The 67,183-nt window shown below is 48.0% G+C and overlaps 2 protein-coding genes across 2 annotated transcripts in view; one reads left to right on the top strand and one right to left on the bottom strand.

Annotated features, from left to right (window-relative positions):
- Positions 1-13,858: 13,858 nt before the first annotated feature.
- On the top strand, positions 13,859-37,256 carry DERL1 (derlin 1). Its single transcript, XM_037048470.1, has 8 exons — positions 13,859-14,218; positions 24,331-24,442; positions 27,862-27,926; positions 28,944-28,970; positions 29,558-29,653; positions 31,036-31,088; positions 32,611-32,721; positions 35,499-37,256. Exons 1-8 carry the CDS (start codon positions 14,066-14,068, stop codon positions 35,635-35,637), a joined length of 756 nt encoding a protein of 251 aa, XP_036904365.1. The 5' UTR covers positions 13,859-14,065; the 3' UTR covers positions 35,638-37,256.
- A 24,569-nt stretch (positions 37,257-61,825) lies between these two features.
- Positions 61,826-67,183, bottom strand: part of ZHX2 (zinc fingers and homeoboxes 2) — a 137,673-nt gene continuing 132,315 nt past the window's right edge. Inside the window, exon 4 of the mRNA XM_037048466.1 lies at positions 61,826-63,079. The gene's annotated coding sequence lies outside the window, so the exon portion shown is untranslated. The remainder of the gene's footprint in view (positions 63,080-67,183) is intronic.

Genomic DNA, 67,183 nt, shown 5'->3' with positions numbered 1-67,183 from the left:
TTGTGCTGGGCTTAGAGATTCCCAGGAGAAGCCAAGATGTGAATCTAGACTGGTTGCTGCTAGTGCTGGGCCTGTGGCCCCTTAGCAAGAGGTATAAGGTATGGGGATTGAAGGCTCACTGAGGCTGGTTGTTGCTTATCTGAGAGAATTTAGGAAGTTGTGAAGTATGAGCCAGACCAGCCATTCACATGGAAAAGTAGCTTGGGTAGGCCTGTAAATTGGGTGGGATGGAGTCTCAGGGGGATCTCCAGGGTGGGGCAAATAATGTTAGCCAGGTTGATGGAATCTCAGATATGGCACCCATCTGCCTGCTCTGTGGTTCTGTAGGGGAGGTTCAGAAAAGGGACAATGGCCCACCTTTCTGTCTGGGAGAGGGCTGTCCCCTAGCTCTTGCCTCTTTTCTCTCAAACTTCCTTTTACTGTTCTGGCTTTGTAGTTAGGGACCATGCTCTTTTCAAGATCCCTAACTTAGTTCCACCAGCAAATACCTTTTTTTCCAAATAAAGTAACATTCATAGGTTCTGGGGATTAGGTCATGAGAATGTATTTGGGGGGCCCACCATTCAGTTCACTACAGGGAGGTACTTCAATTATCCCCGTTTTGCAGACAAGGAGAATGAGTTCGTAGGAGAGCCAGGATTACGTCTTTAGTCTTTTCATTCCTGGTTTACGTGTGTTTCTACAACAGAAAATGACTTTTTACAAAACGATACGGCCATGATATTTGAAAAGCTTAAACTGTATCAGAAAAGCAAAACTCACGCAAAAACTTACCAATGCAGATTTTATAACTTTTTACGTTACCAAGGGGTAGCTCTGAGAGACCAGACAACTTTCACTAATCTATTGCACAGGAGACCACATTCCGCATTTTACTAACTGGGTTTCAGATGGTAACAAACAGTGTGGATGAATATTAGCATTATCATTCAGGAAACTTAGGGTGTTAAGCCTATGGGGCACCTAACTTGAAAGAAACCTAGGTTACTTCCCACATTTCTACCTTACACATGTAACCAAACAATGTCGTTTCTTAAAAACCAGTAATAGAGGCAAATCTGCCAAGTGATTTCCTTAACCACTCTGGTTTAACCTGCCTGCAGCTCAGTTTGAATGGCTATCACAGCCCATGTGACTGTCTTATTCAATTTCATGTATTTGATAAGGAGGTTTCCATATTACGGCTTGTCTCGACTCCCACTTCACACTGATCTTTGGATTTAATTGGGCCAAGTCTCAAGGTCAGGCTGGCAACGGAAGAGACGTGTACACACACTGCCAACCTTCTTCTCATTATAATCTTCCAAAATATATAACTCCAATTGGTGGACTGTTTACTCGTTTCTTCTGAATTCTTATTCAGGCAATAACTGATGTATCCTGTATGTGTTATTTTTTTCAATTTTATTTAGGTGTAATTGACACTGAATAAAGCTGCACATACTTCAATAGTAAAATGATTTTTGACATAAATTTGCGCCCATGAAACCATCATGATAATAAAAAAATCTCCATCACCCCCAAAAGTTTCCTCCTGTCTTTGCAATCTCCTCTATATCCCTACCCCACCCTGCCCAGAGGTGACCGACCACTGATCTGCTTTCTGTCTCTTAGTTAATATTTTCTAGAAATTTGTATAAATGGGTCCTGCACTATGCACTCTTTAATTTGGTCTGGCTTCTTTCACTTGGCATAATTATTTTGAGAGTCATGTTATCGGACATATCAGGTCATGTGCTTTCTGTTGCTGAGCCGTCTTCCATGGTGTTGCTATAGCACAATGAATGTATCCATTCATCTGCTGATGAACATTGGGACTGTTTCCAGTTCTGGGCTATTACAAAGCAAGTGGTCAGGAACACTCCTGTACAAGTCATTGTATGAACATATGTTTTCATTCCTCTCGGGTCCATTCTTAGAAGTGGAACAGATAGGGCACATGGTAGGTGTAGATTTAACTTTTAAAGAAACGGGTGAATGTTTTCAAAGGGGCTGCACCACTGCACATGCCACCAGCAGTGTGGGAGAGTTCCAGGTGCTCCACAACCACGAGGTGTCTCTGCACAACAATTACAGCCATTCTAGAAGAGGTGTCGTACCTCATGGCAACTCAAACGTGCATTTCTAGTGACAGATGGCGCTCAGCATATTCTTAGGTGATTATCTGCCTTTTGTATTTATGCTTAGTAAATTGTCCATTCAAATGTTTTTGCCCGAGTGAGTTATTTCTTTTTATTGAATTTTGAGTTCTTTATATATTCTGAATTCAAGCCCTTTATCATATATTATATATGCTTTGCAAAAGCAGTCTGTGACTTGTTTTTTTCATTCTCTTACCAGTGTCTCTGAAATGAACAGAAGATACTGAGTTGATGAAGACCAAGTTGCCATTGTTTTCTTTTATGGACAGTGTTTTTGGTGTCCTATCTAAGTGACCTTTAACCTAATCCAGTGGTCACAAAGATTCCCTCCTTATCTCTTTGTATGTATTTTGAATACATTCACAGAGGAATGGAAAGCTGTGTGTGTCCCACAGGGATCTGGGGGGCTCTGCTTTCCCAAGTCCTTGCTCCTTGCCCCCTCACCATTGCAGGACGCCTTCCTTCTTACGGTCACAATATGCAGTCTGGAGAGAGAAGCAGCACTTGCGTTTTGTTTCCTTTGTTAGCGGGAACCTAGTGGACATTTGGGTTGCTCAATATCCGTCAACATCCTTTCTGTTGGGGGCGATCTCAAGATATTTGGAAGACAAAGGGTGGTTATTCTCCTCCCCAATTCCTTGGCAACCAGCTGGATAATGCACCCCAAAACTAGGCCAGTCCAGGGATTAGCAGGCAAATTAAACTAGTACAGTGACCAAAAACAACTAAAAAAAACTTAAAATATTTACTCCAATCTCTCAAAGAGCATTAAGTGGCTCCCAGCTCACCACTTACTGGTAATATTATTAACTCAGGGGTGGGGCCTGACTCAGCCAAGCCAATCAGAGCTCTCTCCTGGGATTTTTATGTGTGAGACCAAGGAGGGCAAATTGCAGTCCCTCTCTGGTAGCAAAGGTTGGGAGCTGCTGGAAACAGTAGCTGCAACTCTGTCGTGAGGGCTGGTCTGAGAAAGAGTAGCCGAAACTGAGAAAAGCAGGAAAAGAAAGGAGGTGATAAGAGAACATTCTAGCAGCATTTATGTCCCTTGTTCTGACTGTCCCAGAAGCTCATCTGGCCTCCTGTCCTTCCTGTCCTCTGGTTATGTGAGCTAAAGCATCGCTGTTTATTTCTAAACAGAGGGAAATGGAAGAAAAAAGGACTCAGGGAAAGCTTTAAGCGGTGGTGATACCTGAGCTGAGTCTGGAAGGATGAACAGGGGTTACACATCAGAGGAAAGTTAGGGAATGGGGGGGTTGTGAAACAGCATGGAAACTTCGAGAAACTAGTGGTGTGCAGTGGGCAGGATGCACAAGGAGTCATTATCATGTGAAGTGCTGAGTATCAGGAAAACCTCAATAGTAACAACATTATCATTACTATGCAGGTGAATGGCAGGAGAACCAGAGTCACACGCATTAAAAGTCAGAGCGCAAAAGATTGGGTCTGCCCTTCCAAGGAGTCTGTTTCTGATCCTGAAAGGTTCTAGGGAAATTTGAGGTTTCTAGACACATCCTTCTGACTACAGTAGATAGAGCTTGAGGTTTGAAGTGGAAAGAGGGTGGGAGCTGTTCTACTTGAGACAAAAAGAGATGAAGGGTTTGGACAACTCTCCGTCCACACAGGCAACTGTTAGCAGACTGGGGCCTGTTGACATCGTGTAGGAAAGCTGACACCGCACAGGAAAAGAGTTCTGTTTCATCAGTAAAATCAGAATGGGTGTCATGCTGCTGACTGATGAAACTCAGGCACCGTTTCCCACTTCCAAGGCCGGAGAGACGACTCAGCTATTTGGTCTGGTAAGCAGGGTTAGCAGGCAGAAGCCACCACAGGTGAGCTATGACAGTGCCCCTCCCCCACCCTTCTAATAGGGGTCAGGGCAGAAGAGGAAAATGTAAGGGATGTGATCCCAGTGGCTTAAATAAATATTCACACCTAGTTGTTCTCCTAACACACGCACGAAGCCAACTACAGGTAGTGTTCCATGTGTAGTAATAATGATTTGGCACCTACAACTGAAATGGTACAGTATTGAAGGAGGGGGGAAATGCGATGTTAACTTGACAGGCAGTAGGATCATTCCCACCTACAATTAGAAAGTGCTGACATAGATTGACCCTAATCTATGACTCAAGGAAGGAGGAGATCGAAGGGTGAAGCTCTGCATTTCATGGCAGAATGGGAAGTAGCTGCAAGTTTCCAGTCTTTACAGCCTTTCTATGTGGCCAGGAGAGGAGGCAAGTGTGGAATTCTTGGCTTTATCCCATCCAAAACTGTCCCGAGAAGCAGGGACTACCTAGCGCCACCTCTGCCTTAGCCACAACTTCATAATATCCCATCTTATGAATACGGCATCATTTTCTAACTCCTCTATAGTAGGCACTTGGATTTTTAAAAATGATTTGAAAACCTGATGCCTGGGAAATTAATATCTAAGTGTGCTATTGTAGGTGCTAGCCAGCTCAAGAAGCTTCCATCGGGAGAGTTAAACCTGCAAAATTAGGCTCTGTAGGTAGTGCCTTTTCCCAAAGGCCTTCCTGGGCAGAGAGCTGTGGAGTCAGAGGATGCAGGGAATATGTCCCACCGGACTGAATAATCAGCCTGATCACAGGCTCCTAATAACATATGTGGGCTGACAAGATATCGACCAAGCAGGAAAGGCTGCTGGTAAACCATGAGTAAATGCCTCTAATCGCTGTAAGGGAGGAAGGCAAACCGAACTAAACACTTATTGTCCACTAAAATATTCCAGGGCAGCGTGGTATCTTTCCTCCAGGGCCCGCTCAGGGCAGTGTGTGGAGAGAGGCCACTGAGCTGGGTGCAGAGGACCAGCAGGAAACCAGCACCTAATAGCCTCCTTCTCCACCGAACTTCATCACATCTCCACAGATTCTCCAGTCCCTTCTGATTTCTATGTGGCCTTCCCCAGCAGTCAAAACCACCTTTCCCAAGCATTTTATTTAAAAAAAAAAAGACTATTTTTTAAGAGCAGTTTTAGGTCCACAAAAAAATTAAGAGAAAGGTATCTGTATATTTCCAATCTACCCCTGTCTCCCGACATGCATAGCCTTTGCCATCACCAACATCTCCCACCAGAGTGGGACCTCGGTAACAACTGATGAACCTGCACTGACATCGTTATAACCCAGAGCTGACAGCTTACATCAGGAGGCACTCTTGGTGGAGGACATTGGGCGGGTTTGGACAGAAGTCTAATGACATGTGTCCATCACTATAGCATCATAGATGGGGTATTTTCACTGCTCTTTAGACTTCTACATCCTCTGCCCTATGCTTATTCATCCCGTCCCTGCTCTCCCTTTCCCGAGTTTTTTTGTTGTTTTTATTTTATAGATGGTACAAGCAACTCTCCACATGAAGATAGTGTATGCACAACAGACTGCTTACAGACCTTAGAAGTGTGTTGTCTCTGTTAGTGAACTAGTGTTCAAACCAGTGCCCCAGAAACCTGTTCCGTCTGCTGAAACCCCCATCAGAGAATTCTGCGTAAGGACGTAGGTGTGAGCGTGGAGGAGTGGGTGGGCAATGGAGCCAGCACTGCCGCCTGCGTAAGGCCTGCGTGCGCTGCTTTTCCCTTTGTCGTCACAGGTTGTTCTTTGGTCTTGCCTGCTCTTGTTTTTAATACTTTTTTATTTTTAGAGAGAGGTGAAAGGAAAGAGAGGGAGAGAACTATCATGTGTGGTTGTCTCTCATGTGGCCTGCACTGGGGACCTGGCCTGCAACCCTGGCATGTGCCCTGACTGGGAATCGACTGGCAACCCTCTGGTTCACAGCCTGTGCTCAATCCACTGAGCTGCACCAGCCAGGGCTGTTTTTAATACCTTAGAATGCCCATTTGACCTCTGCATGAAGTTAAAGCCTCTAACGGGAGGACTGTGAATGCCAAGTTCCAGTTTTCTGCCCTGTTCCCCCCATAACTACATGGCGAGTGTTAGATCTTGTACGCCGATGAATGGTTTGGAAAAGATAGGCAGTACATGTAAAGACATGGGACCCTGAATGCCTCAGGTCACTGGCTTTACTGCTTATTAGTACTGAAACCCTGGGCAAAGTATTTAACTTCTCTGTGCCTTGATTTCCTCATCTGTAAAGTCAGTATAATAATAGTACTGACCTTATAGATTTGTAAAGAGCTTAGAATAGCACCTGGTACACAGCACCTGGTACTAGCTATTTTATGGCTATTGTTTAAGCCCTTCTAAGGAGAGTACCTACCAGTGCTGTGCTGATAAATTTAACAACTGGCTCTCTGGACAAAAAAAAGCCCTGACTTGACAATGAGATATCACCTATGCCTGTTAGAATGGCCATCATCAAAAAGACAAGCACTGACAAATGCTGGTGTGGATGTGCAGACAAACGGACCCTTGGGCACAGGTGGTGGCACTGTAAATTGGTGCAGCCTCTATAGAAAGCAGAATGGAGTTTCCTCAAAAATTAAAAATAGAACTATGATATGATCCAGTAATTCCACTTCTGGGAATATACCCAAAGGAAATTAAGACACTAACTTGAAAAGATATCTGCACCCCATGATCACAGCAGCAATATTTATAATGGCCAAGACATGGAAACAAACCTTGTCCATAGATGGATGACTGGATAAGGAAGTTGTGAGGTATACACAAGAGAACAGCGTTCAGCCGTTAAAAAACAAGGAAATCCTACCATTTGCTACAACATGGATAGACCTTAAAATCATCATGCTGAGTGAAATACATCAGATAGAGGAAGACAAGCACTGTATGAGCTCACTTATTTGTGGAATCTAAATACCCCCTTCAAAAACCCCCACCAAACTCACTGAAAAAGAGAGCAGTTACCAAAGGTGGTGGGCATAGGGGAGAAGTGGAGGAAGGTGGGCAAAAGGTGCAAACTCCCTGTTATTAGATAAATAAGTACTAGGGATGTAATGTACCACATGATGACATAGTTAACACTACTGTATAATACACAGAGAAGCTGAGGACTTCCAGCCAAGATGGAGGCATAGGTAGATACACTGGGCCTCCTCGCATAACCAAAAGGAGGACAACACCAAATTTAAAACCAAAAAACAACCAGAACTGACAGAAAAATTGAACTGTATGGAAGTCTGACAACCAAGAAGTTAAACATTCATTCAGATCAGTAGGAGAGGCAGAGAGGGGCAGCTGGGTGGAGAGGACTCCCAGCAAGGCTGTGGCTGGAGGACTGGGTGAAGCGGCAGTTGGTGGAGTGGCCAGTCCCACATTTGCATGCAGATAAACCGGGAGAAACAACTAGAGAGCAGGACAGACCGAGCAATCCAAGGTTCCAGTGTGGGGAAATAAAGCCTCAAAACCTCTGACTGAAAAATCTGTGGGGGTTGTAGTGGCAGGAGAAACTCCCAGTCTCACAGGAGAGTTCATTGGAGAGACCCACAGGGTCCTAGAATGTACACAAACACACCCATCTAGGAATCAGCACCAGAAGGGCTCAAGTTGCTTGTGGGTAGCGGGGGAAGTGACTGAAATCTGGCAGAGAGATGAGCAAGCAGTACTGCTCCCTCTTGGATTCTTCCCCCACATATAACACCACAAAGCAGCAACTTGAGTTGCCCTGCCTGGTGAATACCTAAGGCTCTGCCCCTTACTACATAACAGGTGCAAGGAAATGAAAAAAATGGCCCAAATGAAAAAGAAGATCAAAGCCCAAGAAAAAAAATATAAATAAGCAATGAAGAGATAGCCAAACTATCAGGTGCACAGTTCAAACCACTGGTAATCAGGATGCTCACAGAAGTGGTTGAGTATGGTTGCAAAATAGAGGAAGAAGTGAAGGCTATGAAAAGTGAAATAAAGGAAAATGTACAGGGAACCAACAGTGACAGGAAGGAAACCAGGACTCAAATCAACGGTTTGGACCAGAAGAGAGAAATAAAGAGTCAATCAGAATAGAATGAAGAAACAAGAATTCAAAAAGTTGAGGCGAGGCTGAGGAACCTCCAGGACAATTTTAAATGTTCCAACATCCAAATCATAGGGGTGCCAGAAGGAGAAGAACAAGAGCAAGAAATTGAAAACTTATTTGAAAACATAATGAAGGAGAACTTCCCCAATCTGGCAAAGGAGCTAGACATGCAAGTCCAGGAAGCTCAGAGTCCCAAAGAAATTGGACCTGAGGAAGCACACACCAAGGTACATCATAATTACATTACTCAAGATTAAAGATAAGGAGAGAATCTTAAAAGCAGCAAGAGAAAATGAGACAGTTACATACAAAGGAGTTCCCATAAGACTATCAGCTGATTTCTCAAAAGAAACCCTGCAGGCAAGACGGGACAGGAAAGAAGTATTCCAGGTCATGAAAGGCAAGGACCTACATTCAAGATTACTCTGTCCAGCAAAGCTTTCATTTAGAATGGAAGGGCAGATAAAGTGCTTCCCAGATAAGGTCAAGTTAAAGGGGTTCATCATTACCAAGGCCTTATTATATGAAATGTTAAAGGGACTTATCTAAGAAAAAGATAAAAAATATGAACAGTAAAATAACAACAAACTCACAACTATCAACAATCGAATCTAAAACAAAAATAAACTAAGCGATCAACTAGAATAGGAACAGAATCACAGAAATGGAGATCACATGGAGGGTTATCAGTGGGGAGTCGGGCAAGGAAAGGGGGAAAGGGTGCAGGGAGTAAGTAGCATAAATAGTAAGTACAAAATAGACGGGGGGAGGTTAAGAATAATATAGGAAATGTAGAAGCCAAAGAACTTATATGTATGACCTATGGACATGAACTAAAGTGGGGGAATGTGTGTGGGAGGGGGTGTGCAGGGTGGAGGGGAATAAAGGGTGGGGGAATGGGACAACTGTAATAGCATAATCAATAAAATATATATATATATATTTTAAAGATTTTATTTATTTATCTGTAGAGAGGAAGGAGAGAAGGAGAGAAATATTGATGTATGGTTGCCTCTAGTGGGTCCCCTGCTGGGAACTGGCCTGCAACCCAGGCATGTGCCCTGACTGGGAATTGAACTGTGATCCTTTGGTTCGCAGACCCACACTCAATCCACTGAGCTACACCAGCCAGGGCTCAATAAGATATATTTTTTAAAAATAAAAAAGAAGCTGCAAAGAGAGTTGATCCTAAGAATTCTCATCACCAGGAAATAATTTCTTTTTATTATATCTAAATCAGATGATGGATGTTAATTCCACCTATAGCGGTAATCATTTCACACACACACAGGATGGGGCAAAAGTAGGTTTACAGTTGTTCTTGTGGAAAATAATGCAATCATTAGTAAATAGTAATGAATAAACTGGGTTTTGTGTACTCACCACTGTAAACCTACTTTTGCCCCATCTGTACATGTAAATCAAACCATCGTTCTGCACAACTGAAACTTACACAGTGATGAATACCAGTTATTTCTCAATGAAACTAGAGAAGTTATTTGGAAAACTGGGCAAAAGAAAAAAGACCTAGTGTGTAGCATTTGGCAATTTCTGTGGTGTAAAAACTCCTGCCACGGCCAATGTCAAGCTCCCGATGTCATGCCATTGAATGCAGTTGTAAAGAAGTGAGCGGCAGCACGCTATATAGTATGCCAACCATACAGATACACTAGACAAACATGACCTCAGGACCACAGATGGTGGGACAATGTAGTCCTATAATTAAGATATGATGTGTCTTGATTTTTTTTGCTACCTTGAAAAATATAATTTATTTGAATATAAGTTTACATAATTTAATTTTTAATATTGGTATGGGTAATAACTGAGTCACAACATTTCTGTGAACCTAACAGTTGGCTCTAGTGAGCTAATATGAGCCAGCTTCAACACTGCACTGCTTCTTAGTCACTGTCATCAACTCAGACATGTGACATTCTGGAGGAGACCACCGCATTCGTCCTCTTGGTTAGACTTATGACGGTAATAAACCTTGCCCTGTGCATCTCTCCCATTTGGCTTTTCCTTTCAAATAAACTGGTAATAAGCTGTTTCCTGATAGTGATGGGCGCAGGCCTCATGCCTTTGCAATGGCTCAGGGCCCTAGTTACTGTGTCTTTCTCCACATGGGAAGGCCTTTTGAAAGTTTTGCCTATGTCTTATTTCTACTGCAATGTCTACACCACGGGTGGTGACGTAGGTTCAAGGCCAACTGATGAGTCTTGCATTTAACTACAACATTCTAACTCTGACATAAGCTTGAACAGGGTTTGTTTTTTTTTTTTTTTGTAATGGAGAAGGAAGGCATTTCAGATCCCTGCAGGCCTTCCTCAAGGATTATCTTGAATGACTATCATTCATTATTGTTCTGATTATGAATATAAACTATGGATTGATGAATATAAATTATGAATAGCAATAACTGCTTGGATTATTGTTATTCTGATTATTGTTCTTAGATTTGTTCATTTAGAAAAGGTTGATATTGTTTTCTTCCAAATGCTTCCTACATAACCTGGTCCAGCCCGTCTGGTTCACTCATATATGAAACATTGAGGGCCTCCCGGGTGCTGGTCCTTTGTGTGGGTCAGGAGAATAAAACCAGCACCTATGAGATGCTTTGGAGTTTTTGAAGTGCCTTACATTTGTCACAGAAGTACTGCAGAGCGGTTCAAAGATGGCCTCAGGTCAGAGAGCCCTGGGTTTGAATCACCACTTACAGATACGTGATCTTGGATAAATTGGTCAATCTCTGTTTCGCAGTTTCCATAAAAGTAGCACCTAGTAATGGGGTTGTTCGTGTGCACGTTAAATGAGATGATGCATGAAAAGCACAAGCACAGAGCTTGGCAAACAGCGGGGTCTCAATTCAAGCGAACAATCAACCAACCAAACAACCTGTCGTAGGCAGCAGGTAATACTATTTTCCCACTGGGATGCATCAGCTAAGAGGTCAATGACTTGCCCATGGGCACAGGATCAGCAAAGGACAGAGGCAGGACTGACATCAAGACTGATTCCTTTACAGCGTGTAGAAGGCTGACTTTATGTAGTATACACACATGCACGTGTGCACATGCATGCACAGGCACCTATGCACAAGAGAATAACGAGTGGGAAATGCTTTGCCTGATGTTCAGTAACTCTTTTGTCCCCCAGCCCAGAATGCGAAAATTTAAAAAACTTCCCAGACTTAGGACTGACTGGTTCTGCTGGGCCTGACAGATAAATTATTGTTCTTGCCATAGTTCATCTGCAAGATGGTGCTAACAAAACTGCCTACTAATTAACACAAGGATTAATTACATCTTTTCAATGTACTTTGGATTCCTTGAAGAAACATGCCATGTGTGGCAGGCATCCCAGGAGGGTGGTGATCCTGTGTGACTGTTACAACAGAACGGCATTGAGTCACCAGCCCCGTCTGTTAGCATCACTCAGCAGCTCAGTGCCAAGCTCAGGGCTAGGCAATACTGTGCCCTTAATTGCTGGTCTTTCTCCAATTTTTTAAAATCATTTTTTAAGGAGGAACAATAGGGAATGTACTTCAATTAGAGCAGGAAAGACATAGTTAAGGTCATCTTTCCTACTTCCCAATCTTTCTAAAGTTTATGACATTGAAACTGTTCCTTTCTGAGCAAATCTTTCTACGTATTTTTAAAGTTAATGTTTTTGCCCTGGCTGGTGCAGCTCAGTGCATCGAGCACTGACCTGCGAACCAAAGGGTTGCTGGCTTGATTCCTGGTCAGGGCGCATGCCTGGGTTGGCAGCTAGGTCCCCAGGAGGGGGGCTTGTGACAGGCAACCACACATTGATGTTTCTTTCCCTCTCTTTCCCCCTCCCTTCCCCTCTCTCCAAAAATAAATAAATAAATAAATCTTTTTTAAAAAAGTTAATTTTTAAACACATAGGACATATACTTGGGACAACATTTAAAAGGTAGAAAAGGACTTGCTCTAAAATGTCTCTTTCCCACTCTGTCTCCCCAGACTGTTTCCCTTTCCAGAGGTGACCGCAGTTTCCAGCAAATACTGAGTGTAGGTGTGTCTTCTGTGCAGCACAACCGTGCAATAGCAGAGTGTGCACATTGCACTATCACTCTTCTACTCTTAATGCTCTAAGTTATTAGAAATTGTTCCATTCTGGAGTACACAAAGAAATTTTTTTCCTAAAAAGTTTGCATAGCATTTAATTATATGGATAAACTGTAGTTTGTAACCGGTGTCTTGACAGATATTCAGCTGTTTCCAATCTTTTATTTCAAAAAATGAAGCAATGACTAGCCTTGCAATATAAAAATAAGCTGGAGTCTATCTAAAGCTTAAATTCCTAGAAATACACTTAAATATTGCCAAACTGCTTGCCAGAAAGGCTGTACCCATTCATATTCTTATCAATAATTCATGAGAATGCCTATTCTCCCACATCTCTACATTTTTTCCTAGAATTTAGCCTGGTATCATTGCTTGATGTTAATTAACCCTTTTTACATACAGTCCTGCTTTGCTTTCAGCCTATCAAAGCAAATTGAAATTTTACTAAAACTTCACTGTGCCTCATAATCCAATAATGGTCTCCTCTTTCATTTGGTGAGATGGTACAGGTCTCTCATGCGCAATCTCCTTGGCTGCAGGCAGAGAATAAATCTAAGTGGACTACTGTGTATTCCTTATGGTCTTTATTGAATGGCTTAATCAATCTTAAGCTGTAGGACCTACATATGAAAAGTTCTATTCCACTTCTTTTTTGATTCTTCTAAAAAGAGATAGATTCTCATCTGCCTGTATTTTAAGCCATATCTGATGCACTAGATCAGCGATTTTCAACCTTGCTCATCTCATCGCACATGTAAACTAATTGCTAAAATTCTGCAGCACACCAAAAAAATCTATTTTTGTTGATATGAAAAAAATAGGTATAATTTTGATTCATTCACACCAGACGGCTACTGTTGTGTTGGCAGTTGTCATTTTTTTTCAGTTGACCGTAGATAAAAGAGGCCAGTTACCCTAAATTGGTATTGCATGTTTTAAAAATTCTTGTGGCCCACTGGTAGAAAAGCGAACTAGATTAATAGTCAAGATAATTTCTTTTTTCACTTCCTTCAACATTCCAGTCTAGATGGAGTGGCTCTTCTCTGTGCGGGTAACTCTCCAGATGTCTGCGTGCGGGGCTGGCTCACTCCTCTGAAAAGTTGCCCTGATCATTCTCAGTTAAGGTAGCTAATCTCTCTCCACACTCCTCCGCTGCCACCCCGTCACTCTGCCCCATCTCCTACTTAATTTTCATTATTTTTCTTACTCTCTAAAATGATCTTAATCGTGTATTATTTTTCTAACCTTATTAAACTGTAAGCTCCAGGAGCGAAGGTAACCACGACAGCTTTGAGAGCTGTAGCACCAAGCTGTAGCACCATTCTGTGTCTAGAATCCCACTCGGAACCTAGTAAACACTCTACAAACATTTGTGGAATGAATGAACAAATAATAAGGAATGATGTGCTTTATTTACCTTCTTCCCCATTAAACACTGCCCAAGTGGACCTACTAACATTTCCGCGAATTAGGTGGAGGGTGCTCAGCCTCACCATTGGGCAGTGAGGGCAGTTTTAGCTGTTGCTCCCGGCAACTACTGTTTTCCACCAGCCGTGTCACCACCCCGTCTGGCCCCGCCCCTCACAGCACAGTTCGCGGACCGTCGAGCTTCCGCCCACTGATAAAAACTGTACTTGCCCTTTAAGCGGCGGGACTTCTGGTCAACGTCCGCCACGGCTGCCGGAAGAGGAAGTTTCGCCTCCAAACGCTCTCTCGCTGGTCCGAATTCGGTGGCGCCACGTCCGCCGGTCTCCGCCTTCTGCACGGCGACCTGGGCTGCTTCCGCCTCGACACCTTCCACTGACGGAGACGGCCGCGTCTTGAGGGGCTGGGACCGGGAGTCGGGCGGCTGTGTGCGTCCTGGCCAGCTAAGAGGTGAAGATGTCGGACATCGGGGAATGGTTCAGGAGCATCCCAACCATCACACGCTATTGGTTTGCCGCCACCGTCGCGGTGCCTTTGGTCGGTAAACTCGGTCTCATCAGCCCGGCCTACTTCGTCCTCTGGCCCGAAGCCTTTCTCTACCGATTCCAGGTACTGACCAGCGACCGGGGAGAAGTGACTACAGGTTCCAGGCGGGCCCGCGGCGGCGGAGCATAGACCGGCAGGTTGCGAGCGCGCTGTGCCTCGTGGGATTTGTAGTGCGACCGCTCCAGCGGTTTAGGGCGGGGACCTGTGGTCCGGGGGCGGGGTGGTGGCAAAGGGGTCTGGAGCGATGGGCTGGATGTCTCAGGGGGTGGAGGCTTCTGTTTGGTCCGGCGAGGGGACTGATTTGGTCCTTATGTTAAGATTGTGCTGCATCTCGCTCTCTGCAGTCAGAGAAGGAGGCAGTGGGGAGGGAGGTCTGTGAGAGTTGGCGGACTGTTGGACGCGGGTCACAGCACCGTGGGTCTACCCGGAGCAGGTGCCCTCTGACCTTTCTCTGCCACGTGGGTGGCCTGTGACTGTCAACTTACCCAACATCCAGCTGAGTTCCTTTTAAGTTAATGAGGTTTTTTTCCCCCTGTAGGAGTGATTCGAGGTCAGAGGTGCGAAGAGTGAGTTTATTTATCTTCTTTTCCGTGCCCTGAAGACTTCGTTAGTATCTGGCATGTAGAGTTTGAATATGCGAAGGAAGGAGGAGTAAAGGGTTAATTACTCCGGAAATGGAAGGCCTTGTTATTCTTTTTAAGCACGAGGGAAACAGTCCAGTATAACATTACTGGCAAGAGAATATTAGTTTCCCGGAGATTGTCTTCATTCACTGGAGTCTGTGACTTAAATCTTTAATCAGTGGCAGGACAGATACTAAGATCTGACATGAATTTCAAGACGTTCCTTGGCCTGTGGATAGTATTCTCTTGTTGCCCCCGCTTTACCGACTATTTATTAATGTCGTCTGCTGTTTCCTCATCTTCATGACCTTTGGATGTTGTCATGAGCCCCGAGGACCAGGTAAAGGATCTCTTCTCTACACTCTCCCCATCTGTAGGTGATCTCATTTGGCTTCATGGCTTTAAGTACTTTTTATAGACTGAAGACTCTCAAATACAAATGTACCTGTGTGATCTGTCCCCTGATTTCCAGAGTTGTCCATACAGCCATCTATTTGAAATGATCACTTGGGTGACCGATAGGTATCTCAAATCTAGTGTGTCCCAAACTGAGAGCCCTTTCTCCCTTTGCCCTAGAAGTAAATCGAAACACCATTACTGCAGGAGCTCAAGCTCACAGCCACAAAGTCGTCCTTGATTTCCCTTCCTCCTAGGCGCCTCAGACTGTCAGCAGATTCTGTGTACTTCAGGTATATAACCAGAATCCGGTCCCTTTTCATTCTCTACTGCAAGCCATTACCCTTCCAGCCTGTTCCTTGCAATCTTTTCTGTAGACAGCGGGGGCGAACCTTCTGAAACATAAATCAGGTCCTGTCAGTCCTTTGCCCAGAACCCTGCAGTGTCTTCTCAACTTGATGAGTGAAATTAAGGCCTTTTTGTGGCCAGCACTGTCCCTACTGCCATGACCTCATCTCCTACTGCTGTCCACCTTGTACATTTGGCTCTACAATGGAGTCCTAGGTGTTCCTAGACAGTTACCTGGATCTGTCCTTGGATCTCTGCACATGTTTCTCTGCTTGAGAGAGAACCATGGCTTACCTCCTTACCGCCTTCAGGTCTTTGCCTAAATACCACCTTGTTTGGAAAGCCCTTATTGACCGCGCAGCATAAAATAGAGCCCCTCCTTTACGTTGTCTCACTTACCCTTAATATTTTTTGCAACATACCACCACTTGGTATTTGTTAGTCCACTTCCCACCAGAAAATAAGGCCTCATTAGAGCCAGATCTTTGACTTGTTTATCAGTGTCTTTGTTACCTAGAATAGTGCCTGACACATAGCAGGCACTTGTATATTGGTTTGAGTACATTATAGTTATTGGGCACTGGAGGTACGGTAGTAAATAAGACAGAAAAAGTTTCAGCTCCCATGAAGAACATGAGAGAGGCATGTGCTAGAGAATGACTTAAGGGGCGGATCATTTGACAGAGTGCTCCAGAAGACTCAAGATTTCTGAACTGAAATCTGAATGATAGGGGTCAGCTTTGGGAGGATATGGCTCTGGGGACAGTCTTCCAGGAAGAAGGAATAATGGTAAGCTTAGAAACAGGCAGTAGAAACAGGAAAAAGATTGGATGAGTAGAAGGTCAGCTGTAGGCATAAGGATTGGAGGTGAGGACCGAGATGGCCAGGGGTGAGTGCAATAAAGTGAGGGTGCAGAGGTGTGATTGGGCTAGATCATAGGGCTTTGTGGTTTTGAGGATGCCAGGAAGGCTGTGGAACCTTTAGAGAAAAGACTGACAAGATTACCTTGACTACTCTGTGGGAGAGACTTGCTGCGTGGTGTGGGGAGAGGGAGGGATCAAGTTAGGAGGGAAGAGAGACCGTGTTTGGGACTCGGAAGCTGTGAAGATAGAAGTGGGTAGGTTTGGGAGTTGGAGTGGGCTGCTGAATGGGTGTGAAGGGTGCGTGGGTGAAGGAAGCAGGACTCAGAAATGACCCTGTTTTCACAGTGGGTGGCGGAGCCCTGCGCTGAGATGGGAGGTGTTTAGGGAGCCTTAGGTTTGGAAATGGGGGAAGCTATGGGTGAGAGTTATGCTTTGAATTACTTGAAAAGACTAAAGTACTCTGCCCTCTGCGACTACAGATCTGTGTAAGGTCAGATTTTCTTCCTGTGTTTCAACCGAAACAACATGTCACAACAGGTGGAATGGAGAAGATGTGAGAATCTGGCTGTCTTCTGTGAAGGCAGACACTAAGGACAGTTATAAAAGTGTCACTAATTTTACTTTTTGGAAAACTAGTTTTCATTAAAAAATCTATTAATGTTTAGTGGATTTATTATTGTCATCTTAAATAAAAACTTAATGCTTTTCCTTAGTGGTAAAAAAAAGTTATGTTTTGTTTATGTAAGACCTAGAGGTGCTTTTTAGGCACCCAGGTAGGGAGAGAAGTTAAGTAGGCAGTTGGCTGTTAGAATATGAATGGTTTGCAGCCAGAATTGCGTACTGTTTCTACTTCGGTTGCTTTGGCAAGTACTTAGTGACCGAGCGAACATGGGGCACCTCACGCCTGGTGGCCTGTGGGTGCCTCGAATGCTGGAGGAGCAGTGGGTGTGAATCATTTTGTGGGAAAACCTGGTCAAAACTGGCGTAGACCCTCCTTGCAAAATATTGCTCGCTTGTCTAGTCAGTTAGTAAAATAAAACTTTTCTAACAGCCCACAGGTAAATAATGTTAAAAGTGGTGAACGGATTAGAAAGAGTTGTCATTTGTGTCACACTTTCCATGATTTCCCCATCTTCCTTGCCTTGCTTCTTGGGAGATTATTATCCCGACCCTGGGCAGGCAGGAGGCAGGACAGTGCACCGCCCCCCAGGTGTGGAAGGACCTATCTTTATACCTTCTTTCTGCGGCTGTGACTCCTACCCGTTGTGGGCAAGTTTAGCTCTTTCAGATCCTGCTAGAGGCACTTGTTTGCAAATGAAGCTGTTGGAGGAAAGATTGCATCTGAGAGGCTGAGGTGTGAGGCCAAACAGCATGTGGTGTGCTTCCTGCCGCTGGCTCATCTTTGCTTCGGAAGCTGGGTCTTCAACAGCTGAAATAAAGCTGGGGCGATTGATTTAGATTTGTGGGTTTATGTTGCAAGTGACAAACGTTTTTCCCCCATCTGTGTCCTCTGAGTACTTGTTGGTTTGGAACTCCAAAGTTTAAAGTGTTACTTCCTTCCTTTGGATAGGTGGAAACACGTGGGCGTGTTGTCCACTGTTCTTAGTGCCTCACACTTGACACTCATTAACAAACAGTTCCCTGTGGGAGGTGTCTTCATGTTGGTCCCTGATTCACTAGAGGAGAGGTGGCGATTTCCCGCTGCTCTCGTGGTTCCTGAGATTAAGTCTCCTGTGGCTTCCTCCTTGGCGGTGGTTTGTTTCTCTGGACAGAATAACGGCAGCCCCTTCCACCTGAGTTGTGCTTCCCCGTATGTTAATGCCCCCACAGACACCCCGGTATCAGTGTTACCCTAGTTCACAGACAGCTGCCTTTTTGGTTTCTGCTTCCCTAAGTGGAAGATCTTACCTCTCATTTGACTCCTTTGCAAAATACCTACCAAAACACATAGGTAAGCATTTAACCTTGTTGAGAGTGATTTCTTCCCAGTCAGTGATCGCAAATTGTTTTTCCTTTTCCGTAAGCGGAAGGACTATGGGATTTCAAGTAGTTGACTCGTGGTTTTGGGGCCTGGCGTAACTCCTCACTGGTCGTGTACCCTTAAAGGGCAAGCCATTTACCCTTGCTGAGCCTCAGTTTCTTAGTTATTGAATACATGTGTATAATAAGCACCCAGATCAAGAAACAACATTATTTTTAAATGGGTATAATTTACTACCATATTAACTCTGGTCTGATGGTTCACTCTGTTGTAACTCCATTGATTATAAGACATTCCATCAATGTAATACAGCTTTGGAGGGGGAGGAACGTAAAATTTACATTTAATGAATATATTGATAGTAAGATACATCCTGATTTTAGAAACACAAAAATGGTATATTCAAATTGAGGAAATATATTACCTACTACATTCCTCTATTATATAAAAAAGATAGAAAAATATTTGTAAAACCCCAGCAAATAGTCTGGTAAATAATTTATTCAGAAATAATGCCATTTTTATTTAATAGCCAGCAATAATTCCTGTTACTACTGCCTTCTCTTTGTGAGCAGTAAGAGTCTAATTTTTATTTGTAATTGAAGTTGAAATGGAACTGCTGGATTATTATCTTTTTTTTTTGCCCCTGTAAAAGTAACCTGACTTGAAATGGGAAGATATGAACTCTCAAGTTGTTTCTTAAATTGTTTCCAAGAATAATAACACACAGCATCAGCCAGACCTGTGATTAGGCTGGTGCATATATTTGCCAAGCTTTTGCTTATGTTACTACACTTAACCTGTGACAGCGAGCCTTGAGAGTGCACTGGGGAAGAGAGACATGTACACACATAACCAAGAGGAGGATAACTTGGCCCGTAGGCTGAGCGGAGAAACAGCCCCAAGGTTTGGGTTAGCACTTGGCTGGCTTGTGTCTTGGTATGCGGTACCGCTCGCAAATCTTCCCTCAGCAGTCCTGTGTACGTGAGTCTGTGGACTGTAGAGGAGGTTGCCCCTTAGAACATAGCTTTGTTTTTGAACTTTCTGTTGTGTTACGGTGTACGAGCAGGAAAGCAGATGTGTTGCATATTTATAGCTTGTTAAATTTTCAAGAACCGAAAATATGTATTTAACCAGCACCCAGATTAACAAACAGAACATTACCAACACCCCAAAATGTGCCTGCTGCTCCCTTCTGGCCACCACCTCCTCCAGGGGTGACTGCTCTCTTGACTTTTAATAATGTAGGTTGTTTTTGCCATTTTTTAATGTGGTATAAGTACAGTTATACGGTATGTATTCTTTTTTTTAAAGATTTTATTTATTTATCTCTAGAGGGGAAGGGAAGGAGAGAAGGAGAGAAATATCAATGTATGATTGCCTCCTGTGAGTCCCCTGCTGGGAACTGGCATGCAACCCAGACATGTGCCCTGACTGGGAATCGAACCGCCATCGTGTGGTTCGCAGGCCCATGCTCAATCCACTGAGCTACACCAGCCAGGGCTACAGTATGTATTCTTTTGTGCCTACTCTGTTTTCTGCTCCAAGCTTACACCTTTATTTTTCTTGCAGTGCAGTGGTTATAACTGCCAGGACGATGTTCAATAGAAGGAAGGTAGCAAACTTCCTTGCTCTATTTCCAGCCTCAGGATTTGAAATCTGTCCCTGATTTTATTTATTTACTCATTGAGGTAAAGTTGGTCTATAACATTATGTAAGTTTCAGGTGTGCAATATTAAGATTTGGCACGTGCATATAGCACAGTAACTATCCTCTTGTCAGTCCCTTTGAGAGTTGCCTATGTGTCTGCTCGTGGCTGGAGATGGCTCATCCCCATGTTGTTCCATGTGGGACTAGACCGCCATTTATTTACCCATTCTACTGGCATTGGGTCTCTTGGGTAGTTTCTGGCTTTGGCTAGAATGAATAGTGTTGCTGGGAACATTCTGGTACATGTCTTGGTGAACGTAGGTGTGCATTTCTTTTGAGTAGAATTGATGTCTTCTAGTAGCTCTTTCAGAGTCTTCAACTGAGATGGAGTGCCTTTCATTTGTTTTTCTTGCATACCTAGCGTGTCTCCCCCAGAAAGTCAGTTTGCTAATACCAGCATTTGGCACACCGGTGCTTTTCTTTCTTGCTTGGTGACCCATGCAGGTTTTAACTCCAAGTCAACCAATCCTTATTGTTTCAGAAAAATCTTTCTTTTTGATAGTTAATAAAAGAAAAGCCTGCTCTAGGTTCTGGATGGCATGTGTGATTATTTCAGTAGCAGATTGTTTGGGAGACTTTAGTTCAAGGATTGTTGAACTAAACATTCTCTCCAGAAGTTGTTGGACTAAACTAAAGAACAGTGTCTTCTGTTTTTTGAAAGTCTTCGTGCCAGTGAACATCTGGGCTTCTTGCCCTTGTTAAGTGAGGAACTGTGGGTGGATTACCTAATGAGGGACCAGCTTTCCTCGTGACGAAGCTGGGCGACTATGGTTCTGGCCTTGGCATCACCCTGGGGTTAAAATGAGATGCCCTCTGAAGCTTCTGGCGTACCAGCCACGCAGACCTCTGTCTGCGAGTCCCGGGCTCTTTGTGCTGCACCTGGCTGCCTCTACAGGAATCCGTGAAGGCTTTCCAGGGTTGAACACATCCCTCCCTGACCCCATCCCTGAAGATAGAGGAAAGGAGGGTTACCCTCCATGAGACTTCAGAAATACTGTATTACATTGTGTCCTTCTGAAGAGACAAACTCTCTCCTTGTCTTTTCAAATTATAGTTTTAAAGTAATACAAAAATAATAACACTCTTAGATCAATGAAAGCTAGTATAACGCAAGGGTAAGCTTAATGAATAGGGAACAGAAGTGAGGTGTTTTGACAGACACTGATTTCCAAAGAACAGGTGCACGCAGTGGCTAAAAATAGTGCGTGTTGTCAGTGTTAGTGAAAAAATGTAGTCAGAAAAAACGGAGGGTTTTTTTTTCCCTAAAATTGGGCCTCTAATAACTTACAGGACTGGGGGGTAGTTTAAAATGTGCATTTGTAAAATCCAGGTCGGTGTGCAACTCTCAAAATATCGTACTAGTCATACAGCTGTACAGAAACGTGTTTTCTACAAAGCACCTTTTAAATGTACTTTCCCACTTCCAACCTTTTACACAATCCGTGAGACAAGGACAATGCGAGTCATAGGGCGGATGGCAGTGGGCATCTTAAGGCCCCATGGCTACTTAAGAGCCAAGGCCAGGGCTGCTTGCTTCTGGTCTTTGTTTGCAAGGTTTGTCGTGGGCAGGAAAAATCCGGATTATGGAAGTGCATCTGAAAGTACAAGTGCAGGACTGAAAATGTCCACTAAGTGTCATTTGCCTCGTGATAGTGATGTCGCTTGTGAGAGGCATTGTAACAGTGGGGTTTGGTGCCATCACCTCTGGAGTCAGGCTGAAACAGAACTCCGGCTCTGCCACTTACCTACTAGACATCCCTTAACCTTTTCTCATCCTGTTTCCTCTTCTGTGACATCCACCTCCTGAATCAGTGCAGGAACAGAGTGGCATACTAGTAAAAAAAAACATTCGTCAGAGTAGGGCAAATATTAGCATATCCTCCCCTTTTGCAGGTGGTGATTGAGACTCGGCAGTGAGCTCTTGTAAGCCGAGACTTTAATCTAGGCTCTACTGTTTTCTGTGATAAAATTATGAATAAACCAAAATGAACGCTAATTTCTTTTTCTGGTTTAATACACAGTTCTTGCCAAGTTGCTGTTTGGGTATGTGAAGTGCATTTCCTTCCACAGGGAGTTAAGCTCTGAGGGGTCTACTACTGGGAAAATTTGTCTTGCCAGCTCTGTGTCTGGCCCGGCCCCGCCCATCACCGCTGTCCTCTGTTCCAGCCACACCCAAATTGTTGGCCACAACCCCCCTGTATTTATTGTGCTCTTGCCATCCTTTGGGGCTTTGTACTCATTTTTCCAGGACCACACTTCCCAGCCCTCACGCCCACTCTTGCTTCTTTGGGCAGCTGCCCCACTGCCGAGGACTCCTTGAGCCATGGCTGTGTCTTGTGTGCCGTGCAGTGAGACACGTAGCACTCAAGCCAAAAGCCAGCATTATGCTGGCATTTCCAAACGTCTGGGAAAGCCAACTACTCCCACCACTATTATTTACCATGCTCTGGAGGTGCTCACCAGTGAGTTAGACAAGTGTGGAATTAGATGCTCAGTTTTATTTACAGATAGGGTTCTATCCTTGGAAAGCCCAAGAAGCCCAGAGGATAAGATAATTCAGCTTTGGTGGTGGGCATGAGAAGAGGTGGAAAGCAGCAGCTCGATGGAAGCTGTAAATGCCGTGAAGGACTCCTTCCTGGCTGGTGCCGCAGCAGTGTCCCATTGATACCGTAAAGATGTTGGTTCTGGTTCATTTAGAAAAATAAAATACTGAGATTAGCCAAGAAAATTGTGACAAATGTAGAAGAAAAACAAGAAGGGGAATTATTTAATTATGTAACTACCAAGTATGAAAACATCATATAACTAGAAATTAAAATAGGTGGGTATTGGTGTAGCAATTCAGTTCTAAACAGAATGATCTAAAAATAGACCTTAACGTGAAAAGGAATAACTATGTGATAAAGGTACTTTTTCAGATACATGGAGAAAAGATGGGTTACTCTGTGAATAGGATTGGGAGAACTGAGTGACCACTGAGAAAATAAGTTGGATCTCTTCCTTACTCCTTAGGTAAACCACGGGTGTGCTAAAAAGAAACTGTGAGCTCTTATCTTCTTGGAGTGGAGAAGTATCTTGTAAGCGTGATACATTTGCCTACGTTAAGTTAGCTGTTACATGGCAAAGTATTATAAAAGCATAAGCTAATGACAGTCCAGAAAATATTTGCTACAGTGGGAAAGGGAAATTTCCATAATATATAAAAATACACAAATCTAGCAGAAAAATGAAGAAAGGAAATGATAAGTTTTAAAAACATGATTGGTGAATATGAAATACACTAACTGGTGAGGGTGTTGAGAGAAGACAAGCATTAATCTACATTTTAGGAAGAAGTATAAATTGGCTAAACGTTTTTGTAGGCATTTGGCAAAATCTACCAAAGTTAAATGCAGGTGTCTGATCTAGCAGAATAACTCCCAGGAATTTATCTTATGTGTATATGTACAAAGGATGTTCAAGAATATTCATTGTGGCATTGTAACGGTTTAAGTGAAGTTTAGATATCCACACAAGAGGAATACTATGATGGCAATAAACGTATTTTTCAAGGGACTGAAACAAGTATAGAACGGTGTGATATTAAGTAGGGAGAAAGGGAGGGGGTGGGTAATAGTAACACATACTATTATTTCTTGAAAGTAGTACAAGAAACTGATCCGTTGTTGCTGGGAAGGGAACTGGGCGACCAAGGACCAGTTCTACACTTTTCAGTGTAGAACTTCCTATTATTAATTTTTTTTTGGGGGAGGGTTGTACTGTAGAGTCAAGTGTCTATGTTGCCTAAAAAGCATAGTGATTTCGGGGGGTCCTTATTTTACTTCACCTTTTGAGTATGACAATTTTTGACAAGATTTGTCACCCAAGTAGTGTTATGATTTTTCTGAGTAGAGATAATGCTGTCCTGTTGGAAATTGTCTGTGTAATTTGTGTTTGGGAGGCTGACCCGTGTGCTTGATTATAGCAAAGACTAACCATATACTTCTTCAGGATTGATTTTTTTCCACTGGCTTAGAAATATTCGTCGCTTACTTTATGCTGTGGTTTTACTCCAGTTAATCTGTATCCTGATGTGACTGTAACTGGTATGAACTTCCTTTCAGTTGTTTTCTTGAATGATATCGGTGGTGTCCCCTTACTAGTTCTCATCATTGGAGGGAATGTTTTGCAAGAGTTAATTTTGTGTAGTTGAAAGAAAAAAAACTTAAGCAGGCTTAGAGAAACTAACGGCCGTGTTTATTTTGATCTGGACAGATTTGGAGACCAGTCACTGCCGCCTTTTTCTTCCCTGTGGGCCCAGGAACGGGATTTCTGTATTTGGTCAATTTGTATTTCTTGTATCAGTATTCTACGCGGCTTGAAACAGGTATGTTACCCAACGTTGTTCGAAGCATTGTTTCTGTTTAATTTGCTGATCCGTGTTTTCTCGGAGGGGTTTTGGGAGCAGTTAGCACGTATAAGGAAATGGCGTTATGACCGCGAGCACTCTTCCAGGCACTTCGGATGTTTGGTTTCCAGCCCTCACGGCATCACCGTGAGGTGTAGGTGGCAGTGCCCCTATTTCGTAGATGGAGAAGCCCCAGCAGACCAGGGGTTGCAGGCCTTGCCCACGTCCTCAGTGGCTGTGCTGCTTGCCTTTCACTGAGTGTGACGTCTCACTCATCTCTGTCACACAGCAGTCCTTGTCCTTTAGTGCGCAGTCAGGTGGAAGTGTACAGATCTCCTAGACTGAGGCTGAAAAACCCTACCTTGTGCCGTTAAAAACCTGGACTTATTCTCTGTAATTGAGTCATTGAACATTAAAATATACTTGTATAGTCAGGGTTCAGTAATATGATAGTTTATCAGATATGATTTCCTCTGCGATGTTACGGATCAGCTTTCTTATAAAAAGCTCTTCTTACAAGGTTTCTTACTGATTGTTATTTATTTCCTACAATATCTCGCCGGCTGTACTGAGTTGCTTATCCTGAAGCAGTAAATTGATACTGCTGCGGCAAAATGCGAACATAATGATTTTGAAAAGGCTGGTTGATTTCAGACATTGTAAACCTGCTGGCCTTAGCTCATGATGGAGAGCTGTGAACCACCCTTACGCCTGTCAATTTGCCCATTGCAGATCAGCCTCCGAACTGCAGGGAACTAGAAGAATGGGCATTTATGTGTCAAATATAATCTCTCCTTAACCTGGCATTCGCTACTAGGTGCTTTTTAAAGACAGAAGCCATTCCATTAATACAGAGTGTCAGGCCATAGACTGTTACTCCTGGGAGGGACCTAGCCCGTTGTCTTAGTTTGACAGGGGAAAGGAAAGTGAGCTCTGCTGGGGTGAGATGCACACAGGACTCTTAGCGCCGTAGCAAGGGTTCCATCCTGAAATCCACCAGAATAGATGGTTTTCGTGCTCCCTTATCCCACTGGGACCGGAGACGATGCCAACTTGCTCAGTATTCTACCCTGTGATGTCATTTAATTGAGGATTAAGTTGTTGGAGTAATGCTTTGTTTGGTTTGGGCTTTAATGTTAGTAATAAACTCTAGATTAAGTGTAGATGACCCATGACGAGTTCTTAAAATTTTTATTATGGAAAAATTTCAAATACTTATAAAAGTAGAGAGAAAGGTTAATTTTCTCTTGAGTAAAAATTATGTAACACGAACCTCACTATTTCAGCCATTTGCGAGTGTGTAATTCTGGGTATTTTTTATGAACAGAATCATGTAATCCATGGTCTTTGAAACTGGGACTGCCTGCTTTTACTCACTGTGGCGTTTTCAAGGTTCTGTGTAGCTTATGTTAGCACTTCTTTATGTTGCCAAGTACGATTCCGTTGTATGGAATCACCACTTTATGTTTCTATTTGACTCTCAGTTTTGGGCACTTATGTATGGGTAATGCTGCTGTGGACTTTTGTATAGAGAGGAACTTCAAGGTCTTTCCATTTAAATGAGATTTTGTAGACAAGGAGACACTGGTCTGGAGAGGTGGGGACATGTCCCACAGGTCACACGGGGGTGAGAGAGAGCACATCTGGGGCTGGAGCCGGGTCTCCAGTCCCTGGTCCCTGTCCCACCACACGGCCTCCGGATAATGCCCGACAGAAGGTTTGCCACGCACACGTGCTCCTGCCTGGCTGAATTCAGTAGACAGCAATGTTGGCTTATTTATATTTTTTATTTTAACCGAGGACTGCAATTCGAGGCCAGTTAATTTGTAAAGTCCCAGTTGCAAGCTTACCAAATAATAAGGTACTGTAGCTTATGTGATTACAGTATTTTAAATATTCAATTTAAAGAATCCTTAGAAATCACAAAGCCAAAACCACATCAAAAAGAAGCAAAACTGTCATTAAAATTCGGAAGCATTTGTTAGAATTTCAGCTCCGATTCCTCAGAGGGATCCCCTACCATTAAGCATCCTTAACCCTGTGGCTGAAGTGTGCCTTCTGGGTAGCAGGGAAGAGAGAAAGGAAAAAGGACAGACATCTGCTGGAAGTCGGTTGTTGTTTTTTTAGATCGATGTTTTTGTCTGCCTTTCTGACACTTGTCAGGGCTGTTTCAGTTGGAAGGGAGCACAGGTAATGCCTGAGCTTGAGGTACCTCACAGCCACAGGTTCCCTTTCTCAGCCTCTTCCCCAGTCATCCAGCCCAAGGCACGAAGACTGTCCCTTGGTAGGGAGAGCTGGGCTCGTGGTGACTTTTGTGCCCAGTGATGAGACAGAGCCTGGCATACAGTGCAGTGTGACGAGAACACTAAACCAGTTATTAGACTGCACTCTGCTGCGAATAAGCCCCGTGACTTTGCTCATGTGACTTTATTTCCTCGTCTGTAACAAGGAGGTCTGGTCTTTGCGGTCTTCTACCCAGATGTAGTATGAAGGTTAAGAGTCAGAGGCTCTGGAGAGTTTTGGCTGGTCCCCCTCCCTGCCCCCGCAGTTTTCCCTTGCTGGGTTGGAGGTTCCTGGATGGTGGGGACGGACGGAGTCTTTTGTCAGCCCAGTGCTGGACTAAGTGTGTGTGGGGGGAGACAGACAGACAGACAGAGAGTGTGTGTGTTTGGGGGGGGAGTAATAACAGGGAAGAGCTCCCGGCATCCTTCTGCTGCAGGAGCCACGGTGGTCGGCCAGACAGACAGNTCCCTGCCCCCGCAGTTTTCCCTTGCTGGGTTGGAGGTTCCTGGATGGTGGGGACGGACGGAGTCTTTTGTCAGCCCAGTGCTGGACTAAGTGTGTGTGGGGGGAGACAGACAGACAGACAGAGAGTGTGTGTGTTTGGGGGGGGAGTAATAACAGGGAGGAGCTCCCGGCATCCTTCTGCTGCAGGAGCCACGGTGGTCGGCAGACAGACAGGGCCCCTCCCCTGGTAGAGCTCACAGACGAACGGAGGGAGGAGGGACAGACGAACGGAGGGAGGAGGGCTGACCGTGCAATGACCGTGCAATCCCAGACGTGTCCTTGGGTCATGACGAGGGCCACTCGGGGAAGGCCGGCGGGCCGTGGTGGCATCTCAGGACTGTGGGCCTTGCTCAGCCGTCGGCATCAGAGCACACTGCTCCCTGGGGTCAGCCCGGAGGGCACAGGTGAGGCTTCCTAGGTGGCTGCAGGCGGGGCTCTATGGGGACACGGACTTAGACATTTTAAAAATGCACCCTTATTTGAGAGGAGTGATTTCACAGTATTCTCATTTGGTTTCCTCTACAGTTCTTTAAGTATTTCTCTACATAGAGGTGATTCTTTTGTTCTGAAATTCTGAACTGTGACGTCTATTTGGCTTATTTCCGTTCCAGGTGCTTTCGACGGGAGGCCAGCGGACTACTTATTCATGCTCCTCTTTAACTGGGTCTGCATCGTGGTATCCTTCAGCCGGTTATTTTGGGCCGCGGAGAAACCAGGGTTTTTTTTTCCCCCTAGGTTGGGAAAACAGCATTCTGTACGGCACTTCAAATGACAGCATTTGCACCTTCGTTTACCACAGTTGATAACGAAGGGTTTTGAAGGCTGTGGTCAGTCATGCAGCCCCTGAGCGGTGCATTCTCCTGCCATCGCCTCTCGGATTTTCCCACATTTGGTCGAGTTTTATTACTCTTCCCTCTTCTTGTTCCCGCTGCTCTGTGTGCTCACGTGTGACAGCTTGTTTACTGCAGCACAAAGAGGTTCCAGGCCTCAGACAGCTTTTGAAATCTGTGGTCCTGAACAGAAAATTGATTTACCACCAGCATCCTTTTCTGACTTCATAGCTGGCCTTATCTTGGGGGTCCTAAGCAGTAAAGCGGTCCCTCTGTAAGGACTCGGCCCCAGGAAAGGACAGAACCCGTGTCTGCGCTGGGTTTCAACCACGGTTGTCAGCGGCCCTTCAGCCGTGGCCCTTCACAGATGGTGAGAGCCGCAGAAGGGACTTGGTGGCTCAGGTCCTTGCTTTGGGGCTTAGCTTCCACTGACACATGGCCAAGAGCCAGAAAATGTGGCACTTTGGATTCCTTTCTCCTCCTTTAAGGGAAGAAAAAAAATGTTTTGGACTTGAGCCATGCTGTGGATCTCTGACCCTTCGAGTCGTCATTTGTTTCAGAGGGCACAGGCATCTCCTTGTTCTGGCTGAAGGGGAGAGGCTGAGATGCAGAGGCAGGGCCAGGCAGGAGGACACAGGTGACCGCACTGAGTATGTGCCGAAGCAGGCACTCTGCCCTCTCCTTGTCGTCGTAGGGCCTGACAAAATATTCATAATGAAGATTAGTAGATGCCTTTGTGCGCTGGGATGTTTTAAGTTGCCTGGACTGTAGAGCAGGGTGTCCCTTCAGAGCACTGGTAGGACACGAACTTGCGCTGGTGCAGAACGCCTTGTTTCTGTCTGATCTTTAACTGACAAACCAAGATTACTGGCTTGGCGATGGACATGCAGGTGAGTTGGGACTGTCTGTTTGCCCTTTTGTGTGTTTCATATATATAATTAAAGGCCTTAGAAGTTTAAATTGCATTAACTGCGGGGTTAATTATGTGGTGTTTTGAAATGATAGAATTATAGGTGTTTTATTTTGAAGACCTTACATGAGTTAGCAAAACCATTACTTTTCTTACTCATTTCTGGTTCCTTCCTCATGTTTGAAGTTGAGAATGGTGGTTATTCACTACTTTCTGTGCATGTATGTGGATATACACTTTTTAAAAATTGAGAATATACAGTAAGTAAAGCTTTATGCCTGCTTTTTTCAAATAACAGAGCTTGACCCTGATATTTATGAACCTATCTAAAATAGCATAATTGTATTATATTTTTATAGGATTTTGTAGCATATACAGTGTATGATTTATTAGAAGCGTCAGCTTAGAACTCTAATGAGTTGAGTTTCCTTTTGCTTTCTGAATGGCTGTGTGAGGATTGGTTTGGAGAGGAGAGGCCAAAAGAAAAAAAAAAAGCGGTGGATTCCTACAGAGCCTCGGTGTGAGGGTCGTGGGAGCCTTGCCTTCACGTGTCGACCTCTTTTGCAGTTGCTGATGATCCCTCTGATCATGTCAGTGCTTTATGTCTGGGCCCAGCTGAACAGAGAGATGATTGTGTCGTTTTGGTTCGGAACACGATTTAAGGTATTTTAATCTAGTTGGGAAAATTTTCATTTGTCTGTGGAAATGCCTCTTCAGCCCACAGGTGTACTTTCTGACTCGTCCAGAAGAGGTCAGTGCAGAGCAGTATACCACCGGCAAGCCCCTGCTCTCCTGTGTTTCCTCAGCCAACCCAGAGGCCTTTGCTGAGGATCACTGCTCACTGCCTCTTTACCTCTCTGCCTCGGGGCCCTCAGCCCGTGTCCCTGAGTGATCTCCTGTGGGTGTGTGTGGTGGAGAGAAGGAGGGAGAGATACTCCTGTGAAACCCTCCCTTTTAAAATCCATTCTTATCACTCCCTGTTATACATACGTGTTACACTTTAGCCAAAACATTGTGCTGGGTTCTTTTGTGTGCGCTTCTTTCCTGCCTTCTCTCACAATTTCCCACCGGTAGCACTTTTTCAATATTCTTCATGCAAATCCTACTCATTCTTAATTTGAGTTGGAACAGAACATAGATTTCCCGAATCACCTGCCTGGAATTAGTCATGCTTTTTGGCATCTGCAATATTTGTGTTCCTTTTGCAGTACTTCTCACATTCTACCTTCAAGTTATTTATGTGTACCCCTTTGCTTACCAGTTTGTAAAGTTCCTTATAACTCCCTGAACTCTTCAAATGATGTCTTGAGCCTGTAAGGTGCTCAGCTATTCAATTCATCTTCAGAGCTGTCTTATCTGGGAGAGAATTAGTTTAAGGTATCAGTGTGTAAAGAGATAAAAATTCAAGTAATTTTGTGGAATGTATAAAAGGGGAACCTAAAAAGGTGGGATATTTTAATTTACTGGTAGCAGTGTGCTGGTTGGAGTCTTAATGTGATTCTATTATGGACCATTTTTTAAATTATTATTTTAAATTTATTTATTTTTAGAGAGGGGGAAGGGAGGGAGAAAGAGAGGGAGAGAAACACCAATGTGTGGTTGCCTCTCACAAGCCCCCTACTGAGACCTGGCTCGCAACCCAGGCATGTGCCCTGGCTGGGAATCGAACCAGCGACCCTTTGGTTTGCAGGTGGACACTCAGTCCACTGAGCCACACCAGCTAGGTCTGGACCCGATTTTTAATAACGTAGGACACTCACCTACTTTCTGGAGCTCTTTGTTACTATTAATTCAGCAGGACGTGTTGCATTTGAAACTGTCAGCACAGACCTCTCTGTGTCTCTAGCTACTGATGTGTGAAGAGGTATAATTTTAGATAGGGAGTTGTAAGTATAGGAGGAATCACACTGTAGTGATCTGAGAAATTTCTGGCATGACTTCCCAAAGGATTTACAAAGCCTCTGTCAGTACATCCTTACCCCTGCCTTCCCCTCTAGAGGTACCCCTTTTGGAGTGGCACTCAGGTGTGTGTCGTTCTTTTCCAGGCCTGTTACTTACCGTGGGTTATCCTCGGATTCAACTATATCATCGGAGGCTCGTAAGTAACTTCAGATTATTTATTTTTTGAGAGGCAGCACACATTTATTTGAATTCAAAAGAAAAAAGCTGTTTGGGAAGCACTGATTCAGGCAGAAACCCAAAGAGTGTGCCCTGTTTGACTTATTTAATTGGAAACTAAGCCTTGGATGGCTTCCAGTCTTACTTATTTTCTTTCTCTAATTTTTATAAAATGCTAAAGAATCTCAACATTGAGGCATCGAAACATTATACTTGCAAAATTTCATTTTCTTGTAACTGATTAAATTGCAGGCTGGTGATACATTTTAGCATTGAATGATTTTTTTTTTTTTTTGGTTGTTAGCTCTTTATTATAATAGAATTCCATGTATGTATTTTTGAGTAAATATTCATTTCTGGATTCCTTCCAGACAAAGCACGCATAGATCTAATTTGTATCTGAACTGACTCCTGTAAGCACTGTGCATACAATAAATGTGTCATTTAGCCTCAAGGCCTTGGAAACTGCTCACCAGTCATAGAAATACAGACTCTCAGATGGGAAGTTGTGTAAGTGGTTGGATAGGACAGAAGTTTTGACCACCAGGGTAAATTTCTAGTCTGGAATTAGCGTGAAGGAAAGCCCTGAATGCATCCAATCAGGATTCTAAGAGGGGGTTACCAACATGCAACTATTTTGAAAACCCTCCATTTCTTACACTACACAGTATTTTTAATGTTGAAAGGATTTTAATGGTACTAACTCTTAGTACGTCTGGTCCTAACTTCTGCTGTATATTGCCGGGGAGAAATGAGTGCATCAGGCAAGCAGACTGTAGAGCAGAGCCCGTTCTGAGCTTGGTGAGCCACCTGCCACCCGGAAGGGCAGCGTCTGCGCATGTTGGTTTGTCCCTGGCAGGAATCGCGTTGCAGTGAAGACGAGGAAGGATGTGTAATAGGAAGAGTGGATGTAAAAAACCTTGGAGTGGCCTCTGTGTAAGCCATGGGAAAACAAAAGAAGGCCACTGCTTATTTTAGGGTTACAAGGGGATGGTCACCTTTCTGAGTGATCTCCCTAAAGTGATGTCTTACTTGAGGACACAGGAGGTGAGCAGGTGAGCTCCCTGGCGCCAGAAGGGGGAGCGAGCCTTCGGGGCCCTCCTTGCTCCCATGCTCCTCCCCTGCTGGCCTGCATCCCTTGCCTGTGTGTCGTAAATACATTATTCGTGTCTGGAAGCATTCAAAAGTTTGCAGCTTCCCCAACTCTTCAGGCAGGCAGTAGCAAAAACAGTATTTTGAGGTTGGGCTGGGGCTCGAAAGAGGTGTCAGAGGGGCAGCTAGCTGGCCTTGAGGGGCCCCGGCGGCCTTGGTCCAGCAGGATGGTTCCCTTCTCCCTCGGGACACATTTGCCGCTCAGGCCACAGAGGGCGCATCGCGGAGCTGCCACCGAGCTGCAGGGGCCAGGAACGGGCCGCCGTGACGGACCTGTCCTCGCTCTTAGTTAACACGCGCTGCCCCTCCACTGCCTGAATGTCTGTGAACTGATTTGGTTCTGTTTGCAGGGTGATCAATGAGCTCATCGGAAATCTGGTCGGACATCTCTATTTCTTCCTCATGTTCAGATACCCAATGGACTTGGGAGGAAGAAATTTTCTGTCCACACCTCAGTTTCTGTAAGTGTCTGTTTTCCTTCTCCCACTGAACAATCACGTCATGGCCCGTGTTCTCATGTATGCTGAAGGAAAACTCCACGAGGGGTAGGGTGTACTTCTCCCTCCTAAGAGACGGGGGCCATCCAACGAGTTGCTCTGGCCACAGAGTCTCAGGAAGCTAGGGATGGAAGCCCCACAGAACCTGTCCAGGGCCTCTGAGGCCCGACTCAGGCATCACAGGGAGGTGAGGGGGTAGGACACCTGCGTGCAGCCCAGTGTGCGTGGCAGTGAGCCAGGACAGCAGGGATGTCAGAGTCACCCCAGAGTTTGGGTGAGGACGGTTAACAGGGATAAGTTAGCTTGTTGGTCAGCCATGGAAGACACTTTTCTGTGAGAGATCAGACTGTTTGTGGGACTTTTCAAAGTTAAAGTGGGACTTGAGGTCCATATAGTCCTCTGCTTTTAGGGTTTACTCAAGGGAGGCGACTGAGGGCAAAGCTTTGGTTCTGAGACAGACTTGGGTTGGAACCCCACTCCCCTCCTTGAGCAGTTTTGATGTTGGGAAGCTTACCTGCTAAAGCCTCCAAGCTTCCATTTATCAGCCAGTGGGTTGGGGGCGGCCCCAGCTCACTGGGTCGCAGGCGGTCAGGCACGTTGTTGGGGGCGCGGTGGTGGGTACTCAGCAAACACAAGCCCTCAGCCCGCTCCTGCGCTTGGGGCTGGGTGTGGGGGAGTGGCCAGCCAGCAGCGATGCTGACCTGCAGCAGCATGTGAAGGGTAGTGTGACCATTCTGTCCCTGAAGCAGAAGGCTGTGGGAGCAGGGACCAGGGACATCACCGTCTGGGTGTCACAGCCTGCCTGGCAGTCGCACTTACTGGGCCCGTATCTCCAGCTGGGGACGTGCAGTAATAGCTTGCATTCAATAGCCTAAAAACACACCGTACCCTTTCACATCTCGCTTGTTTTAATGTTTTGCAGTTTGTCATTCTTTCAAGCGGTCCACGAGGGCAGTGAAACTTGCGTAGGCCTCCCACCCCCGAACCCTCACCCCCCTTTCTAGGTTAGGGATAGGTTTTTGAAATAACTTTATTATGAAATATAATACACATACAGAGAAATACACTGTTGATTTTTTTTTCCTTTAGGAGCATAAAAAGAAACCTGTTTCTCTTCTGAGTCTCGAGTTGCCTCCAGGCTAAAAAAACAAATGACCAATCTGCTTTCTAATTGTCAGAGGGCACACAGTGACAGCAGGCTTGTGTTTTTGATCTAGTCAGATGGCAGGTGCACCAGTTTAAACAAAAAGAAAGCTCGGTGCTTTGGGGAGCAGCCCGCAGTTATTATATTTCACGTGGCCGTATTCTGCCTTAACGGCTTGGAGATATTTCTCAGTCGTGGGCATCACAGTATAGGAGATCCTAGTGGCAAAACCAGCCGCACGCTGGAGCCTGCCTGCCTTTTGAGCTCTCTCTGTTGGTGGAAGCCCTTCTGTTACATTTTGCATAAAGATCAGATGACAAAATGTAGTTCCTTGCAAAAACAGTAACTGCTTTGAAATTACCATAAATTTTTGTTGATTATGTATAATTGGGTGTCTTTTTATACTAATTACTTGCATTTAATTTCACTCTCTGTTTAAGCAGTGGAGATGGCTTCCATATTGTCTTACAGTAAGAGCCAAAGCAAGGCAGCCCCGGCACTGCCTTTTAAGTGTTGTGCGTCCCGGCGTTCTCCAGAGGCCGGGGGCACAGAGCATGCTGGGTATTTTGGGAGACGGTGCTTGGAAATGCATTTTGACTTAGAGCTGGAGCGGTGTGTGTCCGAAGGGGAAGATGTGAGCTAGCGGATTCTCAGATGCGTTGTTATTCCGCATGGTACCTAGAAAAGTAGACAGATCCTCTTCCCTGCTCTGCGAAGCCATTTTCCTGTTTAAAGGGGAGGGGCCTGGAGGCGCAGGGGCCATGTACGCCTGTGCTGATGGCTGTCACTCGAGCCCTGGTCAGTTTAGAAGAGTTTTACTCAGCCTTGCCTCAGTTTCCCTCTTTCTGACGTGGAATAAATTTAAACGTAGTCTCAGTTTACCAGGGAGGGAAATGGTTGGAAAAACCAAGAACCCAGACTTGGATTTCCGTTTTCTTAGCTGTTCAGTGACTCTTAAACTATGAAACTGTAAGGTGGGAGACCAGCAAGTCTTCCCCTCAACTTGCCCACCATCTGTGAGATGGAAGGAATGTAGTTGGAGGGCTGATCATGAATAAACTTCAAAAACACACCCAGAACTCCAGGACATAAAGCCGCCTTCTCCAGTCGCCCAATGGACGCTGCAGAGCCCAGACGCTTGCGTGGGGAGACGCCGTGGGGGCCGGAACACGCCGCTGCCCACTGTCAAAGGACAGTGGCTTTATTTAGTGTCCTTTGGTCCATGGGTAGATGTATGAAAATACTGTACATATAGGTGGGGTTTTTTTTTCTGGTGGACACACTTGTGGGAATATTTTTCACATTCTGCATGAATTACTTTCGTAATCAGAAAAAGGGTTGAGTGTGTGAATTTAGCTGAAAACTTAATAAATTTAAGACACCTGAAAAGTGAGTGCTTTCTGTGGTCAGGGAGTTGAGCTAAGTTCTGAGAAGGCAAGTTACCAGGACATTGTCCCCCATCTTCCGTGGGCCATAGGCTAATATGACTCAGTGTGACAGACTGGGGACACGGGAAAGGGAGATGTGCTGATGGTCTGCACACTACACAGCAGTGACCCTGTTGTCTTCTGTCCCTTTGTCCCCTGCTCTGCTCCAGGTACCGCTGGCTCCCCAGCAGGAGAGGAGGGGTATCGGGATTCGGTGTGCCCCCTGCTAGCATGAGGCGAGCTGCTGATCAGAACGGTGGAGGCGGCAGACACCACTGGGGACAGGGTTTTCGGCTTGGGGACCAGTGAAGGAGTGGCCTCTGGCCTGCCCACCAGCCACTCTGCTCGATGAATTCCCCCCCAGTGCTGGGTGTGCATAACACCTGATTTCCAGCAGACACTGGTGGACCCGACCCACACCGAATGTAGTCTTTCAGTACAAGACAACACTTTCTAAATGCTGAAGGAAAATATAAGTGTTCCCCACGTTTCCTGATTCTCATTCAAGTCCTTACTGCTATGAAGAACAAATGTCAACTGTGCAGATTTCAGAAATGACTGTTTTGGGGCGTCTCCTCTTCCTTTTCTATCCGAATAATGGTTTGGGTAGGTGGTTGTCTGCCTTCACCAGCCTGGGTGTCTGGGGTTGGGCCAGCAGATCTTTGTGGGGGGCACTCTTACCTCTTTCTTGCACACAACCCTCCCTCCTACTTTTTTCTGACCTCCAGACTTGCACTGTGAGGAGGTCGCCCATAAACTGGCTCTGCCTTTGACAAGCTCTCGTATTTATTGACTTTTGCCAAGGCTTGGCCACAAAAAACTTGTTCACGTCTTTCCTCCCTTGGGTGGCAGAACTGTACTGATAGGGGAGAAGGCCTGGAACAGCAGACGAAGGGCTTTTTCTCGGCTTTGACCGTCGCTGTGACCTGGTGTCAGTTGCACCCACTTGCCGCCTCTTCAGAAGCTTTTATTTCAGAAAGCACCACCAGGTCAGCAAGGGCCGCAGATGGGTATCAATAAGGTGGGAAGGTGGTTGCTAGGCATTTTTTGTCCTGAGTTAAGTGATCACAGCTCTAGTGGAGTCGCATCTTACCCAGGTTTAAACTGGTGGGCATAGTCCCTTTGCATCCCACGTGTAAGGCATACTTGGCTGGGTGTGTACGCAGAATGTAGCTGGATTGTACTGTGCTGGGAAGTTCCAAATCGCATCTGCCACGGGGAGGTGCTGTCTTTGAAAGGCCCCTGGGTGTTGATTCCATTTCATTCTCATTCTGGATATGTGTTTATTGAGTAGAGTGGCAGGGAGAACCTTATACCCTGTTTAAATTGTTGTGTTTTGCCCCCCCTTTAATTGCCAAATACTTAACTGTGAGGAGGGCACAGCTCCTCCATATAAAGATCATATTTTAAGAGCTCAGACAAGCATCTCTAGGTGAGTTGTGTAATTTTGGGTCGTGATGGCTTTAGAATCATTGTGTTTGAGAGGATCGCTTTGAGTCATGAATGTACATTAGACCAGCGTAAATACCCCCGACTCCTGTCTTACAGGTGGGCTGTCCCATGAGATCCAGGCTTGTTGCGGAATTACAGTTTCTCGTTGGATGTTTTTATTCCAAAGGCAAACTGCTAGGAGCAGTTGTGTGGCTGCTGCACTTAGTCAGCTGAAAAGGCTTCGAACCTTTTGATCAAGTTCCTTTCCAGGAACGTTGCGCACTTAACAGGGTGGCTGCTCTCTGCCCCACTCCTCGTGAGGTGCGTTATCCCAAGAAGTGGGGGTGTGAACACAGCTCCTCCTTTTTAATAAAGTTTGTGCGTACTTCTCCGTATTTAATTTATATGGCAAAGTAGGAGGTGGGAAGACCCCGAACCCTACCTGTCATACGTTCTGTTGTCGACCTGTGGCCACAATAAAATGTACCTGTACGTTTCCCTGGTCTGTGCCTGTGCGCTCATTGTGCAGGAGGGACCCCCTCGTCGGAAACCGCGTGGTGAGTGAGCTGGGGCCTCTTCCGTGCCCTCCTAGCAACGCAGCTGCCCGAGCACAGGTTTTTCTGCAGGTCGTTACAGAATCCCTCAGTTCAAGGCGAAATGTCCGCTACATTCTTCCTCTTAAACATACTTAGGAAACTGGTTATTTTATTAATCTTGTCTGGATTACCTATCTCTTGGGAATAATTTTAGCTAAGCAAGCTATTTGGGATTTGATTTGCCAAGGCAAGACATGACAGTGGATTATCTTTCTGAATGAAAAAAAAATCCTTATTTTGTATAGAGAAATTTTCTTTTTGTAACTAATCATTTTTATTGGTAAATACTGTAAATTAAAATGTACAACTTGATGATTGTCTGTCAAAAGTTTCTGAATTCCCTGCCCTCTCTGAGATACAGTATCATTTCTGTGACCAGTCGTCTCTCAGGCGTTCAGGAGAGCCCAGCATTCGTTGCCGCCGTGGCGACAGCATTACTTCTGTTCGCCTGCTGGAGTAGGTCTGCAGGATTCAGCCCTGGAAGCAGAGTTGCTGGGTGTTGATTTGATGAAGCAGGTGCTTCGGACCACGGGGAGACGGCTGCAGAGGGGAGGGGCTGCGGAGCAGAGGGCCCGTTTTGAGTGGGCTGCTGAGGTGCAGGTGTGAGGTTGGCTGAGCCAGGGCAGCCAGGGCAGCGGGATCGGGGCTGGGGTGGGCCGGAGAGACCTCCGTGAGAGAACTGCTGGGACTTAATGAGGAGGAGGAGGAGGGGTTATGAGCAGGGGTTTCCATTGGACATCAGGACGCGATAAAACCTTCCCATAGAAACAGGACCAGTTGGTGCTATTTATAGGGATTGTTGGTGCAGCACATTATAAATAATTGGGTGCTGGTGGACCAGCTGGGAAACCTAGTCACTGTGTGTGTATCTGTGGAAAAATACATTATGAACACCAAACTTATGAATTTGAAAATGAACTTCTGGCACACACTCCCTTCCTGAATTGGGGACAGCTTTGCAGAAGGCCCCAGTGAAAGCGAAACAACTCTGATTCCTGTTCACTCTGCCCCCGTCCTTCAGGCTCCTCTCAGCTTAAACAGCATTTCGTCAAGGAGAGGCCTTTGCAGATGTGTAGGTGGGGAGGGTGTCCCCCACATGGTTCAGTGGCACCCTGGTCTCTGGTTTGTGACACCACACCTACAGTCATTTGTTTAATGTCTGTCCTGTGGTCTTTCAGCATCGTGAGGACGGTGGCGATACCTACCGTGGCTGTGTTCCCTGTACGTGGCACGGTGCTGCCCCAGGCAGGTGCTTATCTGTTAGTCCCACTGGGCCGAGATGGGGACTGGGGAATGGGCTGGGGAGGAGCTGGGCCAGTGTAGGGAGAGAGCTAGTAGCCTGGTCCCCCAGGAGCCTTACAGGAGTTATGTTCACCTAGGGGAATCATAGTCTCCTGAAATAAGATACTAGAAGAGATTGGGAGTATTGGAATGGATTAAAGATTGAGATACTTTAAAAAGAAAAAAGCAGCTGAGCAGCTTCTATCTACAGTGTGTAGTTGTCTGCATGGGTGTGAATGCTGGGGGCGTGTTGGGCAAAGGAGACTCGGTAGACTGCAGGCAGGCGTGAACGTTTGGGAAGAGTAATTGAAGGAAGGAATTCAGCTTTTTCTCCTCTGGGCAATTCCCCTATGGCCTGTACAAGTGCATATGCGACGAGAAATGAGAAGCCTTTGTCCCATCACTGTCATCCAAGCCAGAACGCCCCACGGCCGGGGTGCGGAAGTGGGTTTAGGTGCAAGGCTTAAGGATCACTTAGGAACTGTCTACTGAGCTCGGTTTGTCGCTTGAAGCTTCTAAAGCTGACCCAGATGAATTTGATCCTTCTCGCTTCTCTGCCAGTGTGTTGCCCTTTTCCTGAGGGCTTGTGCCGACACAGTGCGTGTCCCTGTTCATTAAGGGCACTCACAGTTAGCTCAAGGGAGACTGGATTTCGATGGAAACTGTCCTGACAGAGAAGCAGTAAACCTGGCTCTCGGGGTGTAAGATGCATCTGTCCCCAGGGTAGGCCCCTGTCCCCTGGAGGTGCCCAGACTCTTACTGAAGGGGAAGGATTTCAACTTTCCTGATGCCTGCCATCTGTGGGGTTCTTTGATTGCTAGTACGGAAAAGGACTGTGGTTAACTTCACCGAGAGGGATTTTGTTAGAAGGATATCGAACCCCCTGTAGATCCCGGGGGTCTGTCTGCTGACATGGGAAGGGTCCCCTGGATTCCAGCAGCGGGGGCTCATCCTACCCCGGCTGCTGGGCTAAAGTGACCCTGCCTTAGTGCTTCCCCCTTAGGACTTGAAGCCTGGGGCTTACTGGCCTCGCTCAGACTTGGTGCTTTTCCTTGGCTAGGGCTTCAAGAAAAAGCATTTGACTGACAGTCCCATTAAAACCACTTGTAATGGGGAGAGGTCATTTTCCAAAAGCCAATCAAAGTGCTCTTCCTCCCTAAGAAGCAGGAAGTAGGTGCTGTGCGTGCCTGTGACATCCCGCTGGCCCAGCAACACAGGTTCACAGGGGGGAGGGGGCTCCTGCAGAGCCTCTGGTTTCGCCTCATCCCAGCTCAGGGGCAAAACTATTTCCTCCTGTCTCCTCCCTCAGGCTCAACTGCAGAGCATGAGAAAGCAGTAGATTTTGCTGAAGATTTTGCAGGGAGAGGGTGGAGAGGTTGGCATTGAACAACATCACAGGGACAGTGGCTCGCCGCCCTTGAGAGTAGGGACCACATCTGTTCACTGCCATGTCCCCAGTACCTCTCACGAAGCTGAGCCTGCACAGCCGTCTCGAGCTCAATACTCACCGAAGGAGTGAATCCATTTCATAACCCGAATTCTCCAGGTACCAACCGGCTCCCTGGCTTTCTCTCCATCTTTTCCCCATGTGGCTTTTCTACTCCCCCGAGTGTCTTGGTCAGTATAGCTCTGTCTGTAAAACCCTGCACTCAGCAAAATAAAAGCCCCACAGTTAACCAGACCTTAGAAAGGCCTCTCAAAGGCATTCACCAAATACAAAGCACCACTGGACCAGGGAAGCAGGGTACTTCCGCCAAAAAATAAGTTGATTTCATCATGGTTATTATTGCAAACATGGGTTCACACTCTGCAGAATTCTGTTCTCCCCATAGTGGGTCGAATGGTGGCCCCCAAAGGGTAAGTTCATGTGCTGGTTCCCAGAACCCGTGAAATGTGGCCTTGTTTGGGAAAAGGGTCTTTGCAGAAGCTATTATTGAGGTGAGGCCATTCTGGATTATCTGGGTGGGCTCCAAGTCCACTGACAAGTGTCCCATAAGGGGCACATGGGATATTTGACAGGCAGGAGACACAGACTCGGGAGAGATGGTGATGTGAATGCAGAATCAGAGATTGGAGCAGTGTGGCCACGGACCAGGAGCCAGAGGACGCCTGATGCCAACAGAAGCCAGAAGGGGCAGGGAGCGGAACCTGCCCTCAGCCCTTTGGAGGAGGCATGGTCTGGCTCACACCTTGATTTTGGACTTCTGGTCTCCAGAACCGAGAGGAAAAATTTCTATTATTTCAGGCCGAGTTTGTGGTGGTTTACTAAGCAGCTGTAGGAAAGGAACACACCCCCTAAAGTACTGTAATAACCCCCCAACTGTTTCCTCTCCATGTCTTAAATGGGACGTGCGCTCGCTGCTGCTCACACCTGGAACACTCTCAGCTCTATCTCTGGCCTAGTGAGGGGTATTGGTAAACCTAGTTCTTCCCTTCAGGTGAGCCAATCACACTCTGCCGAGGACGCAAAGAAAGGTTGGGCGCCACTGTCCCACCAGCTAGGGCTACAGTCGTAGTTACCCATCTACGACTGTAGACCACTATCATTGGCAACAAATTGCAAGAAATGGAATTTTGGATTTCTTACTCATATATAAGCTCAAATATCCTTTAGGCCAGAGGACCCCTAACAGATTATCTAGATTAGAGATTTTCAAGTGATTTTGAGATATGGAACTCTTTGCTCTAATGAAACCTTAAATCGTAATATGTAAAAGACTAGAGTAAAAGTAATCTAAAGTTGGTTAGGAAGAGAGGGGCCACACCTAGTGTTGGCTTCTTTTGGCCCCTTTTTTTAAATCCCTTGAAATTACCCTGACATATTGTTAAAAATGATTTTTCTAAGCTGGCCTCCTTTCTGGGCTATTGCTAACAGGGGGCAGTGCCTTTCCTAGTCTTTGTTGTTTTTTTAGGGGAACGATAAATCACTCTCTTCTCAGTTTGGAACCAACTGAGAGGGAACCAGAGCTATTAGAGATAAAAATGTTAGCTTTATTACTGAGAAGGGCTGGATCGGAAGACAGGCCATAGGGGTGAAGTCCTGTGGCCGTCCTCCACGGAACCCCGGAGTTTGAGACTCCCCTGGTCACTGCACAGGGTGGCACGGGCAGCGTGAAGTCCACGGCTAGAAGTGGACCATGGGGAAGAGAGAGAAGGCGGCTTCCGGAGCCCCGACTGGCTTCTCAGTGGCTGAGCTCCTTCATCTACTCACCAGCCGTATGTCTGCCCCTTGGGAGAAAAATTAAGAGAGCTTGTAGTTTAGTGTTCCTTCCTGGGAAATTCCCTCTCTTCTGGGCAAAGGCAAGGGGTAAGGAAACATTTCTCCCTGAGAAGGCATTTTTCTCTGAGAGTGTTGACTTCCATTCCCATGTTCTGCTTGGTGACCCAGGACCCAGATGGCTTCTTTTAGTAGGACGTATTGTGTATTCGTCAACAGTCAGGTTAGGCATTAGCATAACAAACCCCCAAAGCCCACTGCATATCATAACAGATACAGTTCTTGTTCAAATCACAGTCCAGTAGGATTGTGGGTGGGCAGGTGGGATGGGGAGGTGAGGAGGGTGTGGGGAACGAGGAGGGGCTCTGCCCCATGCACTTATTCAGGGACTTGGTCTCCTTTCATTTAGTGCAGCCATTTTAAACTTTGATGCCATGGAAAGAATGACCAGTTGCTTCTTTCTCTCTCAAGACCTCAGCGTCTCCCACTGAGTTCTTTGCAGGTAGTGAACAGCTTGAGGAAGAGCAAATGGAAGGTTGTGCAGGAGACTCCAGGGGCCAGGCTGAAAGAACCTGTGTCATGTTGGCCAACATCCTATTGGCTGACACTCAGTCACATGGTCCCAACTAACCACAAGGGAAGCTCAGAAACAGATCCGGTCCTGCCACAGCACAGGAGGAACGTTAATCGAAGTCGAGAGAACTCAGCATTGTCTCAGCACAGCATCACATTCACATAGGCACAACCCAGCCAACCAAAGCAGCTTTACGGTCTTCAGAAGTCCAAAGAGCAGGTCCACTGCAATGCTGCCGCTTTAAAAAAAATAAGTGTTACTGTGCCCTGCACATTCGGAAAATTGCACACGTTCTAAGTGTACAGCTTGATGAGTTTTTATGGTGGAACACACCTCTATAACTAGCACACCGATCAGAATACGACATCACCAGATCCCCAGAAGCCCCCTGGAACCCCTGCCAGTCACCAGGCGCCCTACACGAGCCACTGTCCTGACTTGTACCCGGGTAGATCGGTTTTGCCTGGTTTTGAATATCCTATCAATGGAATCGCACCATGTATAAAGCCATGTGTGTCCGGCTTCTCTTATTGAACATTTCACTTGTGAGTCATTCATATTGTTGTGCATAATTGTGGTGCTCTTGTCCTTTTTGCTGTAGCGTGTTCCAGTGTACGAATACAGCATGATTTCTTTGTCCATGCTACTGTGGATGGGTGGTTCGGGATATAGCGGGCAGCGCCGCCGTGATCATCCTAGGGCACGTGCTCGGGTGAACTTACGGACACGTGCCTGTTGGGTAGGTAAGTGGGGATTGCGGAGCCACGGAGGGTGTGCGTTTTCGGCTGTAGTAGTCCCCTCGATCCGGGATTTGGCTTCCGAGGGTTTCAATCGCCTGCGGTCAACCGTGGCCAGAAAATATTAAATGGGAATTTCCAGAAATAAACAATTCATAAGTTAATCGTGCATCTTTCTGAGTAGGATGATGAAATCTCTTGTCCTCCCGTTCCGTCCCACCTCCGGATCTGAATCACCCCTCTGTCCACCATCTCCACACCGTGTACGCTCTCGGCTAGTCAGTGCCTGTCTTGGTTATCAGAGAAAGAGAGACACCACCACACTCTGTCACTTTGATTACAGTATATTGTTATAATTGTTCTATTTAACTCCTCGTTACTGTTGTTAATCTCTCCTGTGCTTAATTTATAAGTGAAACATCATAGGGATGTATGTCTAGGAAAAAGCAGTAATTTTAGGGTTTGGTTTCAGGCATCCACGGGGGGTCTGGGAAGGCCCCCCCGTGGATCGGGGGACGATGGCAGCAGTTTTTCGAAGTGGCTGTGCCAGGGGTTTATACCCCACTGTGGTGGGGGGGGGTGAGGGTGCCAGTACCTGGTTGGCCTTCCACGTTGTCCGTCCCACCTGAGCTGTGAGTCCCTGACTCCCCACCCCACAAGAAAACTGCTCCCCAGCCCTAAAGTTTTGAACGTCACCATTTCCCCCCCCCCTTTCCTTTTACTTCCTCATCTCTGGTTTGGTTCCCTTCAGTCCATTGTGGGGACAGGTCTGGCCCCAAGAGAAGGGAGCGGAAGTGGCGTGGGGGAGGGGCTGCATAGGCAAAGAACCTTCCTGCGGAGGTCGGGGAGGGGGAAGCTGGGAACACTCACTCATTAATAATTTTTGTATGTGTCACACAGAGAAAAGCCTCCATAATCATTAAGGTGAACTATCTCGGGGGGTTCTTTTTAATATTCCCATCCACGTGGCCTATGATGGGGGAGTCAGGGCCAAAGCGAGGAAACAAATTCTCCTAAGCGTCTGCCCAGTCCATTATGGAAGGGGGTGGAGGGTGAGGGGGACATGGGGGTAGAGGGCTTGCTGAAGCGGGTGTTGAGCAGGGGCAACTGGACCCTAATCCTGACCCTTGTGCTGGGGACCTGGAGGCTCTGGTCACTGGTCACAGCTCTGACTTCACCTGTGGCCACCGCAATGAGGAGCACCTGGGTGGGAGCAGGGTGTACTGAGGCCTGAGAGCAGCTGAGCATCAAAGCTCTGGGGAAATGCATTATCATCAATCGACATTACCAGGCCCCACTCACACTGAGTGGCCTCTTGTGATTAGGAATGGCCCTTGAAAAGAAAAACACAGTCTTTCAGCATTTTGAGTGTGTGTGTGTTTGACAGTGGCTTTCCTGACAGCACTGGGGGGTTCGCGGTGCAGGGCCCTGGTGTGTGTGTGTGTGTGTGTTTGTTGAGGGTGCAGGCCTGGCTTCAGGGCCTGAGGAACAGAGCCAACTGGTGGAGTTATGGGTCTGACCGTAAAGGTGGGAGAGAAACTCTGTCCAGGCTTTGGGGTGAATTCTGATGGGGCACCCCTCCTGGGGCAGGAACAGGGACCTCCAGGGGTGAGGAGGGCAGCTGGGGGCTGGATTCCCTCTGGGACTTCAGAGGGACACAGATACGATACACCCGGAGCTCCAGAACTAGGAAGAAGTAATCCGGCCCCCACCGTGGAAGGCTGCCGCCATGGGAATCCAGTCAGGGAGTGCACGTAAGTCATTCAGTTCTCCACAGCAGTGTTAGTTCTCCTCGCCGCAACACCCCCCTCCCTGTCTGAACCGCAGACTCATCAATCCCCAAAGTTACCCTGTGAAGGCCTTACGGCCCCCGTAGTGCAAATGAGGACACTCGGGCTCCCAGGAAGCCGGTGTCACCCCTCACCCATTAGAGGCAGAGCCAAGGCCCTACCTTCTCTTCATTGTCAGCATGGCCCGGGGAGTCGGGCAGACCTGGGCCAGGCTAGCACTGCCCTTGACCAGCCCTGCGACCTCGAGTCATTAAACCTCCACGAGCTTCAGCTTCCTTAACTCTATCAAGGGAAGGGGGAGACCCACCCACCTCATCAGGTCGGCGTGAGAACTCAGCGAGCTAATGTTTGGGAAGCACTCGGTAGGAAGACTGCGCACCGCAAATGCTCGTTCACCTGCCGCCTTCTCCTTTCCTGCAGGTCAGCCATCAGTCTGACCCTCCCAGCAGCCTAGTGAGGTTGGTGTTGTCGTTACAGAGGAGGACGCTGAGGCTCCGGGCGCGGGGCCCAGGCACTCCGCCATGTCCCAGTGCAGCAGCAGTGATGTCACTCGGGGCGCGCCTGCCACCACGGCGGTGTGGCTATGAGGGACACTGTGGGCCCGGGGAGTTGTCCGAAATTCCACCTTTAGAAATAAGTCCACTTGCTTTTAATCCAGTTGGTGAACTGTTTTTTTTTTTCTTAAAAAAATAATCTTTTTCCCTATAAAAACCCAAGTTGGCCCTGTCCTGCCTGTTCTCATATGACTGTCTACCCCTGTAGTGTGCGTGAAGGACGCAGGTGAGAACAAACCTAAACTAGAAACAACCCAGTGTCCATCAACAACAGAATGGGTCACCTGTGGCTCACGGTGGCAGGGGAATACTATACAGCTAGGAACACAAACAAAGCCCCACCATAGAGAGGAACACTGGTGAATCTCAGAAACGTAACGCCAAGTGAAAGACGCGAGGTGCAAAAAAGGGTACACTGTCTGATTCCACTTACATAAAATTCGAGAACAGGCAAAATGAACCTGTGGTATTAGAAGTCAAGTTAGTGATCACATTCAGAGGGCACAGTTCCTGGGGGCATGGGGGGTACACCAAATGAAGGGTGGTATCCTACTTATTCCTATGGGCGGTGGTTCACTCGATAAAAATGAATCGAGCTGTACCCTGGTGATGTGTACGGTTTTTGACAGGACTTATGCTTTAGGTTTTCTGTTTGTTTTGAGAGATTCCTGGGGAACCAAGGGAATCACTGGACAGGCTAGAGCAGCAGGCTCCAGGCCGAGCAGCAGGCAGTGACATTCGTCACTCTGCTGCAGAACGGGCCCGATGAGGAAACTGCCACCACTGAGCACGAGCTGTCACAGTGGCACTGCCGCGGCCGCTTCTGCCCCGGGAACTTGGTCTGCACCTGGGCTCTGGCTCCAGGAGGCTCTCGGCCTTGACACTGCTGCTGTCTCCCACAGTCGCCGCTGCCCGGTGCCGGCTCCCTCAGGTCGCCGGCCTCTGTTCCACAGCTCCTGCTGGCGTCCTTACTCGTTTGGAGTGAGTGGACACTCATTCCCAGCTGCAAGGGATGCTGGCAAAGTGCGATCATAACTTCTATTTTGAGGTGGAAGGCAGGAGCCCCTCCACTGCGTGAAGACTGCCAGCAGGTATGGGGCAACCCTAAAACACAACCAGTCTCCGCTGTGCCGGTGGCCCTGACAGGGGCCTTCGGGGGCCGTCGCCTTATTCTAGCGGCCCTAGTGGTGTACTAATGGTGTACAGATGTTGTCTCTTGGTGTTCAGCTCGATGCATGCTGTTTCGTATGTTTTCCTATACTACCATGCCGGAAGAACTATATTTTCCCAAGTCCTTTGCCAGCTGGGTTCCAGTGCGTTTCTGCAAGTGAGAGGCACCTGTGTGAGCTCAGAAGGCGGGGAGGAGGAAGAAGTGATTTTTCCCAGGCAGTGGGGTCACGGTACCTGGGCTCGTGAGTTCTGTGCAATGCTGCTTTTCTCCTCCTGCGCCTGCAGCCCTTCCCCCACTCATCACGAGTTCTCTGTAATTGTTCGACTCCTGTTTCCCTGGTGCACGTGCACCCGTGCCCGCGGGTGCCTGGGGCTCAGACACCTGCATGAGGGCTGTGGGAGAATCGAGCCTGGGGTATCGCGCTGAGGAGGAGGATCAGGAAGCCCCCAGGGGTCCTTGGTGGAGTGGTTCACATGCCCTTGCAAGGTCCGGGCAGCCACGGTTCACCCGGCTCTCAGGTTCTGTGGGCCCCACTGGGTGACACGGGAGGCCCAGGATGTCCACGGAAAAGTAAAGGAACTGGTGAACTGTGCAGAACCAGAGTCAGACAGACCTGGGCCAGTCCCCCCTCGGTCACCTCCCCCTGGGCATCTCAGGAGCTCACCTAGCCAACCTGGACCTCAGATTCCCTGTCTGTGAAGTGGACAGAGGCATCCCTCCCCCCGAGGATGGTGGGCAAGTTGAATAGAATGGTGCATGGGAAAGCGCAAAGAGAAGAGGGAGGTTTTCATGTAGAGGAGACACTGCGGTACCCAAACAAGGACCCTTCAGCTGAGGAACGAGCTGGGCTTTCTCCTTCTCACGGTGCGTTTGGAGCATCCAGGTGCAGCGCTGCGCTGGCGCCATGGATACAGCAGCAGCACTTGGACTCTGCTCCGAAGGAGCCCTGGCAACTGGCACCCACAGTTCAGTGTGAGCGGTGCGCTGAAGGGCTGAGTTGAGAGTGCTAGGGGAACTCCTCTAGACCTAGGGGCGGAATCCCAAGAAACTTCCAGAAGTGGGGATTTCTAAGCTGAGACCTGAAGGAGGCACAGGGGTTAACCAAATAAAGGAGCAGGGCTGGAGAGAGGGTCTCAGGTAGAGGGGACAGCATGTGCAAAGGTCCGGGGGCAAGAGAAACGTAGGCCAAATGTGAGCAGTGGGGAGTGATGGGCTGGGGGGTGAGTGAGACTGATCATTTCCTCCAAGGGGTCTGGATTTAGCCGGCACGTTCTCTGCCCCAAGAGAGGCCTGGCCGGCCTTGGGCCCAGCTCTAGGCTGATTTATAAGCTCCCAGTGCCCAGTGTGGCCACATCACCTGTTTTGAAATCTGAAGCAGGGCTTTGGGGCAAATGCACTTTGTGTCTTTGTCCAGCGTTAACCTGAGCTGAGAGGAGAGGCTGCCTCTGGGGCCCTGTGCTTCACACTGGGCAGGAGAATGTCCCCGGAATAGAAACTGCTCCTGCCAGGGCCTTCTCCACCTCTTCTCGCCTCTGGTCCCCGCTCCAGGTCGGAATTGGATACCCTCTGTCTTCTCCACTTGTCAACCCAGGCAGCAATGGCCCCCTCCAGACGGGCAGGCTCACACTGCTGTCTCCGTGGGACACCGAAGTTGTTCTCCCCGTGGAGAGTACAAGTCCCGTCAGTTGTGTAAGGAGAGGCAGGTGGAAGTGAGGCAGAAGAGAAAACGAGAAAAAGCTAAGCTCATATTGCTCACTTCTGCCAAACTCTGCCCCTTCCAACCTACGTCTCTTGTAGTTTATCATTATTTGTCTCAGAATCAACTTACAGGGCACCTCCTCCAGGAAGCCTACAGCACCGCTGTTCTGAACGAGTGCCCTTCCTCCATTCTCCCAGTTCTCTGTGTGTGTGTCCAGTTGCAGGTGGTGTAGACCTGCCTGCCCTCTGCATTGGACAAGCCCCTTCTGTTCAACAGAAGCAAATCGGACACGGTCCTGTGTGCTGGACTGTGCGAGGTCCTGGGTGGGTGGGATGCGGTGCAGCAGGTCCTGGAGTGGCCCATGGTCTGAGGGCACAGACCAGCTTAGAGGACCCTTTTTTATGCTGCCAGAAATCCCTGGGTTCTGGTAGTACTCCGCTGGTTTTTGTTTTTGTTTTTGTTTTTGAAGCCCTAGAGGTGGCAATAGCTTCTCACTGCCGCTAGTCTAGGGCGCCTTGCTTGTTTCCTTCACCGTGCCCGCGTGTCCAAGAAGTTCCTTGGATAAAGTGCCTTCAGGTGAGCCATGTGTGGTGAGTCACGCTTCCTCGTGGGCTTCAGCCCGCTGAGCTCCACACTGGGTCCTCAGCGTTGCTGTCTAAGTCAGCTCTCGCCATCCTCCGATGCAGCCGCTACCTTCATGTCTCACACCCCAGGAGACCGGGGCTCAGCAGAGTTCAGTGACCTCCCCAGAACCACGGAACTGGGATCACCTGGCCTCCGAGCCTGTGTTCTCCCTCCCCGATTACGCTCATCGGAGTGGGGTTTCCATCTCCTTCCTTGTCTCTAGGCAGAGTGGCTTCTAGACCCTTCCATCCTTCCTATCTGTCCTTTCCTTTCGGGCATCTTGGGACAGGATATTCGTCTGTCTAGGCTCAAACTTTCATGTCTAGAAAATGTCAATGTGTCTCCCTGGAGTCTTAAGTCATCTGTGCAGACAATAATTGGTGTGAGTTGTCAGTTTAAATCTGGCTTTCACGCTTGGTCCACACTCAGCATAGGCTGGCGGGTGGTGGTGGGATGGGGTGGGGTGGGGGGAATGGGAGGGGGAGGGGGCTCCTAGGAGCTTTATTCCTGCTGCAGAGACAAGACACAGATAAGGAGAAACAACCTGTAGTCTAGCTCCACTGTCTCCAGCTCAGGCCGTAATCATTCAGGTTTGGCTTCGACTTTGGAAGCCAAAAACCTCTCCCTCATTTATCCTAAGGAAATACTCAGACACATGGGAGAAGGATGAACAAAGATTGTAGTGGCAAAAAAAAAAGTGGAAAGAACCTGCATGTCCATCAGCAAGGGATTGGTGAAATTAATCGTGGCCCCACACTGGAAATGACTCATGTGCAAATCCACTGAAACTGATCTGCGTTCGTTGACATGGAAACAATGTCCAGAGCAAGTTGTGAAATGAAAGGAGCTGGTTATAAAACAGTGCACATGGTGGGATGCAGTTTTATAAAAAATAATCTCGATTTGTTTTGCTGAAGCTGCATATCTGACCTGGCAACCCTACACTCTCCCCCACTGAGGCCCGTCCACTCCTCCCTGATTCCCCAAATACCTGCGAGGGCTGCCCCCCCATGCCTCCCGGGGAGCTCCTGTTCCTCCTTTGAGATGTTCCAAATGCAACTGCTGGCCGCTCCTTCCCGTGCTCTGCCCTGGAGCACTTTGCTCCCCACTGTGGCAGCTCCCGTTGGGGTGAATCGGAGTCGCTCACCTGGCTTCCTGTCCTTCTCATTAGGGGTTGGATTCGGTCAGGGGACTCCAGAGCTCAGTCGCTAGTACACGCTTTGCATGTGTTTGTTGCAATACAAGAATGAGTGACTGAACCAACACAGGATGCTGGAGGAAAGGGTCAAAATGAGTTAGTGTCTTTCACATTTGTGCTTTGGCCAGGGTCCTGCTGATGCTGCATGTGATGTTAGAGGCAGAAGAAATTGGCACCCAGACTCTGAATTGCTAAGATGTGGACCACGCCTTTGTAATCCCCCATGGAAATGCTTCTCTGCTAAAAACATGTTTCTGAGTCCACACTGATACCACAGAGTAAATGCAGAGTGCTAGGGGGAGAAGGGGCAGCTCTTCCTTTTAAGAGGGTGCTGACTAATAAGCATAGAAGGAAAGGGGGAGCTGGAAAGCCACCGTGTTGCAGCCATCACAGTGTTGGCTGATTTGAGCAATAATCAGCGGGTGAAAAACCATCAGGGAGGTTGCACAGCCTCAATGTATCTGCCAGATGACAAATTGTTTGCAGGGGGAGGAAAAGTGCCTTTACGGTGGGGAAACCTGGCAGACACCCTTCCACCAACCATCAGCAGCAACACCGCCCATAATAGGACAAGCCGCCAGCCGAGGGGTTGCGCGGAGAAGGCCGCCACATCGTCTGCAGTCTTCCCCCCAGATTCCTATAGCATTCGAGAAGCAAATCATGAGGACACAATCAATCAAAGGCCACAGAACAGTGAGCCCACAGACTTTTAAAGGGTGTCAGTGTTGCGAGCCACAAAGCCAGGCTGAGGCACTGGTCCAGACTGAGAGAGAGCAAAGGAGCAAGGCAAGTAGCAGCGCGCTGTGATCCCAGGTCGGATTCGGGAGACAGAGTTGACAGAAGGGGCAGTCGGGGATGGGTCACAAAGTTGGGGTGTGGGTTGGGTGTGAGGTATGTGGGGCTGTGGTCATGACAACGTCCTGACTTGGGTCATTGCTCCATGGTCGCGTTGGAACACTGCTTTATGGGAAGTTTGTACTATGAAAAATTTTAATACACAGAAAAGTGGAGAGAATACTAGGATAAGCATTTGTATACTCGTTGTTTAGGTTTAAAATTGTTAGTTTGCCACCCTTTGTTTTCTGAAACAGTTTAAACAGTTAAGAGGAAATTATAGATGCCTCATAACATTTTGCCATTTCAATACGCATGTTTACAAGATAAGGGTTTTTTGCATAACTCCAGTACTGTTAATTTATTTAATGATTAATAATAATTTCCTAAAATCAACTCGAATTTACATTTCCCATTTGCCGCTAAATGCCTCTTTAAGTTTGTCTGTGCAAACCAGGACCCAATCAAGACTATGTATCACCCTGGCTGGTGTGGCTCCGTATATTGAGTGCTGGCCTTCAAACTGAAAGGTCACCGGTTCGATTCCCAGTCAGGGCACAGGCCTGGGTTGAGGGCCAGGTCCCCAGTGCAATAGGCAACCTATTGATGTATCTCTTGTACATCAAAGTGTCTTTCTCTCCCTTCCCCTCTCTCTAAAAATAAATAAATAAATAAATATCTACAAAAAAAGACTGTCTCATGCTTGGTTGTTATATAAGAAAAGCCTTAAATTTTTGTCTTAGCTCCTTGTTTTCTTTATCTCCTTTTACTCCGCTCCCCCCTTCTGTTCCGCCTTCCTTCCTCCTCTCCTTCCACAACATCGATCAAGGGCCTTATGCTGTGGTAGGCATTGGGGATATGAAGATGAATAAGATAAGCCCCTTGCCTTAGGCTTCTCACAGCCTAATGAAGGAGGAGCAGCCACGTGACCAGATAATTAGGAAGCTGTGTGAGAGCTCTGCCCAAGATAGACGCTGGCTATTCCACGACTCTTTGTAACATCCATCAAATGATGAGAATAAGAAAAGGAAAAAAAGTTGATTTAGGGAGGCAATTGGGGGAAAAAACAATTAAATAAAGGATTACAGAGATGTGGATTTCAAATGCCCTTCTCCTAGTTCTTCATTCTTATGAATCAACAGGAGTTGGTCATTAAAATCATTTGATGGCCAAGTTGTTTCCAGTCTATTTCTATTTCTCACTGCAGCCCCTTAAAAGGCTCTATCCAACCCATGGATTCTGCTCTCAGTCAGCCTTCCATGACCACAACATGGAAGCCAGAGTTTTTGCAAGGAGGACTGTCCCCTCCCTGGCCTGGGAGTGGATGGGTCATCACCTGGGAGCCCTCATGGGTCATCACCCTCAGGGCACGCATCCCACATACCAGCCCATGTTGAGTGTGCGCATGCCCATGTGCTCTTTTCAGTGTCGTGATGAGTCACATGATGTGAGGCACTGTGGTTTTTAAAAGCAGGGGTTTTGGTGTCAGAGAAACCTGGGTTCAAACCCTACCTCTGACACTCACTGGTTTGTGGCTTGGGGCAGATTCCTAAATCCAATACGGAAGAAATCTCTCTGCAGTCTAAAGATGACCCCTCTGATGCGGAAAATGTGCAACATCCCAACACGGAGCATCAGCAGCTTCACGCCCCGTGGAGGGCCCTTCCGTCTCGGGGCCCTGGCCAAGTGCTCCTCGCAGTGTGCTGAGCTGCCTCACGAGGGAGTCAGAAGCTCCATGCAGAGTTTCTGGAACACACCCACGCACTGAAAAAGGCCTTGTAGAGAAATTCATCCTGCTAAGGCCAACCCAGTCCGCAGCCGGGTCACCAGGCCGGGGCCCGGACGTCTCATCCACCTCTGCAGGGTGCTTGGGAGACTGCGTCCAGGCAGAGAGCGAGAGCGGCTGGTTGGATGAGCCCAAACAAAGGTTCTCTGTTTCTCTAACAAGTGCCATTGAGACTGTAGCTGGGCTGAGGAGAGACACAGAGAGATACGTTCCAGGTTTGGAGAAATATTTCTGAGCAGCCTAGGTTTAGTGTTCCATGCTACTGTTTCTGCTCTTTAATTAAATGCTGTTTATGGGCCCATACGCCTCGCAGCTCCTCTGGGAGCTTGCTGACAGTGTTCGCTCAGAAGCCGTTGGGCTATCCCTAAAGCTTTCTTTAGCTCACTGCTGTCCTGAAAACTCTCCCCAAAGCCTTCGGCTGAGGGTAGGGGTTTGGGGAACTTTGAAGGGTGTTGGCCCAGGCTCCTCTGATCAAAGAACCTCAGCACTGGAAGGACAGTGGGTGGCCCCCTGGTCTAAAGCTCCTCATTTTTGAATGAAGAAACTGAAACTCAAAGAGGGGAGGTGACTGACTTACCCAGGATCATTCTACCCGTTAGTGCTAAAGCAGGGACCAGCATTAGGGCCCCTGAGTCCTGGGGTAGCCTTGCCATGGATAGTCCGTGTGACTGTGTTTGGGATCACACGTAAGGAAGGCATACACACAAAGTCACTTGTCCCGTGCTGCTGGACTGCTTCTGTCTATTCAGGGCTCAGGAGAAATCCTGCCAGACGGACTACAGATGAGCAAATGTGAACACAAGTATGTCCGTGGAAAATGGGTAATGAGTCTCAGCCTATTGATAGCAGGATAGTGAGGGGTGTCCTAGGTCTGGTTTTTCAGGTTCGTTTCCCATGGACTGAACCAATGTGCTCGTGTCCCCTGTGGGAGCTGTGACCCTTGTGGTCCGGCCCTAGAACTGGTCATAGAACAGAGCCCAAATAAGCCAGGACATGGTGAAAAGGGAATTTAATTTGTTCTTATCTTTCTGGAAGGACAGTGCACAGACTTGCATGTGTACCCCAGGGCAGCATGCCTCACAGGCTCTTTGTCTCCTCATTTTTTTTTATCCTCACCGGAGGACATTTTCTTGTTGCTTTTAGAGAGAGAGAAACATTGATAGAGAGAGAAGCATCGATTGGGTGCCTCCTGTATGCACCTGGACCGGGGATTGAACACACGACCTAGGTATGTGCCCTGACTGGGAATTGAACCCAAAAGCTTTCAGTTACAGGACGATGTTCCAACCAACTGAACCACAGCAGCCAGGGCTCTCCATTCTTTATTCCACAGATCGATTTGACCTTTTCCCTTAAATCTTCCTGTTTCTCCTTTCACTGCTCTGCAGCTTTCTCTGCTGACTCCAGACTCTGCATCAGAAATGTCGAGGAACTGCTCTCTCGGGGAGATGGGCGAGAAAGGAGAATTAGGCTGTCAGTGTGAGGCTCGTAGGCAGGTTGGGCAAAGGGAAGGCATTAGTAAAATTTAATTGATTTCATCCCATCCTGGGTATTTTCCCACAAATAATTTTTTTCAACTAGCTTACTACCATCCCTAGTCTAATTACACTTCCAACATTGCTGGTGCAGGTGTATTCATATGACACGTGGTTGAGTGCATAGCTTGCCTTGTCCCAAGCCTGGGATAGCATATAAAGATAGAGAAGACCTGGACCCTGTCTGCAAGGACACCACATTCTTACATGGCAGACAGACAAAGAGACGATGGTAACCCTGTGTGCCCGGAATTATGGTAGAAACACGCAGAAAGGGGTTGAGGAGCTGGAAGGGGTCAGGAGAGGATTTTTGGAGGACGTGATATTTATCTGGGACTTGGGTGAGTCAGAGGAGTGTGCAATGAAGAAGGAAGAAACAGGAAATTTTGGAAACAACAGCAGGTGCAAGGCACCAGCAAGAGAGAACCTGGAGAGGTGTGGGATAGAGGATGCAGGGGATGTGAGCTGGGACAGACAGGCAGGGCAGGACCCCGGAGGGGCGGGGGAGCTTGGCTTTTATTCTGTCGGTCTGTCGGCCGTGGGAGCCACCGACAGGCAGGCAAGAGGCGGGGTCAGACTTCGGCTGTAGACAAGATCGCTCTAACTGCAGCCTGAAGAACAGATGGGGCGGGTGGGCTGAGAGACTGGGGCAGAAGACCAGTTAGGAGGCTACACAGGGAAATGATGAGAGTAGCCACAGGGTCGGGGAGGGGTCATCTGGAGAGAGGTTTGGATGCTGGAAGTGAGAGGGCTTGGTGTCTGAGTAAAACCCAGGGATGAACGACGTGTGAAAAATGTGCACCCCCCCCCCCCCCCCCCGCCGCCCTCCAGATTTCTGGTNACCCCCCCCCCCCCGCCCCGCCGCCCTCCAGATTTCTGGTTTGGGCAATGGGATACTGTTACTGTTATTCATCAAGTCAGGAAATGTAGGGGGCAGGTTCTGGGGGAAAACATAACATTAAATTTGGGCTATGTGTGTGTTCATTAAATCAAATTTCCCTGTAACTCAGGATTTAACTTTTTCTACTTGGCTTCTAGTGTCTATGAACACACTATATGTGTATATATATATACACACATATCTATACCATTTTATTGAGGTATTACTTCCATACCACACGACTCACTCATTGAAGTGTACGATTCCACAGTTTCATGCATTCTCAGAGCCATGTGACCTTGGCCACAGCCAACCTCAGAGCACTTTCACTGTCCCACAAAGGACTGCACATCTCTCAGCCCCGACCCTCAAACCTTTCCTGCCCCTCTGCCCCTGCCACCATCCCCCAGCCCTCGACTCTGTGGATTTGTTAATTCTGGACATTTCATACAAATAGAATCACAGCCAATACACTTTAAAATATAACCAAATCTGCCTTTACCTTTTCCTCTGTTATCAGTTCTGCAGATGTGCCTGGTGGTGGGGTAACAGGATGGATCTGATCACGACTCCTTCGTTTTCAAATGACGATAACACAGCTCGAACTAACTGAAGCAAAATGGGGATTTGCTGGCTCACGTACCTGGGACACATGGGGTGGACCTAACTTCAGGGTCGACTGGGTCCAAACGCTCAAGCAATGTCCTCAGGCTTCTCTCTCTCTGTGCTCTCTCTCTTTGTCTCTTTCCCGCCCCCTCTCTCCTTCGATTTCTATATACCCCTTGGATCACTTGCTGAGATCAGAGAAAACGATTGGCTAGGCCCGGGTCACGTGACCACTCGTGTCCAGAAGGGTCAGTGCTGGTGCCACACGGACCATTCTGTAGTCGGGACAGGGCAAGAGGGTCCGCAGAAGGCTTCCCGATGGGAGGGGGGCGTCAGTGTTGCTAAAGAGAGGGGAAATGGGTGCTGGGTGGATGAAAGCGACGGATGTTCAGCACACTTTCTGACCCAGACTGGCGTCAAACAAAGAGGAGATTAAACCATGAAACTCCCCTGTGATTAGCACTAGATAAAGGCCGTTGGTGGAGTTTGAAAAGTTCCGAGCGGCAGGGCTCCCTGCGAGCCAGCTGGGGTGGGGGGTGTACCTTCTTCACGTGTGACCCCAAACTCCGCGATGGGACGCAAGTCCGAGGTGAAAGATCTCGGGTGTATTTTGTTTCACTTTACATCTGTTTTATATTACATTTTATTTGTTTTGAGAAATCCGAAACCAATTTTTGATTTCCCATCCTACAACCAGATACCATAATTCTTTGGCCATTTTTCAGGTTCTTTCCAAGTAGATAATCATTTCTGGCTTTTTTTCGTGACTGGGTTTGAATTAGGGTGACGGGTTGTTTTTCAAAATGTTCAAAACCTACAGCGTCTTCCTTTGTTACGCATTGCACACTGCTCGTTGGGTTCCTACTGCTGAACACCCTGACATTGTAGTAAACTCTCATTTCTGCTTCCTGTACCTTCCTCTAATTTATCCAATTGGCAGAGCCCTACTCATCCTCTGAAACACAAATCAGGTTTCCTCTGGGAGGGAACAGATGCTCCCTAACTTATTTCTGTGCCCGGCCATTACCACGGGAGAAATGAGCACGTGTGTGAGTGGAAGGACTCGTGTCTCTCCCACCTAAGGGTGGTACATGGGTTTTGTGTCCATTAGGAGAATATTTGGTTGCAAGCATCAAACACATCCAACAAGTTCAACATACAGAGGTTTACTTTTCTCGCACTTCAAGAGGTTTGCACACTTCAGCTGTGGCCCAGGTGAAGGGGCTGAGTGAGGCCATCAGGGATAACGTCTGAAGACGGCCAGTGAAATCAAGGCAAGGAGGAGGAAGGGGAGCGGGCCCAGCTCTGTGCAGTGGTCTCTCGGATTATGGCCCATGGGCCACCCCAGCTGCCAGGGAAGTTGACATCCCCTCCTCTGGGGCTGGGACAGGGGCCTGGCTCTGTTTGGAAGGAAGAACGAGGGGATGGATAGTAGCTGGGTGACCAGGCAGAGGCCCTTCGGTGGAGTGTTCATGTCTGCCGTGGCTGTGGCTATGGTGTGCTCCGGGTGCCCTTCGGGCCCAGGGCACAGGTTGATCTGTGTGCTTCCCCCTCCACCCTTACCCCAGCTGCTCAGTGTGCTGGGAGACAGATGCTGATGGACTGGATCACCGGACCCTCTGCTCTGACTTCCGGTTGGCGGGAGGTGGTGGCAGAAAGGCAGAGGAAGGAAGGGGGCCGATGTCAGGATACCTATTCCCTGACTCCCTCCCTTCTGGGTGGACAAGGCTTGTTGAAGCCACATCCCTTCCTGTGGCCCACTCTGGGCATCTCCTCTTGCAGGTTCTTCACCCTTCACATTGTTGATCTCCCAGACCCTGTCCATACCCTGTAAACTGTTCTTTTTTACACACTGCCCCTAAATGACCCAGTTCGAGTGTCCTGTCTCTTTCCTGGATGGATTCACACGGAGGCAGTCTATAAGGCTTTGGGTGCTTGTTCTGGGTGAAGGAGTTGGAGTTTTCCATGGACACTTTTGTCTCCCTCTTCCTCAAAGTCAAAGGCAATGTGCCTCCTACACGTGACAGGATAGCGGACTTGCAACATGCATCCTGGGATGTGATTAGAAGTCTTTTTTATTCACTCTTATTGATCATCGCCCCCACTGCTTCCCATGCAATGATGGCGCAGTGGGCAGCTGCCTGGGCTTACGGGTACACCCAGCTGTGAGGCGCTTCGGATGGGAGCTTTCAGGAATCAGCGGGAGAGAATGGACCTGCTCCTGGTTCTCTCCAGAAAGGATGGTGGCAGGCCAGTGAGAAATCTCGTCTCTAGAGCCGTTGAATGGAAGGGGCTGTGCACCAGGCGGCTGGGAAGGACCAGGGCAGCCACCCTGGTGCACTGTGTGCTCGCCACCCTGTTCCCGCCTCTGCCTTCCCGCTGCCCAGGGCGTCGGAGTCTAGTCCCTGAAAACAGGCTCCGAGGTGTATTATTAGACCCCCACCTCCCCCCCTCTTCCTCCCACCCCCAACCCCACAGGGTGCCTGCGGAGGGGGGTCCGGGAGCAGCCATTGAATGCCTTCAGAGCAGGGTTTCTTAAACTTGAATGAAAGTGTGAATCACCGGGGGATGGTGTCAAATTGCAGACTCTGATTCAACAGGTCGGCGTGCGGGGCGGAGATTGCGCGTTTCTAACAAGCTCCCTGGTGATGCCCGCGCGGCTGGTCCAAGGAACACACGCTGGGTAGAAAGGGCTTAGAGACGAGCCTCCAGTCGGTAGCCACCAGCCCCACGCGGCTATTTACAGTTATTGTCTTTCCTTTGGTTTTTATCTCATAATCTCATCAATCCATCGGAAGGGAGTTCCTAGTGAGAGAAGCCCCATTGGAAAGGTTGACAGCTGGGGTAAAATGAGAAATCGGTTTTTAGAAAGCTGGAAAGGAGATGAACGGGGTCCTGGGACCCAAATGAGGTTGCCATTGTCGTCACCACCACGACCACCACCAGGATCCACGCCAGTCACGTCTCCCCCCTTTCCTCACCCCTTTGCCTCTTTTCTTGAAAATTTTGTCCTCCTTCCCTCTCCCTGCAGACTCGTCGGCAGGCGGCTCCAGGCTAAAATTATCACCCTGGCTATCTAAATGGAATAGGGAGCGCTCTCTGCCAGAATCTGTTTCTGCATCACACTGCACCCAGGTCTGTGAACAGGGGGCTGGAGGGCCAGGGCTCACTCGCTCTGTGGGAGGGGGCAGGGCCCTGTCGTGGGCAACCCCCAGAACCAGATGAGTGGAGGGGGAGACACGTGTACCCTGAAGGAAGAGGCGGTGGTGCAAGGAGGAACCAGGCGGACAAAACTAGCGACGTCCCCTTCGCCCCACTGCTGTCTTCCACCCCACTAAGAACCCCACCCAGCTATTCCCCTTGAAGGACCTCTCTCCTTCATCATTCCCCACGGAGAAGAGAGCCTGACATAGTTTGCCGGGTGGTTGCAGGAGTACAGCGGTCCTCCTGTGTGTATTCACTGCAACCAGTGATCAGGGCTTCTCTTCAGCACGGAAATTAAAATCACAAGACAAGACGACGTCCTGGCTAGGTTTCCCCTTTGCTGTCTTCAGGCATCTGGTAGCACCACACACTGCCTTGCTTGAAGAACTTATTTCAGTTGCTTGAGAGCAGCAAGCAGACTACCAGGTGGGACATAGCAGGAGGGGAAGGCCGCTGCCTGCCAAGGACAAGACGACACGGGTGGGGGTGAGGTCTGGGGCAGGTCCTTGCTGAGTGTGCAGAGAGGAAAGGCAGGGTAGGCAGGGATTGGGAACTGAGTCAGGTTCAGCCACTTTTTGCTTTTTTTAAAAAAAATAAGAAAGTGCAGGTTAGATTTTTAAAAAGATTTTTGGGGGGACTAGGGGGGAGTTTGAGGGTCAAGGGGTGACAAGGAGAGGCCTGATTGCATGTGTCAAAGTCTCCAAAGCCAGAGGTACAGGTGTTGGGCATGTCATGTCCCAGACCTGCATCCAGCTTCCTTCTGCCTGCCCGCCTGCCTCTTACCAACATCCCATCTGGGCAAGGAGAGGTACGGTCGTTGCCTGGCCAGAGGCCAGTCCCCAGTCGGAGCAGGGGGTGGGGGAAGGGCTGGGGGTGGAGAACCTACCAAGTGCTGGGCACGGTGCATTCATGACCTCAGTTAATGCTCACACGGGCCTGTGGGGCAGGTCTGCCTGTCCCGGTTACAGATGAGGAACCAAGGCTCTGAGCAAGTTCAGCAGATCTCACAAGATCACCCAGCTCATCAGCCGGAGAGCTGGGACTCAAACTCAGGTTTGTCTGATTGCAGACCTGGCATCCTCTATCCATCCATCCACCCACCCATCCTCCATCCATCCACCCACTCATCCTCCATCCATCCATCCACCCACCCACCCTCCATCCATCCACCCACTCATCCTCCATCCATCTACCCCACCATTCCCCCCTCATTCATTCAACAAGTACTTAGGGAGCATCTACCATGTGCCCAGCACTGTGCTAGGCACAGAGGATGTGGGAAAGGGTGTAAGACACAATCCTTGCTCTCACGGATCTTGCAATGTCATGGGATGAAAAAGACAGGAAATGCATAGATGTCATTTGTTCTAACAAAGCAAGAGGGAGGAATATGAAGTCGGGTTAGAGGAAAGCGTGCCAGGCAGGGAGGGCCTGGGCTACGGCGAGTGAGGCACCCAGGGTGCAGAACTGAAGGAGGTCCCCGCTCGCAGGGCCTGGCAAGTGCAGGGTTGGCATTTGCATGACCCTGGCTCCTTAAATTTTGTACCTTTAGGTGCCTTGCTGGCTTTAACCTCATCTTGGTCCTGCAGATAAAAAGTCATGGAGGGCAGGTGGCATTGGAACAGAGACATCAGGTGCTTTGGCAGTGGTCCTACAGTGTGAGTGTGTTACCTGCAGGATGAGCTTTGGGGTGGGTGTGGGCACTGGGCAGAATCCACTAAGCAGAAGGCATCCTGGCATCCTGAGTTTGCCATACATGGGGGGTGGGGAATGCAGGGGACCAAGAGATGGAGAATGAGGAAGCGGTGAAGAAGGTCTGGGAGAAGAGATTAGTGGGCAAGTATCTCCAAGGCAACCGGAGCCCACGGCTGCATCAGGCAGAGGTTTGTTCTAAGCTAAGGACCAGAACTCTCCCACGATGCAACTGCATTTGATCTCAATACTGAGAGCATCTTCCTGAGAAGCCCGGCCTCTTCTGAATCTCCAATTCTTCAGTGTTTCCTGTATTTGAGGATCAGGGAGGGAAGAAAGGTCCTTTCTCTTGAGAGGGCCTGTTTCTTTCACATCTGAAGAATATGCTTATGCTTGCTTTTTACACGTGCTTAGTTTAAAGAAACTGGCCAGAAGTCTATAAATCCCTGTAAAAATGAAACCAGAGGTTTTCAAAGTGGGGTGCCTGTGCCAGCAGCATCAGCCCCACCCATGAACTTGTTAGCAAGACACTTTCTTGGGTCCCACCCAGGTGTGCTGAGTCAGAAACTTTAACGAGCCCTCCGAATGATTCCGGTGCCTGCGCAGGTCCGGAAGCCACTGGTCTCGATGCGTGTCACCCAGGAACAGGGAGAGGCCCTTTGAACCTCACCTGGGCAGAGACCCAAAACACAGCTTTCTTGGAGAGATGGCAGTCACCAGCCGCTGGCGACCTAGGGAGGGAAGCGAGTTACCTGAGGCCACCGGAGAGTGAGCAGGGGTGCTAGGCATGGCCTGCAGGTCCCATCCCCACTCTGATGCTCCTCTCTGCAATATTTTATGAACCTCTTTGTAAAGACCCTGGAGAAGCCAGGGCCTATCACTTACTTTTTTGTGTCAAAGATATATGACAACGATGCCCACGTGGCCATTTACAGTGTTTTTAAAGGCTGCACTTGTGATGTCCAGCCTCCCCAAGGTGGAAAACGGGAAATGCGATCGTAGAGGATTTGGAACGGGAGGTGGCTGGGTTGGAACCCTCTTGCCGTGCCCTGGGAGCCGGACAGAAATGAAGGACCAAGAGCAGAGGAAAAGGTTATAAAAATGTTTAGTCTTTGCTTTATTGAGTTACAACAAATGAGCAACAAGTTAGAAAAACTGTTTCTTTCCAAACTCCCTAGCCTTTTCTTTGTGCAGTGTACTCAAATTGGGGAGGGGGGGCGGGCTGCATAATTGAGATCATCTTGCAACATTTACACCAGATATGTCTCCTGGTTTCTCCTCTTTAAAAGTTAGGACTAAGGGAGGAAAAAAGTGCACTCAGGAATCTAAAATTGGCCCAAAACAAACACACCAACAAAAAAAAAAAAACAGTTCATGGTGAGGCTTCAAGCTGAAATCTTGTCAAATACCACACTGAGAAATGGCAGTTAGGAACCGAAATGAAAACCAAAGCGGTCCATCTTTGTACCATCGGGATAGGAAGGTCTCTTTTTGTAGTAATTTCATAAAAGTGAAGATAATGCTAACAGACCTGACAGCCCTTTCTGCGGGTACCCAAAAAGGTGCTTAAAAAGGACAGCCGCCTGCCTCCCCAGGTCTGCCAGCGCTGGCTGGGCCCAAGCCCTGACTGAGAGGCCAGGCCATTGTGGAACCTGTAAGAGGCCACTCAGAAAGCCTTGCGCCTGGCTGCACAGGAAGTCCAAAGGCGGCTGGGGGAAGAAATGAAAATGGATTTGATTCGGAAGATCTGCCATCTGTAAACTCTCTCCAAGTGGAGACTGCCGACTTCTCCCCGAGAAATCTCCTGCCTTTCAAACTGCCTTTAAAAATGAATTCTCCCTATCTAAAATCCAGCAGAGACAATGGCACTAATGCTAACGTTACCCCCTCCCCAAAATTAATAAAACAAAAATAAAAAAGAAGAAGAAGAAGAAAGAAAGAAGCACGCGTGATCAGCCCTCCCTCCTGGAAAAAACCTTCCAACGGTAGTGCTGGAGATGGAAACTGCGCTTGATTAAAAAGGTAGCAAAATCCCCCCATGGTACAAATTGGTTCCAGTAGCACAAGAGGTGGGGGGCGGGGCAGAGGAGCAAACTATTTACAAGGAACCATGGAAAACGCAGTAGTAGGACTTTGGCACAACGAACAATTCCCACCCATCCTCTGGGAGGCGCCTGTGAGAGTCTCTGGGTTCCCGGCAGGGCAGGGACAGGCCAGCTAAGTGGTTCTGCTTGGAGTCTCTGGCCAGGCGGCGCCCCCATGCAGGCCTGGGAGGGAAGCTCTCTTCTTGCTTCAAAGACGGAGCATCCCCTCTGTCAGCAGAGCTGTCCTGACCGACTTCCCTAGAAGATGACAAAACCAGAGACAAGGCGTCAGAAAGATGGCAGAAGGTGGCAGGCAGGGGCTGCCTGTTCCTGGCTCTGCTGCGAACATCCCCTTCCAAAGCCATGGGGGGCGGGGGACAGCAAGACCGGGCGGAGGAGAGACTGACACCCTTCAAATTTGGGCCCCAGTTTAAAGTGCTTCCTGAGCCCAGTCTGACATTATGGGAAGTGCCTGCAGAGTCAGGCTTTTGAACACAGGAGGGCTTTCTGAGCAAGTCAAGGAGGTGACCTGTGACTCTCTCCATGGTTACAAGCCCCCTTTACTATTGCTGTCGAGGCAGCCAGTCACTAGGCTCCTAAAAGGTCCGGAATCAGACAAACCGAGATGCTGGCTCTGACCTTTTCCACTTACGAGCCTCGAGGCTGTGCACACGTGACTGATCCTGTGTAGGGTGTCGTTTCGCTTCTGTAAACCGTGGAAGATGAGAGCATCCATCTCATCGAGTTGTTTTGATTAAACAAGTTAGTATAGGCACTGGCATCTGGAATAGTGCCTGGTACAGGGTACTATATCAGTGCTTTTGTTGTTTCTGTCAGATGGAGTCTTTCCCAAATATGGTACGACATGTAATAATAACCACAACAAGACGGGACACTTTAAGTGTATTTTTAATTTAATGTTTATGTCAACCCTCAGTGGTGTTGCTATTATTAATATTCCTATTTTGTAAGTGAGGAACTGAGCACAGAGAGGCTAAATAACTTGTCCAAGGTCACACAGTTAGTGAGCGGGCGGAGCCAGGCTTCAACCCCAGGCAATCTCTGGAGCCTGTGCTCCTACCAAATGAACAGGGTTTGCCAGGAGTCGGTAAGGAGAAATGTTTCCTTCTCATTTACACTGAAGTGATGAAAACAGCCCCGGGACCTGGTTATGAGTCAAATTGTGTCCCCCCAAAATGCATGTTGAAGCCCCTTAGAGCCCACCTTGGACAGCCCGAGTAATTGCTCCTCCCACACCCAGCCCGAGTCCTACACACACAGCCTCTCCTTGCACGAGCCACCACGTGTGCTTCAAAGGCAGGGCTGGGAGTCCTGTGCACGGGCACACCCCCCCTGGGTGGGTCCACGGAGCACAGCCAGCCTTCTCCCGTGTCCCCAGGGAAGACACTGTCCCCAGCAAACAGGGCCTCTCACCGCCTCTGGAAAGGGGGTTGCTTCTGGTTAGATGTCCACCAGAACAGTCCACCCGAACAGTTCTCGAGGCTCCAGGAAAAAGGCCCAGCGCGGACAGATGGCTGCCGTTCCTCCTTCCCCCAACAGGGAAGCCAGACCCAGGGTCTGCTGGCGGCCGAGCTGTGCTCCGAGGTCAGTTAGGCTCCCGGAACGTCACTATTGCGATTCCTACCCAAGGGGCTGCTGGGAGGGTTTCAGACGAGGGTGCAAGCAGGCAGGTGCTCTAGAAATGTTGCTTCATTTTTCCTCCAGGAAGGCCAGGTGCAAAATTAGGGCCCGAGGTGTAAGCAGACTCCGGTGTGTGTGTGCACATGTGCGTGCACATGAGAGAGTAAACACACTTTCTCCCTCTCTCATAAATGAAACTGGACTCTCTCCCTTCAAGCCGTTAGCAAAAACTCACTTTTTTAGATAAACCTCAAAATTAAGATGGTTGTGTCTCTGGCAATATTTCTGATTCTCCGTAATTTCTTACGGAGGCGAACATGCCTCATTCTCCAACCATAAGCATCAACAAAGAAAAAGCGCGGAATGAAGGTCTTAAAACAAGATCACAAGACTAAAGGGGTGACTTGGAGAATGGGGGACAGAGCCACCTTTTTTTTTTTTTTGCTTTTGCAGAGATTCCCTGATGTCTGTGGAAGCAGGCCTGGCACCGCAGGGCGTGGAGTCTCCTTGGGGCCTTTCCCAGGTGCGCAGCTTCAGCAGGACCAGGCTGGGGGGCGGGCAGTGTGCTCACAGTGAGTTGGGGAGACCCCACTCTGCCTGGAGCACAGGGAGAGGGAGAGGAAGCAGAGGCTGGTTTCTCTACCTGGGCCCAGTCGGAGGGCAGCCAATCCCAGCTTGCAGGCAGGCCACTTCCCTCAAAGGCCTTGTCCCGGATGCCATCAGTTCTCTCTGTTGAGTGTCCCTGGGCTGGGCCTTCCCCGGCACAACTGTCCTCAAATTGCCTGGTTAACTGCNAAATGTTGCTTCATTTTTCCTCCAGGAAGGCCAGGTGCAAAATTAGGGCCCGAGGTGTAAGCAGACTCCGGTGTGTGTGTGCACATGTGCGTGCACATGGGAGAGTAAACACACTTTCTCCCTCTCTCATAAATGAAACTGGACTCTCTCCCTTCAAGCCGTTAGCAAAAACTCACTTTTTTAGATAAACCTCAAAATTAAGATGGTTGTGTCTCTGGCAATATTTCTGATTCTCCGTAATTTCTTACGGAGGCGAACATGCCTCATTCTCCAACCATAAGCATCAACAAAGAAAAAGCGCGGAATGAAGGTCTTAAAACAAGATCACAAGACTAAAGGGGTGACTTGGAGAATGGGGGACAGAGCCACCTTTTTTTTTTTTTTGCTTTTGCAGAGATTCCCTGATGTCTGTGGAAGCAGGCCTGGCACCGCAGGGCGTGGAGTCTCCTCGGGGCCTTTCCCAGGTGCGCAGCTTCAGCAGGACCAGGCTGGGGGGCGGGCAGTGTGCTCACAGTGAATTGGGGAGACCCCACTCTGCCTGGAGCACAGGGAGAGGGAGAGGAAGCAGAGGCAGGGCTGGTTTCTCTACCTGGGCCCAGTCGGAGGGTAGCCAATCCCAGCTTGCAGGCAGGCCACTTCCCTCAAAGGCCTTGTCCCAGACGCCATCAGTTCTCTCTGTTGAGTGTCCCTGGGCTGGGCCTTCCCCGGCACAACTGTCCTCAAATGGCCTGGTTAACTGCATATTTCATCAGGCTCATCAGGACACAGCCGCGGCCACAGTGAACTCCGTGGACCCCTGCTGCCCGCTCCCCGCACTGTGTCTGGCCCACTCAGGACAAATTCACTTTTCAGGCTTACTTATTTATTTTTGAATATCAACGCAATTTTCACCCTGTGGCCTCTTGCTAGTCTCCTGGGTGTCGACTTAGAATCCTACCCCTTGGTCACAGACATTCACCACCTCAGACCCTGCAGCACCAGGCCTGAGCTTCGGGAGGAAGCTGCATGGTCATTGGTCATTGGCCCCTGTCCCGACAGGCACCGCTCAAATGTCTCCACCACGGAGATGCCCCGCCTCTCCCCAGAAACCACTAGCACAGCCAACACACTGCCTCCCACACTGAGCCTGTCCATCTCGGGGACTATGCAGAATGTTGAAAGTACCATCTCCTTCAGCAAAATCTGCTTCTCTCTTACTGTATCCAGGGGGGCACATGAAACAGAATTCCTTCCCCTTGTGATGGCTTTGTTTCTCCTCTTTCATTTCCCCTGTAGGGATCTCCAAAGCCCTTTGCATGCGGAGAGAATAACACTGTATTCCACGAGAAAGGGAGACAAGCACTGTGATAGTGATTTATTATCTTATAAAAGTCAAGTTGCCTTTTATAAGAGGGGGCATGGTCTGATTTTAATAAGAATTGAGATAAGGGAAATACGGCCGCATGGAGGGGGATGAAGCAATCTCCCAGCGACTAGGGAGAAGCCGGCACCACCCCAAATCAACCCGCACCAGGCGCGGATCAACTCTGGCCCAGCAGAAGCTCTTTCCCTAGAGCAGTTGGGGAGTCTCAGGGTTGGGGAACTTGCTGAGGCTTATCAGCTGGGAACATCTCCCCCAGGCTGCTCTCGGGGAGTCTCAAGACAGAAGGAATCAGAGGGGCTGCAGGCCCTTCCTGCCCCTTTTCCATCACAGAATACGATCCAGGGATTCCAACGGAATTTGAGCAAATGGGATCACACCTGAAACTCACTAGGCAGACTCCCGAGGGGGTTACACGTGCGGGCCTGAATCCCAGCTGCACGGCTTCCTAGCTCAACGACCTTGGACGCATCACCTTGCCGGGCCTCACTCTCATCAACAGTCAGCTGAGAGAATCGTGTTGACTTCAGAGAAGTGTTAACACGTGTGAAGTGCGTGAGCAGTGC

The sequence above is a fragment of the Sturnira hondurensis genome, unplaced genomic scaffold (genome assembly GCF_014824575.4).
Source record: "Sturnira hondurensis isolate 20B ecotype Veracruz unplaced genomic scaffold, ASM1482457v3 Scaffold0006413, whole genome shotgun sequence".
NCBI lineage: Eukaryota > Metazoa > Chordata > Mammalia > Chiroptera > Phyllostomidae > Sturnira > Sturnira hondurensis.
This window is presented reverse-complemented; position numbering and strand designations above follow the sequence as displayed.

Excerpts from the sequence above, each read along its gene's own strand:
- DERL1 (XM_037048470.1), top strand. The coding sequence starts at position 14,066 with ATGTCGGACATCGGGGAATGGTTCAGGAGCATCCCAACCATCACACGC. Across the intron at positions 24,443-27,861 it reads TTCTACGCGGCTTGAAACAG|GTGCTTTCGACGGGAGGCCA; the intron begins GTATGTTACCCA and ends TTTCCGTTCCAG. Across the intron at positions 27,927-28,943 it reads TTAACTGGGTCTGCATCGTG|ATTACTGGCTTGGCGATGGA; the intron begins GTATCCTTCAGC and ends TGACAAACCAAG.